This window comes from Salvia splendens, chromosome 13 (assembly GCF_004379255.2).
Source record: "Salvia splendens isolate huo1 chromosome 13, SspV2, whole genome shotgun sequence".
Lineage (NCBI taxonomy): Eukaryota > Viridiplantae > Streptophyta > Magnoliopsida > Lamiales > Lamiaceae > Salvia > Salvia splendens.
In genome coordinates, this window is record NC_056044.1 from 23,014,057 (window position 1) to 23,075,004 (window position 60,948).

The 60,948-nt window shown below is 35.0% G+C and overlaps 3 protein-coding genes across 3 annotated transcripts; all 3 read left to right on the forward strand.

Moving 5' to 3' along the window:
* Positions 1-31,616: 31,616 nt before the first annotated feature.
* On the forward strand, positions 31,617-32,889 carry LOC121762959 (actin-depolymerizing factor 5-like). The gene is made up of 3 exons (XM_042158986.1): positions 31,617-31,768; positions 31,855-32,114; positions 32,506-32,889. The coding sequence occupies exons 1-3, from the start codon at positions 31,748-31,750 to the stop codon at positions 32,654-32,656; spliced, it is 432 nt and encodes a 143-aa protein (XP_042014920.1). The 5' UTR covers positions 31,617-31,747; the 3' UTR covers positions 32,657-32,889.
* Positions 32,890-42,101: 9,212 nt separating this feature from the next.
* Positions 42,102-44,738, forward strand: LOC121763081 (subtilisin-like protease SBT1.6). The gene has a single exon (XM_042159143.1). It carries the CDS (start codon positions 42,235-42,237, stop codon positions 44,542-44,544), a length of 2,310 nt encoding a protein of 769 aa, XP_042015077.1. The 5' UTR covers positions 42,102-42,234; the 3' UTR covers positions 44,545-44,738.
* A 4,326-nt stretch (positions 44,739-49,064) lies between these two features.
* LOC121760722 lies at positions 49,065-60,317 on the forward strand. Its single transcript, XM_042156350.1, has 18 exons — positions 49,065-49,072; positions 49,159-49,318; positions 49,425-49,695; positions 49,809-49,893; positions 49,970-50,094; positions 50,179-50,263; positions 50,383-50,500; positions 50,599-50,759; positions 50,855-50,975; positions 51,050-51,292; positions 51,382-51,492; positions 51,577-51,739; positions 55,549-55,668; positions 55,781-56,219; positions 56,299-56,622; positions 56,800-57,233; positions 57,333-58,541; positions 58,651-60,317. Exons 1-18 carry the CDS (start codon positions 49,065-49,067, stop codon positions 60,315-60,317), a joined length of 5,844 nt encoding a protein of 1,947 aa, XP_042012284.1.
* Positions 60,318-60,948: the final 631 nt, after the last annotated feature.

Below are 60,948 nucleotides of genomic sequence, written 5' to 3' on the forward strand. Positions count from 1 at the left end.
ATGAAATAGTAATGATGGATCCTCAGGTCCATAACATAACTGTTGTTCGGGACTTGCAGATGCCATCTACTTCAAAACATTGACCCAAGATTCAATTTTTTCATAAACACTCAAATCTAACTAAATTGCAACTTCAATTAACAACGACAAGCTATATTCCAATTTGGAGACTCCATCAAGATTCAAATTAGGCAACAAAAGGGGCGCAATTACAAAAACTTAATCAATTGCTTCTACCCATTTAATTATATGCATATGAAATACACAAATTACGCAAAATCGACCAACAAACCCATCAATTTCATCATAAACACTAATTTTGCTAAATTATATGCATATGAAATACACAAATTACGGAAAATCGACCAAAAATTCCATCATTTTTATCATAATCCCTAATTTCATCATAATCCCTAATTATAGGCAACAAAACAACCAAAATCGACCAAAAATCCGTCAATTTCATCATAAACCCTAATTCGGCTAAATTACGGATAACCTACACAAATTAAGCAATAAAGGATGTATTTAGCCAAATTGAAGAACAATTACCGGAATATGGTTGCAAAATGGTGGAAATTTATCGGAAATTGCTGGGAATCGTCGGAAATTGATGTAGTTCGTCGCTGGTTTCGCGTCGGTGCTTCTTCTCTGTTTGCGTCTGAGATGCTTCTGCCTTCTGCCTGTTTTAAAACCCGACGGACGACACATAAGTGTTATACGTCGCTAACGAAAGACGCATCAACATTATGCGTCGCTAATGAAAGACGCATAAGCATTATGCGTCGCTAACGAAAGACACACAACCGTTATGCGTCGCTAAATAAAGACGCACAATGCTTATGCGTCACTAAATAACGACGCATAATGCTTATGCGTCTTTCTATTAACGACGCACAACCGTTGTGCGTCACTCCCTGAGTCGAAAGACAACTACAGCTCTTCATTAAAGTGGAATTCAATTAACATGCTCTCAAAAAAAAGAATTTTTCCAACTTTTTGTTACCCTTTTTCAAATTCTCGATTTTGATTGTTAAATTGTTTATGTCCTCTAGTAGTATTATTTCAAAATAAACGGATAAGACTTTACACTGAAAAAATGATTGATTTGATATTTTACTTATATTTTCATTCAAGCGTCAAGCAAAAAAATACCACAAGTATTTTACAAACATCAGTTTTTCTTTAAGAGATTTTAGAAACAATCTTATAGATTTAAATGAGGGTATTTATACATACGCGTAACGTATGTATATCAATCATCAACCAAATAAATATAGATTTGGGTGTCTCTTTCAAATTTCAATCATCGTTCACATTATTTGACAAGGAAATAGCAAGCACACATAAAAATGTTGGGGTTCTTTACACACAGATTGTTTTTAGTGGAGTAACTTTTATATATAGTCAAAACTCAAAATGCAACTTGCAAATACTGGTGGCGGACCACCTTAGGAGAAATCGTCAAGTTGCAATATTTAATAGTATGCTTAAACTGGCACCAGCCGTTGATACTTGATAGTTGCATACTTCATGATTGCTATAAAAAATAACGTTAATATAGCAAATAAATTAAATAAATAATTGACATTTACATCATAATTTTAGGTTGATATAGTGGGTCGACTCAGTCCCGTAATTTTTAAAATCCAAAATTTAAATCAGTAATTTTCAATGTATATGTGTACGAATTTTAATGAGGCAGCGCTATGTATTAATATAGAGAATGCATGTGCAAAGCAATGATGTTTTAGTTTAGGAAACTAAAGATTTAAAAAAACACCATGTTCGTGCACTCATCGACGATCGCCAACAAATGTCACTTGCGACGATTCGCCATCACCACTATTCTACGTGATAGAAATCCGTGGATTCCACCCTAAAACCAATTGGTGATAGGAGGAGGGGCCCATGTGACTTATATACTAGTTTCAGTTTTATCTTGACACCGATGTGGGACAGTTATATGTTATATTTTTAGTTTCAATTGCCAACACCCTCCCAGTTTTATCTTGACACCGATGTGGGACAGTTATATGTTATATTTTTAGTTTCAATTGCCAACACCCTCCCTCAACCCTTCAAGGTGAACCTTGGAGGGGTTGGACTTTTTTCTAATCGATTGGACAATCGGTCCAATTTTTTTCGATCGGTTGGGACCACTTGACCCAAATTTTCAGCCCAGTTATACTGCTGGGTCAGTCATTTTTTTTTCGGTTTCAGCCCAGATATACTGCTGGGTCAGTTAAATATGACCCACAGTCGGCGACCCGCTCTGATACCATGATAGAAATCCGTGGATTCCACCCTAAAACCAATTGGTGATAGGAGGAGGGGCCCATGAGACTTATATACTAGTTTCAGTTTTATCTTGACACCGATGTGGGACAGTTATATGTTATATTTTTAGTTTCAATTGCCAACACTACGGACCCTTAGTGTAACTATCATTATCATTATCTCATCATAAGTGATACATTTTCCTTAGATATACCCCTCTAATTAATACATTTTTTAAAATAAAAACATAATTATCTCTAATTTATTATATTTAATACTTTATTCTTTGTTCATTCTAACTCACAAAACAAAATAACATAAAATCTCATTATGAATATAAAGTGTTTACTTAAAATGGGACAGAGGGAGTATTTTTTGCGTGTATTTTAAAAATAAAATATCTTAGATCTCTATTTAAAAGATACATGCAATAACATTTACTCCATATAGGAACAACTTTTTTTTAAGCCTTAAGGATATTTGTTCAGAGTATTTTTACTGTACACAAAATTTGTATACTCGATTTTATTAAATTGAGTATCTCCCGTTGATGCAATTCAATGTTAATATAGCATAATGGGAATATTCTTAGTAGGTTTTTTTTTTCCATCTACCCCCATGATGAGTTCGAGAAATGGCAAGTAAACTAGCCCCCCCAGATGGGTACATGCCCGTAAACTGCTAAGCCAACAAGGAAACTAGCCACCCCAAGATGGGTACAGGCCCATAACCTTGTTAGACCCACATAGGAAATTAATCCCAAAATGGGTCTCCCAGAGGTCGAACTCGTGACCTCCACAAGATGGACGCGGTATCCAGCTTCCTTTGCCACTAGGCCAACGGGCTTGGATGAATATTCTTAGTAGGTTGATTAAGCAGAAAATGTTGACAAAATGATAATGGTATAACATAAAAATATAAGCTGTTGTCGTTTTAGCGAATTATAAGAGCTTGGACAAGATATAATGACAGTGAGTTGATAAGACACTAGTCCTATTATGTGATATATGCTGTTTATCGTCTTTAATTATTTTATAGGACCCACAACTTATAAGAAAATTCAGTTTCAAGTTTCAACAACTATGGCACTTATGTTAAAAAAAAACAATTATGGCCACTTGGAGTTGATCAATAGAGATATTTATAAATTTAATTTCTACATTTGCAATATATTATAAGCCAAAAATTAGCTTTAACATTAAACGAAATGAAAAATATTGTTAAGCATAAAATCCTACCGTCCACAAAATAGAATAGTTTTATCATTTTGGATCGTCCATTAAAGTTAGTCTAATTTTTAAATATGAAAAGTTTTAAACAGTTAAATACTATTGCATTTGTCCCGGAATAGGAGTCCTATTTAATTATGACACAGGTCTTAAGAAATGTAAACAAAAATGAGTTGAATAAGTTAGTGGAATGTGACTCTCACTTATATACAGTGGCGAAGCCAGAATTTTATTGTTGGGGGCCCAAATTTCTATAAACGATTGTGATGTATTTTCGATGTCGTCTTCGCTAGAAACTATTGTGACCTAAGCAGTAGGGATTGCGAGTAAGATAACAATTGAAAATGTTTTTTTTTTCTATCTATCAATAACTACTAAATCTTACTTATAATATTATTTCACTAATTTTTTCTAATTATTTTTCATCATAGACGATAGACAAATGGATTTTAAAAAATAAAAATGAGCATAGGAGCCCAAATTGCAAACCACCTGCGCTAGACTTAACAACACTGATATTTTAATATGTATATATATAATATAGTAATTAACGAAATTGGTGGGGGGACCATGGCCCCCAGTCCTACGTGGCTTCACCACTGCTTATATATATTAGTTTTATAACAAAATGTGAAGGAAATAAGTTGGTAAAATGTGAGACATACTTACCTTTTATGATAAAAATGAAATAGGACTCTTATTGTGAGACGGAGGGAATAGTACTAATAATGTTGACCCCTTGATTTACTAATAATACTTCCACTACTTTTTTCTATATCTCTCTTACGTTCTCAATTACGCATTAAAATTCGGGTTATTCTACACAATTCGCTCTATTATTTTTGAACGGAGTGAGTATTATTGTAGTAGAAAGTACTATCTAACATGAAAAGTTAAAAAGTATGCCAATGAGGGGCTAATTAGTTAAGCTAGTAGTTTTGATGTGTTACAAAATATTATACTCTGAAAAAGGCTAGCAAAAGTAGTAATGCAGAAGTAGTTTTAATAAAATGGTAAAGTAATCAACTTATCAACAAAATTATTACTAGTTCGTTAATGTTTCAATAATCGGATAATCTAAAAATATTAATCACTAGCAATTAAGATTTTTTTATGCATAAAGCAAAAGGCTCTAGCATAAAGTTTAAAATACAACAATGACAACCAAAAACCAGCTAATAGAACATTTTACAATATGTATACACGAATTGTGATGGATATATAATATAGAAAGTGGAAGATCAAAGTATTGATTTTTATTGTATTCATTTTCTATTGAGATGGTTATAGGAGATGATTGATCTACGTACACAAGGAAGGAGATAACTACTAAAGTTACAATGATCACAAAATAGAAAGTACTACTGCTAATCTCTTAATTTCTGTAAATCCTTGATTATTGCTTTCGATAATGTTCTTTAATTGCTGACACAAAGTCATCTCGTGTGAAGTAGAAAATAAACGATCTTAAGCATATTATTATCTTTATAAATAAGCATGTATTTTTGCCAACAAAAATATGTATTTATCGACACCAATTTAATAGAAATATGCAGGCACCTCTTAATAATAATAAAAAAACTATTGATCAAGATGATGTATAAGTGTATAAAAGTTATAGAACTATACATTTCAATAGGAAAATGCCGTGTTATTTTAAAATAACATTACATTAGTGTACGGATTTTTTTTTAACAAATGCACATGTGTTGTGTTTTTGCGAAACCTTAATTTTGAGGGTATTTAATCCTTACCTTATTTATAAAATATTACCACGTATTTATAGTTATAGTAATATTTTATGATAATACAATTACAGCACTAAGTCGCCCTACTAAATGTTTTACTAAATTCTTTCACTTTTACTTAAGGGAAATCCTACGTGGCCACATTATGGCTGGCCATAAAATGGCATTTTAGTAAAATTTAGATGTTAGAGCTCAAATAGATCATTTAATGCTCCAATACCTTTACACTATTACCCTTTCTATTTAATTGTAATTGTTTTCCAATTTCATTTCCTTAATCCGATATTTACATTTCTTTTTTAATTTATTTATTTTTTAATTTTCTATTTTCAGTAATTTATTTTTAACAATTTTTTAGTCTAAGATTAAGTTTTTATCTTTCCCTAAATGTTTTTTTATTAATCATATTAAATTGAAATCAATAATAACTAAGTTGTAACACAATCAAATAGTCTATAATATTTAATCATGTTATAGTTTAAAATTATCAATTATACTAAAAAAATATTTTCTTAGTAAATATTGTATAATTAATTCAAATAAAGCTCGAAATCATGTTACAATTGGACATAAAATTTATATTTCACTTCTTTCTTATTGCTACATATAATATACTCCCTCCGTCCCGGACTACTTGCACTTATTTCATTTCTGGACGTCCCAAGTTATTTGCATTCTTTCCATTTTAAGTAAAAATTATTACCTACAGCCGCAATTGTTGACTTTGCTATACACTCATTCCTTAATCTCCGTGACGAAAAGGAAATGTGCGAGTAGTCCGGGACGGAGGGAGTAATAAATAACAAAACTAATTTTTAATTAAATTCAGTTAAATTTAAAAAAATTAGAATATTAGTCCAAAACTTTAAGTATTAAATTCAGTTAAATTTAAAAATTGAATTAGCATTAATCACACAAATATTTATTAATATTTTAAGTTTATGGCTGACCATATTATGGCCATTTAGCATCACCCTTTACTTAAACGTTTCATTTGCACCAAAATAAGATTAAAGTGATGATTTGGTTAATTGTGTTCAGTAAACGATGATTAGAAATAATGTGATACATAGAAAATGGGTACAATGATTAATGAAGAAAAGGCTGCTTATCACATAGGTGATAAGATTGCAGACCATAAATAAATGGGACGAAAAAGGCTCTGATAAGATAAGGACATTTCACAGAAATATTACTTTTTCAAAATCATATTTATCGACAAATCCAAAATGTACGTTTCACAAAAGTCGATTTATCAATCATTTTTGTTGCTATATTATTGTGCTAGCGCATACTCATCTGTATCTCATCCATTGGCAGCATAACTGAAACAATTTTGTAATTTCACAAACATGAAATAGTGATGGGAGTACTTAAGGTGGATGCTTAGCTTTTTTTTGAAAAACTATATTTTTTTAATATTGACTTTAAAATATTTAGGAAATAATATCCCTAAAAAAAGGAAATAATATTTTCTATTGTTTTGATTTAAGGGTAGAGGCAACTTTGCATTAAAAAAATGAACAAAAATTCCAAATATATGTTAAAAAAAAAATCCTTTTGTTTGATAGAGGGCCTGTCCATCTCTTACGGCGTCTGTCAGGGAGGGGATGTATATCAAAGTTATATTGAGTTAAGGCCATCAGGATTGACACCGCTTTCGCGGTGACACGTGGCCACCGTGTTCAACTACATTTTGTCTCTCTACTTACTCCGTCTAACAACTTCTATTAAAATCTCATGTCATTTAAGAATGTGGACATCTTGAGTGAGACGGAGAGATTAATGTTTTTGTAGCGCATGTGGCAGTCACATTTATTTTTTTTGTAATTTAATTTTTTTATTAAATGGCTGTTTTTCTAATAGCTTCACATTTTTAATCAAGTAATTTTATTATATTTTAATTATTCATTTTAAGTTTACAAAATTTAAAATTTAAATAAAATAATATAAGTATAAAATTAAGAGTAATAAAAATAGTAATGAAATTGAAAAATTGAGTTATGATTGCAAGAAAGTGAAATTGGGTTATCCTTTAGTAGAAGTTGTCGATGAAATGAGATTGATTTGAGTCCTATTATTATGTTATACTAGTGTGGTTTTGAGTTTCTTATTGTGTTACATGAAATTGGAGTTTATTTCATAATAACTGTTATATAGTATTAAACAATACTTTTATATTACATCATCACAAAGGTCGCATACAAAAGGAACAGGCATGCCAAAATTTAAACCCTTGTTATCATCAAACAAGGAAAGATAAGTACATTAATAATAAATAAAAGGTTAATCAATTTCTTAGGTTAAATAAGTAAATAAAGAAATAATATTTCCTTTGTTATGTTTTACTGGAAAATTAGTACTATGGTTTTGTCGTGTATTTGCAGATTACATCGTTTTCACGCTTTTCTCCTAACAGCAAGTTGCATCCAGCTTGCTATTTTCTGGGAAAACGCCAATTCAATTGTACTTTTGTTGTGATTTGAATTTGAAAACGTTTTTATTTTATTTTTTGTATCGTTTATGTAAAAATAAAATAAACAAAATTGGCTGTTCAAATATGCCAAATTACCGATATTTTAGGGCATAGTTTTTGTAGTTTATATTTGATGGTGTGTAGTTAAAACTTGAAATGCAAAATGAAAATAGAAATTTTGTTGTCGATTTTAGAGAACGTATACTAGTTAGATATTCATTACGTGAAGAAAATGAGTGATGTATGTTGGTCGACTAGTTTATTTTACACACCAAATTTAGTATGTAGAAGCGTCTACTTACTACTTTGTGATTTCCAACCACCCAATTATTGGTTTTTATATCCAAATAAAAGTCAGCTTCTTGTGAATTATAAGTTCCTCTTGCACTATAATTAATTGCATTGAATGGAGTATGAAAAATGAGATGGCTAAAACGTAGAGTGATTAATGCCTTATGCTATCTTTATAATTTAATGTTATAATTACCAAAAAATACCGAGGAATGTTTTTATTGATATTTTTGTAATTGTGATAGATTAAATTTGAAATGCCAATCAAGTTGAAATCAACATTGTAGGTGGTGGATACGGAAGTGCATGGAATGAACGATCAATCTCTATTAAGATGTAGTATAACATTTTAAAAATATATAAATAGTTAGGTGAAAAGTTTGTCATAATCATCAAGTTAATATGACTAGTTTATTCATTATAAAGCATGTAAATCTAAGAATTTTTTTGGAACGGGTGGTAGCTGCCGACATAGAGACTGGTTTGTGAATGGAAACTTCGTCGAATTTTCCATGATTTTTTGACTTTATTGTAACTGTATTGTTGTCTACTACTATTTTTTTTATTTTAAATTTTAATTTTTAAATATGGGAGAGAGACGGTATATTTCGGGTTCCCATCAACTAGATCTGTTGATTCAGCTAGTACTCCTATATAGGAGTATTTGGAAAATATGCAGATGCTACAGAAATACAAAAATGACATCACAATAGTACTGATTGCTGAGAAACATATATTGTTCTGATCATTGCTAAATTAGACTATTAACAAAACATATTTTTTGGACGAGATACGGTGTGTTGATAAGGAATCAAACATATATATCGTACCAAAAACCACAATCTTCATGACACCTTATAGTGCAACCTTCCAATAATTCAATTCTTTATATGTTGTTAAAAAAAAAAAAAACAGTTGACCAATTATTTCAAGCTCGACTTGTCTTTGTCTCCCATAATACTCATTCAATTCAATCTCTTTAAGTGGTTTTTTATTTCGACAAGTTTGATTTTTACGTTTCGCCCTTTAGAATTTGAGCATGACTCATGCTGATCTTAGCGCAAAAGTAGATGGGTGAGACTGGGATCAACTCGATGACTGAACTGGCATAAAATTAAATAATTCTTATAAATATTTTTTATGATAGCATCAAAAAGATCTCTATACGAATTAAATAACCACCTGCTATGACCTACACATGAGCTTAAAATTACAAAAGGGATTTTTTTAGTATCTAAAAAATAAAATCATTACGTAATATAGTTGCATTTCTCTTGCTCTTTTTTTGGCATGTTTTGTTTCGTGCTTAACATTAGTATAAAGTAAAGTCGCCAATCGGATGGTGATAATTATTGAATTAAATTCGTCATAAAAAATAAAAGTAAGTTACATAACATTACAATTGGTATTTATTTTTCGGGAAGTTTTAAGGTAGGTGAGTCATTTTCTTTTTCAACATTCTCTCTCTTACATTTTTCTCAATACTTTATTTTCTCTATTACCTAATTTTCCTCATTTTTTCTCCTTTCTATTTTATTCTCTGTTACTTTATTCTCTTTCTTTTAAACTTACAAAATTACATTTCTTTAATATTGTGCAGAAAAGAAACGTTTTTCTGAGCAAGAAACGAAGGTATTAATAAACTAATCCATTTCCATTTTCGTTCAAGATTTAAGTTAAATGCTAGGGGAGAATGATGATATTTTTTTTGTTAGGAGTTTGTGGTGATAGAAGCTCAAACCCTGGGGTTAAATGTGTAGTTCATTCATTTAAATAAGAGTGAACTTCAAAATTGGTCCCTGAAAAATAAGGTTTGCACGTTTTAAGTCTTAAACTCTAAAAAATTTCATCACAAGTCTAGAGAAAATCATTAATCACATTTCAGGTCATTCTCCATTTATTTTTCCAATTTTACCCCTAAACTCCTTAAGGTCATACTTTATCTAATTATTCGATATTTTTAAGAATTCAAACCTAACATTATACTCCGCAAAACCAGCGGCTTTGGAACCGTAACCGTTACCATGAAACACCCTCGCGGTTCGGTTCTAGTTCAACAATTATCAAAACCGGAACCGATGGTTCTGACCGTAACTGGTTCTTTTGGTTGGAAACAAGAGTATGCTCTTTTGGCTGGATTTAATGCAAAATTGGTAAAGTGAGAGAGAGATAGAAAGAAAAAATAATTACAGTATTGCTAGTGTAGAACAGAGTTTCAAAAATTAGAAAGTGCATACTCTTGTGGGACGGCCTTAAAAGAAAAGAATGGATACTTTTGTGGGATGGAGGAAGTATATGCAATATGAGATATGAATTCTTAAAGTATCACTGAATTTAGATTAAATAACCTTTCAAGGAGTTAGGGGTAAAATGGAAAAAAAAAGTTGAGAAGACCTAAAATGTGATTAATGATTTTTAAGAGATCCGTGATGATATTTTCTCAAGTTCGGGGACCTAAAACGTACGAACCTCATTTTACAGGTACCAATTTTGAAGTTCATTCTTTTAATAAAAGTTAAGTGTGTAGACTAATGGAAAAAATGACCCATGTTTAGGTATAAGTTTTATAGTACCTTCTATCCAACTAATACAAGGTCAAGTTTGACCGGACACGAGTTTTAAGAAATGCAATAGAAAAAGGATCAAAAAATTACTGGAAGATGAGTCCTACTTTTAGATAGTAAAATGCGAGGAAAATAAAGTTAGTGGAACGATTATTGGTGAACGAATGGAAGGGAGTAATAAATAATAAACATTAGGTGTCTATGAGAGTCATCCTTTATATGCACTCCGTATTTAAATACGTTAAATTTTATCCATTTACCACGAAGCAGCATTAAAGATTACATAGACTTGACAAACTCATAGTTTATGATGTTTTTAGAGGTGATTAACCCATGTTTTGGTTGAATTAAGGTGTTTATTATATATTTCCATCTATTTAGTCACCAATTAGATGAAGTAATGAGTTTGTCGGAGTTTTGAAGTGAAAATAGGTTGAAACGGCCAAAATGGAGCGAACAGGATGATTCCAAAGAGTTCGCTCAGTCGGGATTTTTCAGACACAAAACGCCCAACCCGGGGGTACAGCCGTGGAATCCAGAAAGTTCTCCCGGTCGGTCATTTGGAGCTGAGATCGCGATTTTATCCCACTTACAAATCGCGCAGCCGGGCAATGACGACGGATGCCCATTTTTGCCCATTTTTCACTCTGAGTATAAAAGGGAATTCCCACATTTCGAACCCTAACTCCCACACTACCAAATTAAGCAAGAGATCGAGAGATTGAAGAGGATTGATTTGAAGGAAATGAGCTTCCAATTTCAAGAGATTGAAGGAGAAGACTCCCCAACATCAATTCAACCTATATGGAGTTCTACTTTCATTTTCCATCCATGTTTTGCTTTGTTTTCTTTGTTTTCCTTTTTGTTTTGACTTTGATCATGAGTAGCTTAGTTTTTAGTAGGGGATTGGTGAAGTTTGGATGGATTGTATGGATTGATTCTATGGTTGAATGCTTATCTATCTCATTTTGTTGGTTTTGTTGATTGTTGAGCTTTCATATCTAATTGCTTAGCTACTAATTAGATACATCTTTTTTGCTTGATTGTTGTCATTGAGAAATGCATGATTATGATAGATGTGTAATCAACAACTCCGTGCAACCCATGTGATCGAGAGATGCATGTACTAGAGAGAGAGCTTGAGTCCGTAGGTCTTATGAGTCGGCTTTGACTTGTAGGGAGGAGACTCCGACATTAGAGGCTGACCAATACGTTAGATGCACCAGAGAGGGTCTAACCAACCATCCCGACTTTCCTAACCACAATTGAGGACCAATAGATGAGCATGACCCGTAGGTGACATCCTTGATCTATTCTAACTGATCCATTTCCCTATCCTTTCCCAATTTGTGTAAAAACCATCTTTTACTTGCTTTTCTTAGTTAATTGTCTCTAATTACTTATTTTCTCTTTGCTCCTAGTTAAGAAAACCCAAAAATGCATTTCCTTAGTCTAGATAGTGTTCAAAGTTGCATCATAGTACTCAAACCAGCTTTTAATCTTTATGGTTCGATAATTTAGCTTGCCACGTGCTACAAAACCCCGTACATTTACGAGTGTCATTTTGATTGCAAAATTAGCATACATAGACTTCAAGAAAATACTCGTACTAGGTATTTATCCAATGGAGAATGTATCCTGTTACAAATGGACAGTGGGTTAAAATAGTGGGCTATGGATTGTTTCCTTGATTAGAGTATATTATACGGTGATGTATCCAAACTATGAAAATCTCACATTAACGTTTAATAAAGCTATTCTTGCACATTCTTAGTAAGTAGGGGAAGCCTAGTGATGGTCGTTAAGTGAGTAGTAGTAAAAAATAAGTTTTGAAGGTTTATGATTTGGAACAAACTAAAATAGTAAAATGTATTATTGAGATGGTCACTATGGATGCAGATACATATAATCTCATAAGAAATAAAAATACCCTAAGTAATTGCAAATCCACGAAAAGGTAGAGTAATGCTACTCTTTAGTTATGATCGTGAAGCATTCTCTATAATTTTCAAAGATAATTTTCTTTCTCTAGCATTTAATACTGCTCTACTAATTTATTCGTAAAATTATAAAAATATTATTATTATAATTATAATCAATAGCTCACGATAAAATTATTGGCACCTCACGATTTTATGAGCATGAAGTCTTGATAGAACTCACTACGATTTCCTCTACTTTTATTGTGGGTCATTTTAGGGTTTAGGGTTTAGGGTTTAGGGTTTAGGGATCTTTATAGTTTAATTAGAAATATTTGTTTGAAAAAGGATGTGAGGTAATAAAATTCAGAACTGTGCCTACTAATTAACTACAATAATCTATTAAATAAACTTTAATAATGTAGCAACTATTTTATCAATCTTTTACCATTTTCTTCCAACACTTGCATCAATATTTTCACATGTCATAAAGTTGCATGCTGACTAACCTACAAAGTATAAATAGCATCTCAGGTAAAGATAAATGAGTAAATGCCAAAATTAGTCCCGAACATATGCTCATTTTATGATTTTTGTCCTAAACTTTATCTTTTGAATTTTTACATCCTGAATATTTCAACTCGGATCACAATTGGTCCTACACTAATAATCCGTCAATTTTTAAACGGTTTTAACTGATTTTGACCGATTTTTGAACGGTTTTAACCCGAATGGGCCTGTTAAAACCATCAAAATCGGGTTGAAACCGTTTAAAAATTGACGAAATTGTTAGTGTATGACCAATTGTGATCCGAGTTGAAATGTTCAGGATGCAAAAATTCAAAAAATAAAGTATATGACCAAAATTATAAAATGGACATATATTCAGGACCAGTTTTTGCCATTACTCAAGATAAATTAAGCAGCGTACAACTTTTTAGTCCGTTTTATATGGACCTAGTCAGGCCCTATTATGTTATGGGCTATAATGAGCAGTAGCATATTGAGGACAGACATTTGGTAATTTATAAATATCTCGTCTTGGCCCAAATACAGACTGAACGAATTTCCATTTCAGAAATTAATGATTTACTAAGGGCACCCACAATGGGGCGCCCGATGGCGGCCATCGTCCTCGGGCACGGACGATGCCTCCATTGTGGGTACCGGCCATCGTCCGGGCCCTACGCCCACGCCCGATTCATCGTCCGCGGAAGAAGCACAGACGATGGCCTATCGTCCGCGCCATCGGGCAACCCATTGTGGGCTAGGCGCGGACGGTGGCACGCATTTTTGATTTTTTTTTCCGAATTTTGTCTATTTAAACCTCGTTTCTCATTCACTTGTTCATACGAACATCTCGCCTCTCTCATTTCGCTCATCTCTCACATTTCTACCTCTCTCGCATACCAAAATGAACCACGACGACGACACCACTAGTTCTAGTTCCTCGGAGTCAGGTAGTTCGACCTCGGAAGCCTTAGATGCAGCCGTTGAAGAGGCCATGGCGGAATGCTTAGTCGAAATGCAGCGCGAGGAGGCGGCGGAGCAGATCCACAGGCCTATTCGACGTCGGACGTATGTCCGACGTGACCACACGACAGCTCACCAACGTCTGGTTGCAGACTATTTTACCGATCAACCACGGTGGTGACCGACTATTTTCTGCCGCCGGTTTAGAATGTCGCGTTACCTTTTCTCAGCATTGTCCGGACGTTGTCGTCACGTGATGAATACATGACGTATCGGGAAGACGGCATTGGCAGACCCGGCCTTACACCGTTGCAAAAGTGCACGACTGCAATCCGTCAGTTGGCCTACAGCACCACGGCGGACATCTTCGACGAGTACCTCCACGTCGGGGATACAACAGGGCGGGAGTGCCTGAGGAGATTTTGTAGGGGAGTTGTGGAGGCCTACGGCGACACATATTTGCGTTAGCCGACTGCCACTGATTGCCCAGGCCTGATGAAGATGCACGGCTTTCCTGGGATGCTAGGGAGCATCTACTATATGCAATGCAGTGGAAGAATTGTCTGACGGCGTGGAGAGGCCAATTCACTAGTGGATACAAGGGCAGCCACCCGACGATGATCCTCGAAGCCGTCGCTGACCATCGGCTCTGGATTTGGCATGCTTACTTCGGCGTAGCCGGGTCGAAAAATGACATTAACGTCCTCAACTCATCCACCCTCTTCACCGAGCAATGCAATGGCAACGGCCCGACCATCGAGTTCACTGCCAACAGGCGCCAATACCACATGGGGTACTACTTGGCCGATGGTATATACCCACGGTGGCATGTTTTTGTGAAGATGAACAGCTGCCTAATTGGTGAGAAGAGGGTTTTAATTGCGCAAAAGCAGGAGTCGGCGCGGAAGGATGTCGAGCGGGCATTTGGTATGCTCCAAGCACGGTGGGCAATTGTGAAAGGGCCGTCTCGTCTATGGTTCAAGGAAGTCATTGCCGATGTCATGTATGCGTGCATAATCATGCACAACATGATAGTCGAGCATGAAGGTAGGAGCATCACCGAGTGGAACGATGATGACGGTGCATCTAGCTCGTCCAGCACAGCGACCGAGCCCCCCGCTAGAGGATTACCGCCGGACTTCAATGAGGTTCTATCTAGACAGGCCTTAATGCGACATGATTGAAAAAGTATGGGCCTGTAACCGCCGTCGCTGAGTTTGCGTATTTTTTTAATTTGTATTGTAATGTATTAATTTTTATAAATGAAATGAAGTTTTTTTCCCAATTTTTGAAGTTATTTAAATATTCAATTAAAAAAATGCATAGGGCGCCCCACTGCAGGTGGATGGTAGGAGGATAAAACTGATGACGTGGCGTACCATAGGGCGCGCCTTAGGGCGCCCCATAGTGGATGGCCTAACGCCATCGGCATCAGCGATAAATTAACGGAGAATTAATTAAAAATAGTTGAAGCATAGAGTAATTTAAATAATAATTACTCCTACCAATTTTATTTCTATAAAATATAATCAAATTAGAGTTGTGAACAGATACATGTGCATAGTTAACCGAATAGGTGCTTCTGGCCTGCTGGTCTGGTTCGAAAATACAAGTGGTGTCCCCAGTTCAAACCAAAAACATGTTGTTGGGTTACATTGTACTATTTCGGGTCGTAAATTTTCAAATCGTAAATTGGTAATTAATTGCATGTTTGGAAGCGTTAGAGTAGAAATCGATTGCGTTGCATAAAACCTATAATACATTCTTATAATTTTGAAAACTCAAATTTAAATTTGAAAATTTCTCACTCATTTTCATCTTTTATCACCCTATCATCTTCATTCTGAAGTCTAATTTTAATTTTCAAAAGTTTGCATATCGCAATGTCCATTTCTTCATTATGAAAAACTATTGGTCCATGTTTTGTATGATGGAATTGAATGAGCGGGGAATAAAATGAGTGGGGATTGTAATAAAGGTGAAAATGAAATGATAATTTTTTGAATTATTTCCTTTATATTTTCATTCAATTCCCTCATTCGTTCAATCATATCAAGCAAATGAATGAAATGGAAATAAGAATCACATTCGATTCCATCATGACAAGCATATTCTCGGTGTGTGTTTCTTATCTTCTTGAACTGTTCCCTATAGTAGAAATTTGAATCCGTTCTTTTTTTTAAGGATTGAATCCGTTCTTTTTATGATCAAAAGTAATTAGTTTATGTGGTTTGTTTGATGTAGGGATGTTAATGTAGCCCGTAACCCGTGGGCTAACCCGAATAGCCAACCAAATTTATAGGGTTAGGGCTGGAAATTTTTAGCCCGATAAAATTAAAATCCGATTAGCTCGCACCCGATTAACCCGCAACCCGTTAGGGCCAAACCCGAAAACCCGATGGGCTAACCCAAAAACCCGATAAAATTTCTATTATTCTATTTTTTACTCCTAATTCGACACTTCATTGATTAATTTTAACTAAAAAATAACTTTCAATTTTATATTAAATATACAAATTATATATTGAATTTTTATTAATATAATAATTGATAAATAAATTAAAAACATCAAAAAACATTTAAATTTCTAAAACATGCATTAAAATTCCACGAAATATCTCAAATATTAGTATTTGATCATGTTTATGATTGAATTTAAGTATATATCTCAAACATATCATAATTAAATGTTTTATATTGTATGAATATTAGTAAGTTTATTCATTATTTATTGGAATGATCGCATGTTAATATTATCGGTAACAACCCGATTAACCCGCTGGGCTAGCCCGAAACCTGAGCTTTGAGGGTTAGGGTTGAACTTTTATAACCCGAAAGAAATCACAACCCGATTAGCCCACACCCAGTTGACCCGTAACCCAAGTAGGGTTGGTCTGAAACCCGACGGGCCGGCCCGATTGACATCCCTAGTTTGATGTATGTGTTTTACATCTAATACTGTACAGTCTGTACTAATTAAGTGTCTCTCTTTCCTTTTGTTGACCAATCAATGTGAAATTAACTACATGATTTGGTTGGTTGCAGTCTTGTAGACTTGGAGTTATGGCAATGAAGGCAGGGGTGAGCAAAAAAAAGTAATTCAAAATCGAATATCCGAATCGAATCAAATCAAAATTTTGAAATTCGGTTCGGTTTTTTAATTTGGTTCGGTTTTAAAAATACAAAAATTTCGATTTTTCGGTTCGGTTCGGGTGAAAAAACCAAAAAATAAAAAAACCCAATTATATTTTAATTATAATATTATATATATTTATTCTATTAATTTAATATATTATATCATATATAATATATTCTTTTAATATATTTTATATAATATGTATTATATATATTGTATTAATTTTATATTATATATATTGATATTCTATTAGTATATATAAAATAAATTATATATATATATATATATATATATATATATATATATTCTCATGTTAAGTTGAGATTTTTTAGCTTAATTGAGAATCGAAATGCATTTTCAGCCGCTCATTCACAACATTTTCGAAATGTCAACTGCAAGTAAATTATGTAAATTCAGGGGTATTATCGTCAATAGCATGTACATCAAATGTCAATAACTTATAGTTGACATGAATTGTATATATAGTTGACTTTATATGTGTGTGGTTGACATTAATTGTACATGTAGTTGACATGGATTGTACACATAGTTGATATGAATTGTATATGTAGTTGATATTATATGTGTGTAGTTAACTTGAATTGTATATGTAGTTACAAAAAAAAAATTAAAAATTAATTTTTTTAAAAAAGTTTAAAGAAATTAAAATAAAAAAGTATTTATTGAATAAAATGTACCATGAAATTACCATTCCGCCATTTCATAATTAATTAATCTAAAAATATTTTTCATATGGCAAATTCTAGACCACTCATTTAATAAAAATGAGTGGCTGATAATGCATCTCAATTCTCAATTGATCACAACCCTATAAATAATATATATATATATATATATATATATATATATATATATATATATATATATATATATATATATATATCTCCCGGGGAGCGTTATTCTCCTTTTCACATCTTAGATCATTTTTCCTTCTTAATATTACGCGTTAGATCTAAGGCATCAACGGATCAGATTGATTCTATAAAACTGGTTTCGTGTTGCATTATAGAAGGTGGTTGTATGCATTACAGGGTTATTATTGACATTTGACGGAAAAGTAACTGCCACATTTTGGTATCTGCGAATAATGCACCACATGGTCACGAGTAATGCATATAATTGACTATATAATGCACAATATGTGAACTGCAATGCATACGAATAAGATGTACCATGTTATGATGTTTGGACACACGTTTCTTGTTTCCCCTAAGGCTTTAATAAGCTTAGGGGCTAGGGTATAGTACGTACACACGTATGTAATCTTCACATGGTAACGAGTAATGGATATAATTGACTATATAATGCACAATTTGTGAACTGCAATGCATACGAACAAGATGTGCTGTGTTATGATGTTTGACACACGTTTCTTGTTTCCCCTAAGGGTTTAATAAGCTTAGGGGCTAGGGTATAGTACGTACGCATTAATAACAAATTATAAAACGATACGAATAATTCACCAAATTGTCACGAGTAATGGATGTTATTAACTATATAATGCACAATATGTGAACTGCAATGCATACGAATAAGATGTACCATGTTATGATGTTTGACACACGTTTCTTGTTTCCCCTAAGAGTTTAATAAGCTTAGGGGCTAGGGTATAGTACGTAGACATTACTAACAAATTGTTGTTATTGGAATATACGTATGTGCATTATTTGGTTTAGGTAGTGCATTATGTAGCTGTTAATTGTCATTATCTCAGTATATTATGCATTATTAGAGGTATTGTGTATATGGGTTAATCAACGGATTGAAGATTACATACGTGCATTTAGTAATGTCTACGTACTATACCCTAGCCCCTAAGCTTATTAAACCCTTAGGGGAAACAAGAAACGTGTGTCAAACATCATAACATGGTACATCTTATTCGTATGCATTGCAGTTCACATATTGTGCATTATATAGTTAATAACATCCATTACTCGTGACATTTTGGTGAATTATTCATATCGTTTTATAATTTGTTATTAATGCGTACCCTAGCCCCTAAGCTTATTAAACCCTTAGGGGAAACAAGAAACGTGTGTCAAACATCATAACACAGCACATCTTGTTCGTATGCATTGCAGTTCACAAATTGTGCATTATATAGTCAATTATATCCATTACTCGTTACCATGTGAAGATTACATACGTGTCTACGTACTATACCCTAGCCCCTAAGCTTATTAAACCCTTAGGGGAAACAAGAAACGTGTGTCCACACATCATAACATGGTACATCTTATTCGTATGCATTGCAGTTAACATATTGTGCATTATATAGTCAATTATATGCATTACTCATGACCATGTGGTGCATTATTCGTAGCGGTTTCCAGCCATTATTAGATTACTATTGTACCCTCATAATGCACAAAATAGGACAAATAATGCAACACGGGATTAATTACCCAATGTTGATCTTGACCGTCCATTTCTCTAATCTAATGGCTGATATTAAGAAGGAAAAAAGGAGGAAATATAGGAAAAGGAAATGAATACATCCCTATATCTCCCTATATATATAGGGATGTATGTATATATATTAATATATACTGTTTTTTTTATTTTTCGAGTTTTTTGAAAATTTTGGATTCTCGGTTTTATTCGGTTTTTGGTTTTTCGGTTTTGGTTTTTCGGGTTCAGTTCGGTTTGGGTTTTGAACTAAATTAGTATTATCACCCGTGCTATGCACGGGATATAAAGTTTTCAAATAATTAAAATAAGTAAGTGGATTTTTAAAAAAAGGATAAAGAGAATATAATGATGTTTATAATTAAGAACATGTGTTAGTTACAATAAAACATGGATAACACTATAAATAATTAAAAATATTATAAACAATAATAAAAACATAAATGTACTTTTCTCTAACTCACTCTAAATGAAACATTTCATATTTGGCAAACAATTTTATACAATTTTAATTTCTGATATGGGTAGAGTAAAATAAAACAAAACAAATGATAAAGAAGAGATGTGTGACTAAGGATCAAATAGTATGAGTTAGTTAGAATAAGATATATACAAATAAAGAAAAATGTGCGACTAAGGATCAAAGAGAAAAAAAGTATATAATTTGATTAAATAAATAGTTAATAGTTTTGATCAACAAAACATAGATATTCATAAATATGAACAAAAAATTAGAAAAATAACAAAAAACCAGTAGTTCATAATTTAAAAAAAAACTTTTTTAACAACATTAACGGTAGAATCACCCCTACTATCTGATACGCTCGGATTTTGCATTATTTTAAGGCCTTTATTTGGTCTGTTTTTAATGTCAAAATCACGATTCATGTCCATATTTTGCATATTTTGGTATTTTAACGTGTTTTGCGAGAAATGTGCTTATTTGAGCCTAAAAAGTAGGGATGTCAATCGGGCCAGCCCACCGGGTTTCGGGCCAACCCTATTCGAGTTGCGGGTCAATCGGGTGCGGGCTAATCGGGTTGTGATTTTTTCGAGTTATAAAAGTTCAACCCTAACCCTAAAAGGTAGGGTTTTAGGCTAGTCCAACGGGTTAATCGGGTTGCTACCGATAAAATTAACATGTGCTCAATCCAATAAATAATGGTGAAAATTATTTATATTTATAAAATGTAAAATATTTTATTATGATAAATTTGAGATACATGATCAAATACTAATATATTTGAGATTTATGCAAAATAAAACATAAACATCAAGAAATTTTAAAGCATGTTCTAGAAATTTAAATATATTTTTTAGTGAATTTGAGGTTTCTAATTTTTTTTATCTATTATTATGTTAATAAAAATTGTATATATAATTTATATATTAAATATATAAATTTGAAAGTTATTTTTTTAGTAATCTATACTATAAAATAACTAATGAAGTGTCGAATTAAAGTCAAACAAATAGAACGATATCAATTTTATCGGGTTTCCGAGCCAGCCCTATCGGGTTTTCGAGATTGGACCTAACGGGTTGCGGACTATTCGGGTCAGCCCGCGGGTTGCATGCTACATTGACATCCATACTAAAAAGATAGCAAAAGGTCGAAGTTGGAAATTTGAAGCATTCAAGACGCCGAACGGTCCGCTGCAACCCATACAGTGGCCGCTGAGGCCCAACGACTGTTGAGCCAGTAGCGGTCCGCTCCGGAGAAAGTTGTGCTGAAACGAAGAACACCCCCAGCGACCGCTGGGGAGTGCGCAACCACCGCTCCAAGAGTTTCCGAAGCTACGGGATTATTCACAGCGACCACTGCAACACAGTGTAGCGACCGCTGTCCAAGAGGTAGGGGCTACGGATCAACATGCAGCGGCCGCTGGCCAAGGTGCAGCGGCCAGCTGGAAAAACGCGGCGTACAGATGTGACCTTTTTTCTCCCCAAGATTTGCCAAACTTAGTCACTTTTTACCTTATTTGTTGGAGCTCGATTTTTCCCCTATAAATACCCCCTCAAACCTCTTCATTAAGGATCCTCATTTTGCTATTTAATTCTAGAGCATAAATTTGAGCGTTCTTCATTGTGCAAGAGGTTGAAGAAGGAATCAAGAGAAGATCAAGGCTACAAGGATTCAACCTTTAGATTTTATTACTTTAGTTCTTGTGTTCACTTTGTTTTCCCTACAATCTATATTTTTAACTTATTGAATTATGTGTAACTAAATTCATAGGATTCTAGGGATGTGTTAGTAACGACTTTGGTTATACAATTCCGTTTTCTATTTAATATCCGTTTTGTTTTTACTTCGTTTCTTCCCTAAGTTGTTGGATAATACTTCACGTTTGAGTGACATAATTGGTGATGATTTAATATAACTTAGTCACTTTGTAGACACTACAATTAGCTTCCCTTAAAACGACACTGTTAATTGAGAGTGAAGACTTTATAAGCTTAGGAGCTTTTGGGAGTTACGGATCTAGGATTGACAACCTAGTGTTAGTAATCTACGCTTGTGCCGCATGACAAAACTTATGTGACTCGTTCTATCGAAGTATAAACTGTGCTAGGGTATAGTAGTTGGAATTTGTATAACCGTAACTGTGAACGCACATCGCTAGAATTCTCTTATCTCTCATATTTTTATCTCTTTAATTACTTGCAATTAGTTGTTACTTGCTTCCAAATTGTTTTATGTTTTCAAAATTCCAAAACTTTTCGATTTTCCAAATAGTGAAAGAAGTTTAATAGAGGGTAGTCAGTCTGTGATTGTTTTTCCCGTGATCGATATCCGGTACTAACCTTTAGCTATACTATTCCTACTATGTATACTTGCAGGTATTTATAGTGCTAATAAAAAGTGCATCATGTTTTTGTCTCTATTGCCGGGGAAGATAATTCACTTTTGTGATTGATATCTTCAAACGGACGAATTTGCCACTTTGGAATTTAATTGCTTTCTATTTTTAATTTTAATTTTGTTTTTGTTTTTGTTTTTGTTTCTGTCTTTTCAGGTAGTGTATGTGAATGCGTTCTGGGAAGAACATCTTAGAGCCGCTCGATCTGGAACTTGAAAGGACGCGTAGTATATTAGAAGTGATCGAAACACAATGGAGGACGAAACTAGAGTTGAGTTAGAAAAGCTGCAGGCCTTAGTAAATCAGTTGATGGAGGAAAAGACTGCCCGAGAGGAACAAGAAAAGAAAAACAGGGAAATAGTTCTCGTTATGCATATGTTTAATCACAGGAACATGATTACTTTTCCTGAAGCCCCTCGTGTAGATGCTAATAATTTTGAGCTGCGAATACCCCTTATACAACGGGTTGAGCAGCATCCTTTTGCAGGTAGGGCTACAAAAGATGCAAACTGCCACCTCTTGAAGTTTGTAGAGATTGCAAACACTCTGAAATTGAATGGTGTCGACAGCGACACCATTAGGGTAAGAATCTTTCCCTTTTCGTTAATTGATTATGCTAAAGAGTGGTTTGAGTGTCTACCTACAGAGCAAGTCACCACGTGGAAAGATATAGTGGCAGCATTGCTCGATAAGTACTATCTGTCGGGCAACATTCTGAAGTTGAAGAACGAGATATTCCAGTTCATTCAAGGCCACAATGAACCTCTTTATGAGGCCTTCAGCAGCGGCCCGCTCCGGGAAAGTTTTGCATGAAATGAAGACACGCCCAGCGACCGCTAGGAAGGGAGTGGCGACCACTACAAAGAGTCCAAAAAGTTACAGGATGACAGTCAGCGACCGCTGAAACAAGTGCAGCGACCGCTACCCAAGAGTCAGAAGCCTCGGACCAACCCACAGCGACCGCTAGCCAAGGTGCAGCGGCCCGCTGGGAAAAAACAGCGAGGAGATTTTTCCTTACTTTCTCTCCAAGATTTACCATATTATTCAACCCTTTTCCTTATTTGAAGAGGACGCTTTTTCAGCTATAAATACCCCCTCAAGCTTCATCATTAGGATCCTCTTTTTGCAACATATTTTCCAGAGATTAAAAGTTATAGTACTTCATTGTGCAAGGAGTTGAAGAAGGATTCAAGATCATAAAAGCAACAAAGATTCAACATTTGGGTTTTATTTGCTTTAGTTTTATGATTTCATTGTCTTCCCTTCAATCTATGTTTTTAGATTATTCTATCATGTGTAATTAAATTCATAGAATTCTAGGGATGTGTTAGTAACGACTTTGGTTATACAATTACTTTATTTTTTCCTTAAGTTGTTGGATAATGCTTCACGTTTGAGTGACACATTCTGTGATGATTTAATATAACTTGCTACATAATCGTGAGAGGAGGTTGGCGAGTTAGGTCCACTTAATAGACACAACAATTAGCTTCCTTTAAAACGACATTGTTAATTGAGAGTGGGGACTTTTCTAGGGTCTTAGGAGCTTTTAGGAGTTACGTATTTAGGATTGACAACCCTAATGTTTGTAACCAACGTTTGCAACCAACGTTTGCATCGCATGAGCATAAACTAGGTGACTCATTCTATCATAGTAAGAACTGTGCTAGGGTATTGTAGTTGGAATTTGTATAACCATAATTGTGAACGCACATCCCTGGAATTCCCTTATCTCTATACTTTTATCTCTGTGATCTATTTGCAATTAGTTGTTTTTTGCTTTTAAATTCTTCTTTGTTTTCAAATTTCTCAAATCTTTAGGTTTTCCAAATAGTAATTGAGTTTTAGCAGAGGATAGACAGCATGTGTTTGTTTTCTCCGTGATCGATATCCGATACTAACCTTTAGTTATACTATTCGTACTCTGTATACTTGCAGGTATTTATAGTCCTAATAAAAAGTGCATCATATGCTTAAGTATGAAGAGGCACAACGAGCTAAGATGGAGCATGAATGCAGGGTGGTCATTATTTTCATTTTTCCATAATTTTCGTGCATTTCGACACAAAAAAATTAAATAAAAAAATAAAAAATTTAATCCGGAGTGGTCGCTGCCTATTTTACACATGTGCAGGTACAGGCCGGGCCATAGGGCGGGCTGCAGCGGTCGTTGTGCTGGCCGCAGCGGCCCGAAGAGACGTGTCGTTTTCAGAAGACGCGCGGCGGTCGCTGCGCGAAGGTCAGTGACACGAAAACTATCTATAAAGGTAAGTCTTCTCATTCTTCTCTCCATCTTTTCTCTCCATTCTTCCTTGCACATGACCCCAACTCAAATTCATCATCAAATTCACATACCCACACTCTCATTCATCCATTGCACTTCAATTACCAAGCTTTCATCGTTCAAATTCACTCCAACACCAGGTATGAATCCTAACTTTGATTTGTGAGTTTAGTTTCAATTCTTTCATGGATTTTGCTCTCTATTCTTGAATTGTTCGGATGAAAAGCATGTTTTAGCATGGGGGATGATTGTGTTGATGTTCTTACTTAATTTTGCTCTCTTTTTTTTCAGAAATGTTGAATATGAAGCAATTATTTGGTGGTAATGGTGCTTAGAAATAGCCAGCTAAAGAAAATCCTGGGAAAACACCACAAGCATTAGGTTTGCAGCATATATAAACTAGTTTGAATTATTCGATAAAACATAATAATATAGGTGACTAACATATATAAACTGACATGTTTTAATGAAGTTAATGATGAATTGAGGACGAAGAAATTACACGACAAGCAGCCAGGACCAGGACCTAAAAACAAGGGTATATCAAAGAATGTTGTATTTTCGTTTCGTATTTTTATAACATTACTTTCAATGAACTAAATAAGGTAACTGATGAATTTATTAGCTCATTTGATAACCTATTTAAATGAAGTGATAAATATATAATGGAATTATGTAATACCATATTGAAGTACTAAACAAGTGTTATCAAATATGTTGTTACGTTTTGTACATTTTATATCATTATCATTATTAATTCTAAACATATTTTAGGGATGAAGAGAACTAGGGAAACGGAACCTGCAGAACCTGCTTCAGCTACTGGAGAAAAGACACCAGAAAATAAGAATGGGAAAGATGGAAAGAGACAGGTTGTAAAGAAGATCTCTAGATTTGCAAAGGCTAAGAACGCTAAGACGGCAGCTGCTAAAGATGCTGGTAATGTTGCTGAAGTTGTTGAAAATGAGGCCACTGGAGTTCTGAGAGAGTTCTGTGTCTTAAGAGAGGTCCAAAAAAGTTTGTTGAAGCAATTAATTTACTTAATGAGGAACAGAGAAAAACTATAGAGGAGATGGGGTTTGGTAAGCATGCACAAATCGAACCGGCCTGGCGGTTAACCGCCGGTTCATGAACCTGAACCGGAACCGGCGGGTTCGCGGTTCAGGCGGGCCGGTTCAGGATCGAGGAATTATTGAACCGTGAACCGGCGGTTCAAAACCGGCGAACTTCAGGGTCGAGGGATTATTGAACCGTGAACCGGCGGTTCAATGGTACCAACGGTGGATTCCGGCTAGGGCCGGCTAGAGGCGTAGGGTTGCAGGCTAGGGTTGTGGTTCAAACCGGCGGTTTCTGACGAAAACCGCCGGTTTTCATCAGGAATCGCCGGTTTGAACCGCCGGTTTCCGGCAGTTCCGGTGACTTTTCAGGTGGCAGGTCGTAGGCCTGAAAATCGGTTAGAAATCGCTGGTTTTCGGTTAGAAACCGGTGGTTTCCGTCAGAAAATCGTGGACTGAACCGCCGGTTTATGGTTGATCTGCCGGTTCATGCGGTAAACCGCCGGTTTCGGTCGAATTTGAAATTTCAAATTTTTTTTTATTACTTCCAATTTTATATTATATGATTGAAAAATGACTTTAGTATTTCAGTGAGATTCCAACCGTGTTTTTTATTGCAAATGTATTGGATCCAAAATGGAAATTAGCTGGTACCTCTAGGATTTTAGATTTTTATTATAACAATTTGAGTTCTATTGATCTTGGCCCCCTTCAAGCAATCAAATCCGATACCAGTGACGAATTTGGAGTAGACCTCTAAGAAACATTCCAAATAACCCTCCCGGATCGGTCCATTATCCAACAAACCGTCGAGTTTAACTTGCGCTCTCTCTACACCGAATATGAAATCAAATATAACACTACCCACCAAGTCAGTGTTAGGTTTAGTATACTGAAAAGCATATTTCGAACGAGTTTAAGCATGTTTCGAGCGAGTTCGCGCGAATAGAATCTTGCTTGTATACGGAATAACTCTAAAATCCACTTTTAACCCGATTCAGTATTATTTGAGTAGTTTGCACGAATAGAATCAGTATATTATTACATTGTGTTTGCTTGTGCGTTTATAAGATGTTTTATAAACATTTAAATGCATAAGAAGTAAACAAAGCCTAAGTCTTTTGCTTAGTAGACTGGTTGTGGACCGCGTCCAATTTAAGGTAACTACAGTCGGTTCTATGCAATGCTTTGCAAAAGAAAAAGAAGAATTTCACAACTTAGATAGGCTTTGGCTACCTATCGCGAAAGGTTGCAATGTCAGCCCGATTATTTCTAAGCCTTATTGAAATAAGATGACGTTGGTGTGGTATAGCACTGAATGGATCTAATAGCAAGACGTGTCTGTATGCTATCTACTGAAAGACTAGGTCTTGATAAATATCTATTTCTTAATCAATGTACGTTAGCATTGAGCATACGATATTGAGTATCTACTACTTTGACTTACCAAATGTGCGGGTTTTTCGTCACCCAACTATCCACGTATATTGGGTAGTGGTGATCATTATCTAGCGGTGCTAGGATTGCTATTATGTTGAATCGTGCGTGAGGTGAGTCTCGTTTGATAATGTCCTCAAGAGGAGCTTGAACAAGGTTTTATTATTCGGAAATTGGCCAGTTGGAATTTAATTATTCCATGAATAATAAATAAATGTTTCTTGCTAAGTCTACACTTAGAATTAATAAGATGTTAATTAATTAAGTCCATAGCCGACTTTAATTAATTAATGGACATTTATATCTTAAGCGCGGGAAAAAAATAATAAACAAAATAGAAACCTGGATTACTTGTAATTTCGGATTTGGATGGGGAGTTCAATATTACTTCTGTAGTGGCTGCTCGTAATATTCCAATATAAGCTTGTATTAAATTGTGGGTTCAGTTTAATTAGTAAAAAGCTAATTAGGGAAGCTCATATCCAAAACCTTCCGTAGATCCCTGACTGTGCCTAATATGTAACTATTATAAATAGGAGAATAAAGGAGACAGATTAATAATTGATTTAATAATGAAATTTTCGTCCATTTCTTATTAGTAGAGGAGATCGAAATTTTCAATTCTCCTCCGTGAGTTTCCAGCTCTCCTCAATGAGAAAGTTCTGTCTTTTTTATTCGAGTCCTAGTATTTCGATAAGATCAGCCCACACTGATGTCGGAATACAGTTCGAGACACCAGCCAGAAGATCCGTGGTCTAGTGTTGAAGATCATAGTGGAGAAGGCGCGAGCAATCGACGATTCTTTAGAGAATCAAATCGGTAACTCTAAACCGTAGAATTCATGTTTAGGATTTATATTCTATGAGCATGAATTATTTGTGTTCTAGCATGCAATTCTATGTTAACATGTGAATAGATTAATCTCATAATCTGTCAAATAGATCTTACGTCTGATTTATTTGTTTTGTACAAGTCTTTCGTTGGGCAAGGGGCTCCAAACCCCATCAAGAAGACCCCCCTTCCTCCACAACATAACTATGGCTTCGCATTTCAAGCCGATTATGATGACCCCGACGCGCAATCCCAATTAGCCGACCTATACAGCTACAGCACCGGCGGAAGGTCCTCAGGTATGGTGAGTGAATTAGATTTATATTTCGATTCACTCTTTTCCTTTGGTGATGAAGGTCCTACTCCTCCCACCCAAATCGACGTCCTCGATTGGCGGGGAACCCACAAGAAAGATTTTTCCATCCTTGCTTCAATGGCCAAGGAGATTTTTTCTATTCCGGCTTCCACTGTCGCCGTCGAGTCCGCTTTTAATGTTGGCTAGCGTGTGTTGGATGAATCAAGAAGTAAGCCTCGGTGAAAAATATGAAAGCCGTGATGTTACTCTGACGTCCGAGAACAAGAAAATGATTGGGATGATCGTCAGAAGGGATCACAAGATGAATTCACCGGGGATGAATCGTAGGCGAACCGTCAACCGCCGTCGGCCAAGCCAAATAGGTAAGTAAGGTAAGAGAATTACGTGGGCTTTGATTCCCTAATGCAAATGAGCATTGAGGATATGTATGCACCTCAACTTAAATTTTAAATTTAAGTTGAGCTCAAGTCCTTTTTCCTTTATTTCTTTTTTTTCCATTTGTTCCTACTTTAAAAATATGCAAATACAATTACATAATTGTATTTGTATATACTCTAGTCGATGAAGTAGATTTCTCTATACGGCTAAATCCGAGAAACTTTTGACAATTCTACTATAATTGTTAATTGTTAGACTAAGCTCAACATTTAAAGTTGAATTACTAAAGGTGTCCTTAATTTAGTTATGTAGAAGGATCTCATTCGCCGATTAAGAGTATATATACTTATAAGTTTTTTTTCTAAGAACTTCTACGTCTTTTTTGTCATTTGTAATTAGCTTCGTTGTTGACTAGTACTCTCGTTTGTATTTAAATTTTTGTTTAAGACTTCAAGACCTCAAGGTTTTTTCGATTTGTAATTGTTGTAAACCTGTAATCTCAATAAAATTGCAACTTTCATCGTATTTTTTTAAATTTTATTTACGCACATTTTATACATACACAAATAAAAATAATGCAAAAAAAAGGACGAACCGGCGGTTTTGAACTGCCACGTAAACCGCTGGTTTTTTGAACCGGAATCGGAACCGCCGGAACCCTTGGTGGGCCGGTTCTGGTTCATGCATATGATGAACCGTGAATCGCCGGTTCATGAACCGGAACCGGCGATTCCGAACCGTTGTGCATGCCTAGGGTTTGGGAGTCTTCTACATTTCAAGCTGACCTATATCAAGATACATGCGGAGTAGTGTTCAAAAGGGTGAAATTTTCCTTATCCTCCCAAGATCATTCTCGGCTTCTCCCCCTTCTCATCGGAATACAGCGTCTTTGGCCACCCTACGCCGCTGCAGATACATCCACTCTCGACATTACATCTTCCCATTCCCTTCCTCCATTACTTTTTCCCTTAAAGATTTATCCATCATAGTCAACATAAAGCTTAGGAATCTCACGTTATTATTCAAAATGATTTATTAATAAAGGTAAGAATTAGTTTTTACTTTGCCTCTTTCACCTTTTAAGTATGAATTGATGAGTTATGTTATGATAGTTCCTTACCTAGGTTGAATGATTGAAGGTGCCAAGAATTTTGGGGATATGTTGAAACTTGTTTATCCTAATTGATTTTTGTACTTTAGATTGTTATGCTTATTGGATGTTTGTATTCCCACATCGCATGTTGAATCTAAACTTTTCTTTAGGTGAATTTGGTTCTACTTCTTGTTAAAAAGAAAATGTTAAAGGAAAATCAAGAAGTAAAGCATATTAAATGCAAAATTTGGAAGGGATAGACTTGGAGAAGGTATTTGGCCCATTAAAAATTAATATTAAAAATACACATAAAGGCTCAATATCTACTTCTTCAGCCCATTTAAAAACACATAATCTAAATCTTCAGCCCAACTCTCTGCACCGCCTGATTCTTCTTATTCAAATCTAATTACAACAACCAAAAATCTCATTGTCCATTTAATTCATAAGAATGAGGCAAACCCAAACCACTGCGCAAGTAAGAGGTGAAATTTTTTAGTAAAATTCAAGATGTGAACTGTTATAAACTGAACTATGCACTTTTATTGCTTCAGATCTTCATTCTCAGATTTATAAACTCAACTATGCACTTATATTGCAGGGACGGCACAACATCCAGTTTCATACTTCTTCATTTTCTTCTCGCTTTTATAATGCTTCAGATCTTCTTTCTTCTTATGCTCTTCTATTCCCCCTGAAATGTTATAAAATTATCAGAATTTTCAAAATTAACAGTAAGATGGTAGAAAGAGATGAATTGGTAGAAAGAGATGAAGATGAATTGGTATTACTGCAACCGGTATTTATAGAACAATTTGCATCACTAATTCCTCCTAAAATCTTCCGGCTATTTTCAGTTTGAGATTAATTTTTGGCTCTATTTGCAAACTGATTTGATATCTGTGATTGATTGATAATTTAATCAGCTTTAGTACCAAAAGATACACCTATTAACTCTTGATTTGAACATATAAAGGCAGTTAATTTTGAAGGTAATTGTTTTACCTCTTGGTCATAAAGGTAGTTGCACTTTTTAAAGACTCTTTTGAGAGTTGGCAGAAGAGAAACAAAATCTTAGGGATGCACAGTATGTTTCAAGATGGTTTCTAATGTTTTAACATATGATTAGAAGAAATTTCATTAAAGTGAGCGCCAAAATGAGAGAGCCAAAAACTGTGGCTTTATATATGTATAGATTCGGTTTTTCGAGTTTGGTTCGGTTTTGGCAAAAAATCGAACCGAAATCCAAATGTTTACCCTAATTGAAGGTGATATAATTGTTTACACTAAAAAAATATAGATATCAGGTGTTAACAGAAATTATAAAAAAAAAAACAAGAAAAGAAGAAAACAACTGTGGAATATATAAACCAGAAACAACATTAACGTGAGGTAGACTCGAAAATTAGCAAAAATTAAAGGTTTCATGTACACATTCAATATCATGTTTTCTAATATTGATATTACTGCAAATCGCTATTTAAATACATTTTCAGACCTTTCCTTCGATGTCATGTGCTTGTACATTGATTTTGGTCCCAACAAAGATATGATTATCTCATTTGTAAACGGTGGTGACTCGTTGAATGAGAATATGTTTCTCTTGTTTTTTTAAATAGTTAAAAAAAATAAATACTTTTTCTAAGGTTACGAAACCCAAATTTTATACTTTGACTAGTAGTAGTTGACATTAATCCGTTAAACAATTCATTGAATATATAAATCAAATTCATTGAATATTTACGTCGCGAATCGAGGCTGAATTATTATAATGATTCTGATGAAGTCCTGATTTGTAATTATGAGAAAAAGTGAGGGGCAAATACTGAATAACGCATTATATATAAACACGTTTCCCTCAAAAATTCAACCATTCACAATTTCTCGTCTCCGATCTTATCTAACAGCATAGCTGAGTGGAGCCCCAATTTCCACCCACCACCATGGCGATGGCTTTCAAGATGGTAAACAACACAGCTAAATAATTATATCTCTCATCTCTAGATTTTTGGAATAATAGTAATGGATTAGGAAATGGTGTATTTTGCAGGCGACGATGGGGATGCGAGTGACGGATGAGTGCAAAAATTCGTTCATGGAGATGAAGTGGAAGAAGGTTTCCAGGTACATAGTGTTTAAGATAGACGAAGGCTCCAAGCGCCTCACGGTGGATAAGGTCGGCGCCGCCGGCGAGGGCTACGATGAGATGGCCGCCGCCTTGCCAAACGACGACTGCCGCTACGCCGTCTTCGATTTCGACTTCGTCACCGTTGACAACTGCCGTAAGAGCAAGATCTTCTTCATCGCCTGGTAATTACTCTCCATCTACTCCTCAATTTCACTTTCATTCCTCATTCAATTTCTGAAATTCTGTTTGTTCAGCACGTCGGCGTGCCAGAGCTAATTTACAATTCTACCCCTCCTTTCATTGAAATATGAGATTAATTGGTATTCTAAAATAAAATAGCTCAATTTGATAATCTTTGATGAGTAAAAATAAATATATACAACAACCAATTGATTCTAATTATGCATCTGATTTAATTATAGATGGTAGAATCAATATATGCCTAGGTTGACATAATTGACTATAGATTAAAACTATCATCATAAAATAGGAGTAACATTTATTTGCTTTAATCAATGTCACTCAAATGTGAAAAGAATATCAATATATTTTTCTTTTGGTATTAAAATGCAGGGCCCCAACAGCATCGAGAATAAGAGCAAAAATATTGTACGCAACATCAAAAGATGGACTGAGGAGAGCATTAGATGGAATCCATTATGAATTGCAAGCCACCGATCCAACTGAGATGGGATTCGATATCATTAAGGAGCGAGTCAAATAGTGTTATCGCTCCATCATTTTCATAATTATCTTTAATCAAATAATAATCCAATTAATTAAATAATCACCACTTAGTTAGAACCTATGCTTTCTTCTTGTTATTGTGTCCCATCCCTCACCCTTTTACAGCATGTGGTGCTAACTGCATTGTTAGTGTTACTCCTTTAGCGACTAATTATTTTTGCTTAACAATCACTATTGTGCAGAGTTTAACAGCTAAGCACCTTTTTTTAATCTTCCCTGTTTGCTACTTTCATTTTTGTCCTTACTCAATAGTTCATCTACTATAATTATTTAATAGACACTTGTTTGGGTAAATAATGTATTGTAAAAATTGGCCCACTTTCCCTACTTTTCTTTTCTTATGCAACTTTTTTTCTTTTTTTTTTCTTTTTTCTTTTTAATTTGCAGTTAAAAAGCAGTTTACGCCTTCACGCAAACAACTTTAAGCAATCTTCTTTTCCATTTCCTCCACGAAATAGCATGGCCCCATTACAGAATTACCTTTTTAATAGAATAGAATTACCTTTTTTATACTCCATCCATCTGCCATTAAGAGTCCCTTTTACTTTTGCGTACCCATTTTATAAAAAACGATAATAAATAATTAAAGTGGAGAAATGATAATGTAAGAGAGAGAATAATGTTGACTAGAGTCTTTTAACATTATTCTATCTCTTACTTTACTATATCTCCACTTTAATTATTTATTATCATTTTTAGAGCATCAGCAATGGCGCCCGTCCCGGCGGAATTCTGACCGGCGTGTCGGAATTTCGCGGCGAACGTCCGCCATTGTGCATGGTATGCACGGATACGGAATTCCGCCGAGGACACCGCAGTTCCGCGGAATTCCGTCGCGACGGGCGTGCGGACGTCCGCCATTGCGTTGACTCCCACGGACGTCCGCGCGGAATTCCCGTTTATTGCATTAAATTTTTTTAAATTGTGGGAAGTTTTTCGGGAAGTTCTTGGGGGATGTCCGCCACTGTGCAGTGGAAAGTCCTTATGACGTGTGACGTGACAGGAGGTGTTTTTAGGAATTCTGCAGGGAATTCTGCCGGGAATTCTGCGCCATTGCTGATGCTCTTATAAAACGAAAACGCAAAAGTGACCGAGACTCCTAATGGCGGACGGAGGGGACTCCTAATGGCGGACGGAGGGAGTATAATTATGTGGAGGAGTATTGGGTTGGCAATTTTCATTAATGGTCTAATTCCAAATTAGAGTAGGGGTGTGTAATTCAGTTATATGTTAACGTATGAATTATGATTAACCTAAACTCAATTATTTGAAGTTAGAGCGGATTAAATAAGGTGGTAAAAATTTATATAAATACTATTCCAATGGAATATGATGTGATCAAATGCAAACTCTAAATATTGTATAAATTTCAAACTATGATATTGACTATTAAAAAATGTCAACAGATGATCAAATAATAGTAACAAAAAATGTCAACACAATGTCAACGGTTGATGTTGAGTTGAAGTTGTGGTGATACTGTGTTGACATTTTTTATTCATATTATTTTTTCATCTGTTGACATTTTCTAACGGTCAAAATCGTAGTTTAGAGTTTGTATAGTATTTACAGTTTCCATATTATCACAAACCCACTCCAATAATACATCTGCGTTTTGTTATATCGTTAACAGTCCTCTTGATTGTGATATTTAAAAGCTCGTTCATTTCATACTATATCTGCGTCAAATTAACAATCGCTCATGATATGTCATATCATAACATGACAATTTAGCGTCGGCGTATAAAATATCCTATAGTGTATATTGTATTTATATTTTATATCCTAACTTATTAATGCATATTGTATTAATGAAATTTTAAAAAGAGTAAAGGCCAAAATTGGTCCTGAACATATCATCATTTTACGATTTTGGTCATAAACTTTATCTTTAGGATTTTTTGATCCTGTACATTTCAAATTGGATCACAATTGGTCATGGACTAACTGTTCCGTTAAAAACTAACAGTCAACGAGTTTAATCACGATTTTGACCAAATTAGACTTTTAATTCTGATTTTTTACTTCCTAATTATTTTCGGGGACGCTTTCTCACCTCTAAATCACTCTCCCTCATCTTCGGCGACGGCATCTCGTTCATCTCCCACAGCGTCGCAGCCAACCGTCGGGCCGACAGGGGCCGGGCCGATCTCCCGCTCTGCGAATACTTGGGAGTCTCAATGGCGGCGCTTGTTCGCCACATCGGCACAGGGGTGCTGGATCGAGACCTCCCCAGCCCGGCCCGATTCTTCCCCGCCTAGATGGCCCGACATCGTCCTCCTCATTTCAGGCCCGACATCATCCTCCTCATCAATCACACTTTGATTTTACTCTTTTTTTTGGGGAAATAGAAATATCAATCAGTCCAGATACGGAATCAACCACATAATTGTGAAAAGAAGCTGCAGAAGCTACGAAGATACACATGCTAGAGTTATGTTTGGAGAGAGCTCTCAAATCAGCATTTTTCATTGCACTGAATGTAACAAGTTACAATACATATATTCTTCACTCTAGGACATTGTACTAATCTACTTTAACAAACTCTAAACATTGTACTAGTCTACTTTAACTAACTCTGCAAAATCTCTCTCTTCTTCATTCCATTGAGCAACACGTCTCTCCAAGTACAATGGTGGTCCTCCACCTTAGCTGGCATGCTTGGCTCAATCACATCTGTAGCTCGTGTGAGCTCTCGGATTGGTTCTTTTGGTGCAACAGCCTTTGTCGTCTCTTTTATCTTTTCTGTCGCCTTGGCTCGTCTGGAGTTGATGACTTGTTTATCACGCGTAATCTCAGCATTGCAAGCAACAGCTTAATCAACTCGCCATGCAGCGGCTTGATCGACAGCTTGATCAACTTGGCATGCAGCGTCTTGACTAACAGCTTGATCAACTTGGCGTGCAGTGGCTTGACCAACTTTGTTATCTCTTCCAGCTTGATCAACTTGGCATGGAGTGGCTTGACCAACAGCTTGATCAACTTGGCATGCAGTGACTTGACCAATTTTATTATCTCTTCCAATAAATTGAAGAATTAAAGCACAACTCATTCATTGGTGGGTCAATTGAATTAGAGGTTTCAAGAAATTTTCTAGAAAACTTTCCTTTTCCATCTGCCTATAAACAAAATGTTTTTCAATGGGAGCAAAGTGGTGTTTTTTTTTAAATCGAGAATCTTATTACAGCTGGAATGTGGTTTCAATAAATACAAGTTAAAAATGGAAATATAAATGTGCATAAAGAGTAAAAATAGCGAGAGAGATCTGAATGAGGGGGAAGAATGTGTGGGATAAATGATGGGATAAATGAAAAATAATTAGGGAATTAATTGGGGAGTAAAAAATCAGAATTGAAAGTCTAATTTGGTCAAAATCGGGATTAAACCTGTTGACCGTTAGTTTTTAACGGAACAGTTAGTTCATGACCAATTGTGATCCGATGTGAAATGTACATGACCAAAAAATCCAAAAGATAAAGTTTATGACCAAAATCGTGAAATATTCATATGTTCAGAACTAATTTGGTTTTTACTCTATTATAAAACACACATAATTCACACAATATATAGTGTTAATTGGTAAAAAAGCCCACTTTTTTGCAAGAGAGAGATAAAAAAGGTATTCTCCTATATAAAGGTGTAATCAAGCTTTGAGCATCAAGATCATTGTTAATTACGATGGGTAGGGTCGGTGTCAAAATAATTGAGATTTGTTAGCTCCTAATCTGATTTGATCTAATCTAATGTAATCCATTTATTCAATTTGTGGTGGATTTGAAAATGACATTGTTCCTTGCACTTTATATTTTCCCCACCAATATAGAGAATTTTGTCAATAAATTTAGCCTCGTTCGTTTTTGGTGCTATGGACCATCTTTTATGACTTCCTTTCAAAGGAATAGCAATAGCTGTAACACTATTTAGAAGGTGCCACAAATAAAATATGAGACTTAAATAGAGGATAAGTAGAAAAGAGAAAAAGTTTTTAGCTAAAAAAGAAAAATGATTCAATTAACTTGGGACTATCTGAAAAAAATTATGACTCAACTGCGTTGAGAGGGCGGAAGTATCATTTTCGGAGTATTGTCCACTACCTCTTTATGAACTAAAAATTATTTGTCATATGAATATTGTTGCATATGTTGCCCAACTGGACGGATCTAGATCTGCAATTAAAGAGTTACAATGTTCATCATCACCTCAGATTCTAATAGTATTGCATTTTGGCAGTAAGAAAACAATATAAAATGCTAGCACGACGCACTGATTTGTTCACCAATTGGGTGATTTGAGGATTTCATTAGTGATCAACATTTCCAAGATGTAACACCATTTGATTATTTAAATACAATTAAAATTTAATTAAACCAGAGGCAAAATAAACTTAGAGCATCCACAATGGCTTTCGCCCAACAATAGCCCAGCCATAGCCGAGCAACAAACTTCTCCTGCCACATCATCAGCACTAAAAATCCTCCTGACACATCATCAGGACAAGTAAATAGCTCAGCAATAGTCTAACTACATCACTCCTAATTATATAAAACAAATAATTGACAATCACACAAAATACGGAATTAAATTTACGACACAGATACGCAAAAATTCAATAATATTATTTAAATTAAAAAAAGTACATTAAAAAATACATTAATTTAAAAAAAGTACATTAAAAAATACATTAATTAAAAAAAATTACATTATTTAAAAAAAACCGACCTCCGCCTCACTCCTCGTCTCCGTCGCCCCCGTCGCCACCGTCGCCGCCGGTACCCCCCCGTGCCCCCCAGTCTTCAAATCGTCACACATGCTCACGAGCAATGCGTGAAGAAAGCTCTTTTCCTCGGGGTCCTCTGCCGCCTTCCAATCGGCTAAGATCTTGACCATCTGAGCACGCGTTTGTTGACGCGCGAAGAATTTGAGATCCTCTGTCGACTGGCCAAGGGGGGATGCCGATTGGACCTCCTGGGACCCCCCGACGCCCCCTCGCCTCCCATTGCTCCCGCCTTTGACCAACCGGGCGAGTTCGGCGAACGAACGATGGAGGGGACGAGAGCTTCTGAGCACCCTCGGGGAGGTCGTGGGAACCACCGCTGATGCCGTTGTAATCACCGGTATAGTTCAGAGTTCAGTCGTTGCTTCTTCGGCCAGCCAGCGTCGACACCTGCCCGGAACTTCTCGGAGTCGTTCAGCACCTCATAGCAGTTCTAGTAGGTGAACTCCTTATACAACCCGGGCTGGGGGAAGGCTTTCTCCGCTATCCTCCTGCAGTCATCCTCCGTTTGGCCACTGCTCTGCATGCGGAGGGCGTTGGCGTACAAGCCCAAAAATCGGGAGACCCCAGCCCTGATTCGGTCCCACGCCTTCCGGCACTCCTCCCCGTTGCGCGGCCTCCCCTCCGGGCAAAATGCCTTGTAGGCTGCTGCTATTTTGGCCCACATGTGGACGATCCTCTGATTGTTCGAAGTGAGAGGATCATCGCAAACACTCACCCATCCCGGCATCATCTGCATACCGGGTGCCCACCCCGGCATTGCCGGTAACCCCCCCGGCGATCTCCCCCCGGCTGCCATCCCGGGCATCATCTGCTACCACGGGTACATGTTGTAATACCCGGGCATCGGACCTCATACACCTTCCACGGGTACCGGGAGAGTTTGAGACCCGCTCGTCATTGGAGTACCTTCGTTGTCGTTCTCCATTTCACGTTGTTGATCTTGTACAGAAATTAAGATAGAGAGAGTACTCGTTAAAACAAGTGGTGCGAATGAAAATGACGTGCAAAGCGCGTATATATAGTGTTTCGAAAAAAAGAAAAAAAGAAAATTTTGCTCGCCGATCGCTCACCGGTCCGGAGCCTGCAATGGCGGCGAGCGGACCGGCCAGCGCATCGCCCAGCGCTCGCGAATCGGCGTACGCTCGCCGGTTACAATGGTTCGGCGAGCGAACCGGCGAGCGCTGGAGATCGGCTAGCCGGTCCGCTCGCCTCCATCGTGGATTCTCTTAAACTTCAAAAAGGAGTACTACATAATTAATTAGCATGAAATAAAAAATGAACAGAACGACGGGACCAGATGTCAGTTGAATTTGATTTGTTTCACACAGGACGACACGGTGTTAATTACTATACAATTAAGATCAAACAGGATATACATAGCCATAGGTTTGCACTAATTATGCTTATTAGCTCATAATAAGTATGTCTGTTGGTATTACAAAAACAAACATATTTCACACAGGAGAAAAATGTCCGCTTAATCCTATGCAATATTCGCTACTGAAAAAGAAAGCTTACTAGCTAAGGGTGTGGAGATCAGAGAATGTCTGGGCCTTGTCCAACTTAGTGAAGGTAGCCTATTTAATATGGGTGTGGGCCTAAAGAAGTACGGCCCAAATCTAATTTATATACTCTGTATTAGGGAATACGGATACCAATTTATTTTTATATTTCTGAAAAATAAATTTATTTTGGTGATTAGGTCAACTTTGCCATTTATGTGTATAAAGAGTAACCACTGATTAAAATGTGTTGTTGACTCATGCAAATGCCAACCTTCACTTAATAAGTTGGCTCATGCATCCATGCACCCTCAATATTCAGATGCGCATGCCTTTTAATTAGAAAAGGATAATTAGTCGATTAAATTCTAAATCATCTGTCTGATTTATCTAAAAATGTGAATGCTCACACTATTAATGTTGTACGGAAAATATCTCATTATCATAATTATACAATTTCACTATTATTATTATTATTATTATTATTATTATTATCATCATTATTATTATTCAATAGTGGAATGTGGATAAACATATCATCTATACTCCCTCCGTCCCATTAAATATGAAACATTTGGGAATCGATACGAGATTTTGTATAATGTTATTTTGTGAGTTAATGAAGAGAGAGTAAAGATAAGAGAGATGAAAAAGTAGAGATATGGTTATTTCCATTTTAGGAAATATTTCATTTTTAATGAGATAATAAAAAAAGAAAAATGTTTTATTTCTTATGAGACAGATGGAGTACTAGTTTTAAGTTCTAATGAGACAGGCGGAGAACTAGTTTAACTTAAAAAACCTTTTGTATAAAATAAACCATGAGTCCCCCAAAAAAAGGAAAAAAAGGAAAAAATAAGGAAAGAAATAGGAGAATATAACATCGAACCTACTACGCCTATAATTTTGAAATTCCAAATACTTATAGGCCATGTTTGTTTGACGGGAAAGTAAAGTTGGCAAGGAAAATGATTCCTGAGAAAATGAATCTCGGGAATATGATTTCTAATAATTTTACTTTCCCGTGTTTGGAAAATATCAAGATTTAAAAGTATATATTTGATTTAAACACTAAACTAAAAATATACTTATCATTTTTTATTTATAAAAAATAATAATACATATTATTTAATAAATTATTAGTTACAAATGATAATAATTATATTATTTTATTTATTATTACGATGGATAGTTTAAATATGGATTATACATCATAATATATAATAATATAATATAAATAAGATTATTATTATTATTATTATTATTATCATTATATTTACTTAATTTTTAATTGAATAAATTTTATAATTTAAAATTTCACTACAATTTTATTGTTAATTACTAATTTATAAATTAATAATTAGAATTATTATTATATAATTATAATTATATTTAATTATTTAATAAATTATTATTATTATTATGATAATAAAAATAAAAATAAATATTAATAATATAGTTATAATTATGATAATTTGAATTATAGTTATTTATTATCCTGAAATTAAGTATGGTTTATACTTTTAAATTATTTTTAAAACATTGTAATAAATAATAACAATAATAATGATGATTATGATGATGATGATGATGATAATAATAATAATAATAATAATAATAATAATGATAATAATAATAATAATAATAATAATAATAATAATAATAATAATAATAAACTGTACTATATTGCATTAAATATGTAAGAATCTCAAAACTGGGAAAAAGAATACCTAAGAAAAGTTAGGATTTAGAATCCTGGAAAGTTGTACTAACTTTTCTTGTTTCAGGATTTTGATTACTTTCCCAGTTTGATTAAAAACGAAAACAAACACAGGAATTTAAAATTTAAAGAATCAAATTATTTTCCCAGACAAAATCTTGGCAACCAAACATGACCATAGTACTCCTATTAAGAAAGGTATATCTACTATTAACATCTCTAACGGCATTTGTTTGACCACGCTTTTTCACCTTTTTAGTGGATTGATATAGCATTATGTTATCTTTCTAAAACGTTGAATACCTGTTACTATTAAATTAGGAGTACTATATATTAACTGATTTCGGTTGTTTTTACGAAAAGCTTTTAAAACACAATCTTATTCCAATCGTCCGAATTTTCTTTAAAGTTTAACCAATTTACAATAAATTAATATGTGATGATATCACTCAAAAAATAAAAAATGATGATATCATAATGCAAGTGTACTGTACACTAAAATAAGCCATAAAGTACAAACATGATAAAATTTTGAGAGAATCTATGAGTAGTAGTAGATGACATATTGCCCTTTTTTTATGAAGTGTATTTCGTAAAACATCCCAATACGCACCATGCTTACACAAAAAAAGGCACACATATAATAATGACCCGTGGCCATTAATAATTGTCTTTTCTAAAATTAATTAATCTCGTTATACTCTAAAAATAATCGATTTTATAGATTGCTTCCCGCCATTTCCGCAGAAAAATATGTGACTTCCTCTATGAAAAATCCTCTCCACATTATCTCACTAAGAGCATCTTTAATGATTCTGGACATGCAATAGCTCTCACATAATCTTCCCACTGCCATATCATCTGCACTAAAATCCTCTTGCCACATCATCTGGACATGCAACTGGACATGCAATAGTCTTCCCATAGCCCTCCCATAGTCTATCCACATCACTAATAACAATTATATAATTTAATTTACAATCGTAGCAACATACGGAATTTAATTTACGAGACAAATACATGAAAATTGAATAATAATATTAAAATTTATAAAAAAGTACAATAATTTATAAAAAAGTACATTAATTTTAAAAAAATACAAAAATTAAGATAGAGAGAGTACTCGCTAATACAAGTGGTGCGAATGAAAATGACGTCCAAAGCGCGTATATATAGTGTTTCGAAAATTTTAAAAAAAATTCTGACGCCGATTCGGGGCCTACAATGGCACCGTGAGAGTCAGCGTCAAAATCGGCGTCAGTCCAAGAATCGGCGTAGGCGCGCCGATTTTAACGCCGGTTTCGCTTACGCCGGCTACAATGGTTCGGCGTCAGCACCGGCGTCCGCGAAAAATCTGCGTGCCTACGCTGATGCCGTCATTGGAGATGCTCTAATAATCACTTTCCTTGTATTTAATCATTAATTAACATGCAACGGCATTGATTAATTACTGGACATAAAAAAATGATTCATTATATCACTGATTCACAGATGCTAATAATCACTCATCTTCTCTCACTAAAACTTTATCATTCTTCTTCACTCTCTAGCAAGCCATGGTTCTTCGACTTCTCCAAATCCTACTGTTAATATTCTCACTCACACAATCCTCAGCTGATAATCATGGAACAGCCAAAACCTACATAATCAGAGTAGACACTTCATCCAAGCCCTCAATTTTCCCTACTCATCTCCATTGGTACACCGCCGAATTCACCGACCCCTCCGCCATCCTACACACATACGACACCGTTTTCCACGGCTTCTCCGCCGTCCTCACTCCATCCGCACTCGCTGCCATCCGTCGCCACCCCTCCCTCCTCACCGCCTTCGAAGACCGCCGCCGCCACCTCCACACCACTCGCTCCCCTCAATTCCTCGGCCTGCACAACCAGCGCGGCCTGTGGTCGGAATCCGACTACGGCTCCGACGTCATAATCGGAGTCTTCGACACCGGAATTTGGCCGGAGCGGCGCAGCTTCTCTGACCGAAATCTCGGTCCTGTGCCGAGGCGCTGGAGAGGAACTTGTCACACAGGCGTGAAATTCAGCGCGAGTAACTGCAACAGAAAAATCATCGGAGCTAGGTTTTTCGTCAAAGGTCATGAGGCGGCGGTGCGAATCGGCGACGTTGCGGTCTCCGGAATTAATGAGACGATCGAGTTTAAGTCGCCGAGAGACGCCGACGGACATGGCACGCACACAGCTTCTACCGCTGCGGGGAGATATGTTTACAGAGCTAGCTTGGAGGGGTATGCCGCCGGCATAGCGAAAGGCGTCGCGCCGAAAGCTCGATTGGCGATATACAAAGTGTGCTGGAAGGATGCAGGCTGCTTCGATTCCGATATATTAGCTGCGTTCGACGCCGCCGCCAACGATGGAGTCGACGTCATTTCGATCTCAATCGGCGGCAGCGATGGCATCTCCTCGCCGTACTACCTCGATCCAATCGCGATCGGCTCGTACGGCGCCGCTTCGAGAGGGATTTTCGTCTCCTCCTCGGCCGGAAACGACGGGCCTAATGGAATGTCGGTGACTAATCTCGCCCCCTGGCTCACCACTGTCGGAGCTGGAACGATTGATAGGAATTTCCCGGCGGATGTGATTCTCAGGGATGGGAGAAACTTCTCCGGCGTGTCGCTTTACGCCGGAAAACCGCTAAAAGGCAAAATGTATCATCTCATTTATCCGGGAAAATTCGGTTTACTCTCTGCTTCTCTGTGTTTAGAAAACTCTCTTGATCCTAATCTGGTTAGGGGCAAAATCGTAATCTGTGACCGCGGCAGCAGTCCACGAGTCGCGAAAGGATTGGTGGTCAAAAAAGCTGGAGGCGTCGGAATGATCCTCGCCAACGGAGCTTCAGGCGGCGAGGGTTTAGTCGGAGACGCTCATTTGATCCCAACCTGCGCAGTTGGCTTCTCCGACGGAGTTCGAATAAAGGCGTATTTAGCTTCAAATCCTAAAGCAAAAGCAACCATCAAATTCCGCGGCACAGTTGTCGGAACCAAGCCGGCGCCGGTGGTGGCGTCATTCTCTGGCAGGGGACCGAACGGGCAGAATCCGCAGATCCTAAAACCAGATCTGATAGCCCCTGGCGTCAACATCTTAGCTGCGTGGACCGATGCAGTCGGTCCGACGGGTCTGGATTCGGATTATCGGAAAGCAGAATTCAACATCTTATCCGGAACCTCCATGGCTTGCCCTCACGTGAGCGGCGCCGCGGCGCTGCTTAAATCGGCTCATCCTGATTGGAGCCCGGCGGTGATCAGATCGGCAATGATGACGACGGCGAGCGTGGTGGACAATTCAATGAATCCGATGATCAACGAGGAGAGCAAAAAGGCAGCGAATCCCTACGATTACGGCGCAGGCCACTTGAATCTGGAGTTAGCCATGGATCCGGGGCTGGTTTACGATCTGAGCAACGACGACTATGTTAGTTTCCTCTGCGCGATTCAGTACGGGCCGAAGACGATAGAGGTGATCACGCGGTCGCGGGTGAATTGCCCGATGAGGAAGCCGCTGCCCGAGAATCTCAACTATCCGTCGATCGCGGCGGTTTTTGCAAAAGGCGGGAGGAGATCGACGAGCCAGATGTTTTTTCGGATGGTGACGAACGTGGGGGAGGCGAACGCGGTGTACCGGGTCAGGGTGGACCCGCCTAAGGGGGTGGAGGTGAGCGTGAGGCCGAGGAAGCTTGTTTTCTCGGAGATAAACACAAGGCTGGGCTACTATGTGAATGTGACGGTTGATGGGAAGAATATGGCGGTGGGCGATTCGGGTGTGGTTTTCGGGTCGCTTATTTGGGCGGATGGAAAGCGCATGGTTCGGAGCCCCATTTTGGTGACTCAAGCGGATCCATTCTAGATTGGTTTTTACCTACTGATATTGCCTTGTTTTAGTCTCTATCTAATTTGCTTTTACAAAGGTAAATTCATTTTCAACTTATAAGGTGAATAGGTATATATTATGGTGAAAGTTTGTTAGTGGTAGTAGCTTATGCGTTATGATTGTGAATGATAAGTCATGTTGGAAGTTGTAAGATTAAATTTTTAAACAAAGGAGAAGGTTGGTTTACAGCTTCCATTCTATTTTTTCACAAAAAATACTACGTATAAAACTTGTAATGCTTGTAATGGAATAAACGTTGGCTTTCTCTTGGAAACCACAGTAAGGATGATAGAAATGAAGACGTTAACTTGACACGCTTACTTAATTCTTTCGATTTAATTATTCGCAAATTACTTTGAAGAATAATACGCATATAATGGATTAATCAAAACAGTTTAAGCTAATTTTACATTTATTTTGACGGATGAACAATTTTTTAGTTTACTTCATACTTCATTCCTCCCATAAAAATAAGGGCATTTTCCATTTTAAGATGTTCCATAAAAATATATCTTTCTATTTTTGGTAACTCATTCTCTCTAATAAAGTGAGTCACATTATCTACTAACAATACTATAATTACTTTTTCTCTCTATCTCTCTTTTACTTTATTAATTGTGCATAAATTCTCACATCATTCCAAATATTCATATTTTTATGGGACGGATGTAGTACTTTAACTATGTGGTTGTCATGTCACTCACGATTGAATAGAGTTAGGCAAGCTATAGGATTATATAATGAGATACATAATGAGATGAAATAATTAGACTTAAATAGGGTTGGGAATTGAATTGTCAACTAGGCCGAGCTAGATATATAATGAGATACATAATGAGATAAAATAATTAGACTCAGATAGGGTTGGGTATAGAGTTGACAACTGTGTCGGGCCAGCCCGACCCAGCTCAACCTAGGCCAGGTATGGGCCAGGTCAGGCCCAGCCCACCGGTGAAACAAAGCGAGGCTAGGCTGGGCCAATTAGTTGAGATGAGCTTCAATTGGACCATTTTGTAAACCCAGGCCCAGCCCATGCCCAGGACCATCTGAAACCCAACCCAGGCCCGACCCTGGACCAGGTACATTAGAGACCCACTTTTTATAATTAGTTTTTTAATGTAATTAGGTGATTAATCACTAATAATAGTATATTTCTTTATTTATGCATGTCATTTTGTGTGTAAGACATGTTAATTTTGTCTGTATCGTCCAATTTTTTTGATGTCTCCAAATGAACTCAAACAATAGTCTAATATCAACACAAGTTTCCAATCAAATCATGATTGCAACATTCAATCTTGACTACATCTAATTTTTTTCTTATATTTTTCATCCAAGATGTAAAAAAGATGGTTATGAAGTTATTCAAACCTTAATATTTGATGAATAATTAAAGAATAGTTAGTTCATATACTTGTAGTTTTGAAAATATAACATCAACTCATATGCCATCATCTATTAACAAAACTAACAATATTGGTTCTTCCTTTAGTTATACTTACTTTTAAATAGTACAAAGAACATAAAATATGATATTGATACAAAGTCAGTAAATGAACTTAAACATATTATTTAAATTTAGATTTAGTTAATGAAATATAAATACATATTATATATTTTATTTTTGCATATGGTATATTTAGCATATTTAAAATACATAAACAAAACATTTAAACAAAGTCTAGCCTTGCCCAGCCCTGGCCTAGCAAAATTTGAAAAAGCCTAGCCCAGCCCAGCCCGTCTCAGAAATGGGCTGGACTGGACGTCAATATAAGCGGGCCTGGGCCGGGCTAGGCCGGCCCAACCCCCTTGACAACTCTAGTTGGGTACTTCTATAAGAATTGTGATCAATTGTTAACTAGTATTTTTCGCAAATTGCTAAGTACTATAAATTCTTAGTTATTAGATCTAAATGATCTAGTGTATCTAATGATTGCACGATCTAGTGTATCTAATGATGGCACGTGGAAATTTGTTTTGTATTAATTAATTTGAAAATGGTCTTTTAGTGATTTCCTATACATGACAATTTTTGTGATTCTCTTTATATCAACGTTGTATAATAATGACAACTCAATGACTTGAACATGTCAACTAAATTTTATTGATACTGTACGTGTGTATGATTGACATTATATGTAGCTGTGTTGAAATCAATCAGAATATTGAAAAAATTACTCCCTTCGTCCCCCATTAATTGACATCGGTTGACTTGACACGAGTTTTAAGAAATATAGTGGAAAATAGGTGGAAAAAGTTAATGGAATCTGAGTCCTACTTTTATGTATTAATCTATCAATATCTAAAGTGAGAGTTTTTGGGATACTTTTTTAAATGTCATTTGTACCCTTTTTGGCGGGAAAGTGGGCAGCATAGCAGTCTGTATTTTTATGTTTTTTGTTATATATCTTGTGTTAATATAATAAATCCTGTACAGAATATTGACCGTAGTATGTTGTGGAAAGTTGTGTAGAGGTAGGTCTATATCTGCCATCTTGATGGCCTACTTATTATATACTATTCTATTACAATATTTACTATTACTATTTACTACTATTACATCCTGTATTTCATTCTTTCAAGCCGTTTCAATGCTCATTTTGACTTCTTTGCAATCCCTTCCTGCAAATGAAAAATATAATTAGTTAAAATCCAAGCAAACTTTGAGGATGTATGGAATTGTGTTACTAATACAACATTTTCAATAATTTGTATATCATTTTCTTAATAATAATAATAATAATATAGTTAGTATCCACTGATTATAAAAAGTTATGTAATAATGGTCTGAAAAGTTTTATAATTGTTATGATAAAAAAAGTTATGCAAATAATATTATCAGTATCCACTGATCATAGTAAGGTATGTAATACTAATCATTAAAAGTTATGCAAATAATCTATGCAAAACATTTTTGAACAATTTTTATTGCTTACCTGTTGAATGAAATTCTTCTTCTTCCTTCAATTTTGTTTGTGTAGACTTGAACAGATTCTCATTCAAGTAATCTGAATATTATGCAATGTAATATGATAGTGATATTATAAGTAATCTGAAGAAGAATGTAATCTAATATAAAAAGGGTATGAAGATAGTTATTGGACTTGATTTAAACTATTTTTTAGTTATGAAATGTGTTACCTTTTAGTGTGCACCGTTTTGGATTTGTTCTAAATTCAGATGCAGACTTGAAAAGTTGGTTATGGAAGAATCACTTCTCTGAACTTTTGTAGTGTCTGTGTAGGTAGCAGCCTATGGTAACATTTTTGTCTCTCTTTTTCTCTTGGAGAGGGTGGCTGGCGACTGCTCAATCCCTTTTTAGGGTTATAATGAATCCCTTTTGCATTCCTGTAAAATTTGATTAGTTTAAATAGAGAAATATGAATCAGCAAACTCATTTATTGGGCAAGTGAGATGGGCCATTCATTTAATAGCTTTTACTGTCTCATTCATTTTCCAAGACACATCTGGCACTTATGTATATTCCTTATTATTAATTCGGCTCATTTAAACCCTAATATTGGTAATGCAGATTTAACACTCTTTTAAATGCTTTTATACTTATTAAAAACTTAGTAAAATATTATTTGATATATATTTTAAAGGAGATATGTGAAAGGTTTTAATAATCATTCTGTTTTTTTGGGAATATGTAATGGTTTACATGTGTGCAGTGCAGGCTGGTTTCCCTCCTCTATAAATACCTTTAATCAGTTAGTTTACAAATCAACTAGCAACACTCTCATACAAACATACATCCCACTCCAACTCACAGTAGGTAGCTCGGTTTATTGGTAGTTTTATCTTCATTCTGTTCTTATAAAATCAGTAGACTACATGTATATTATCTGTTTCTATTAGGATGGTTTTCATTGCTGTAATGTACATTGTTACCTTTTGGTAAAAGATTTTCTTGGCCTCTCTTCTCTTTCACCGGGGTGTCTTCTTTGATTGCATTATTACTGCGCATATGTGAAGTTTACAGTTATGGGTTGTTGTATAAGATCAGTAGACTATGTGTTTGTATTGAATTCTTTTGATTGGTGTAATATACATTCTTACCAGTTTGGTAAAAGATCTTCTTGGCCTCCCTTTTCTCTGTCTGGTATCTCCCATTTTGTTGCATTCTATCTGCACATGTGTGGAATTTATAGTTATGTGTTGTTGTATAAAGTCAGTAGAGTAAGTGTTTGTATTGGAATTGTTTTGATTGCTATAATATACATTCTTACCATTTTTGTAAAAGATCTTCTTGGCCTCCTTTTTGTTTCACTGATATCAGAGATTTTATATTGTTATATCTGCACATATGTTGTATGTATAGTTATGTGTTGCTGTAACATACATTCTTAACAAAAGATCTTCATCATTTGTTGGTATCATCTTTTTAATGACTAAATGGTTTATAATGAGTAGAGGGACTCATTACCTTTCTTTGTACCTTTCATTTTAGGACTTCACTCATGTATTATTCATAGTTTGATAGATACCTGCAGATGAGGCTGTTAGTGATTTAAATAACAGAGTTTTATGAGTTGCATCATTAAATTTCTATGTCTGTAACTGAACAAACTTTCTGTCTTTTTACAGGAGCACTATTGAAATAATTGCTCCATTCATTACCTGTGTTAACAACCTCAGCAAGGCTATTACTAACTCCACAATCAAAGTGAGGTGTGTTCGAGCTTATCAAGGTTTACCTGAAGACAAGAATGACAAAAGCTTAGAATGTGTGTTTCATGACTCTAAGGTAGATAATATTTGGAGAATATCCAAGCTAACACCATCTATTATTTGAACTACAGTTAGTAAATAATGTTATACTTTATAACATGTATGTTGGTATTGATTTTCAGGGTACCAGAATTCACGCTACATTTCCAAACAGTTTAGTCCAAAACTTTGGAAATAAACTTAGGGAAGGAGGGATATTTTGTATTAAAAACTTCTTTGTCAGACCTAATACTCTCAGAAACAAAGCATCAAATCACCAGTTTAGATTGCTAATGAATGTCAAGACAGAGATGGTTGAGGTTACTGATATTAGGTTTTTGAGAGAAATGTTTGACTTCAAGCCCTTTGCTGAAATATCACAATATGAAAATGTTGATGATTCATCCTTCTTTGGTATGATTTTTTTGGTATTGACATTTACTTTAGTGTACTTATTAATTATTAAATCTACTGCCTAATATACTATATTGAAGCTAATTTATGTGAATGTTAATGACTTGATTTAGATGTCATTGGTGTGATAACTGGACCTGGTAGAGTTATCTCTCAATCTAAGTATAGATTGATTGAGATTGAAATATCTGATGAGAAGTAAGTTCATTACTATTTGGTCAATCACATTTTGTAACCTGCATGTCTTAAACTAATTGTATATCTTTTTTAACAGCCATAACAAACTCTTTTGTACAATATGGGAATCAAATGTTGACTTATACCTGGATCAACTGAAAAAGAGTGAAGGAACAATCCCAATTGTGATTATTCAGTTTTGCAAGCGCAATCTGTTTAGAGGTTATTTATCTTTGATGTTTTGTTACTGTTAAAATTTATTCTTTGTCATTATCTGTGTTAAGCTTAATACTAATTATGTTTTAGGTAAAATTGGAATTTCTACACACTTTCAAGCTTCTAAGGTTGTGATTAATGCTGATGTTAAAGAAGTGAAAGATTTTAGGATGAGGTGGTCATTTTTATTCGCTGGATTTTCAAGTCAATTGTTGGTTATATTATATATTACTTATTACTCATTTCTATTTACTTATTACTGAAATTATTGTAATTATGTTTTGTGTTGTTTAGAATAAGAGATGATAGCAGTTTTATTCAACAAGGTTCTGTGATTGAAGGAGGGAAAAGGCTTGGTGGTGAATATGATGATCTACAAGTGAAGTCCCTTGAGGATTTGTCTTGCCTAGAGGTATTGAACAAGTGTCAGATCTGTCTCTGTTATGATATTATGTTTTCTGAATTTTATGTGTAATATTTCAATAGTTTATTTCATTTTGTGGTTCACAGGAAGGTTCATGTTGGGTATTCGGTAAAATCGAGTCAGTTGAGTGCCATTATGGGGAATGGTATTTTTTGGCATGTAAGACTTGTGTTAAGAAGGTCAGAGAAGTGGATAATAAGTTTAACTGTTCTGGATGTACAAAAACTCATTCTTATGCAGTTAAAAGGTTTGATACTTTGTATCTGAAGTTATGAATTTATATATATAGGTCCAACTTCAGTATAATTAAGTAATTTATACCAATAAGTTTATCTTATTCAGGTTCAAGTTTGTGGTGAATGTTGTTGATCAATCCAGCAATGCATCTTTGTTATTGTGGGATAGGGAGGGCAGCCAACTGTTAGGGAGAAATGTGACTGATATTTTAGGGAATGGTGGTCAGGTTTGTATATTTTAAAAGTGGAATTTAGTCTTTTTTTTCTATCACGGTGAGTTCTAATTTCATTGCTGTTTCAGTTGGTTGCTCCTAAGGGTTCCATTCCTGCACTTATTGAAGAGATTCTTGTGGGTCAGAATGTACTCTTTAAACTTCAGCTGAAAAATCATATTGAGTATTACAGAAGTTACCCTTTTACTGTGAACAAAGTTTGTAATATCCCTGAAATAGTTGAGAAGTATACTCCTAAAGACTTGGGTGAAGAGATCTTTAAATTTGATACGAGGTTATCTGATCTACTTTTTGGAGCTGATCTTGCTGAGGTATTTATAGTTTGATATTATTCAGTAGCTATATTTTTTATTTTGAAAAAGTTCCTATTATTTTTTATATGATTTCATTTTACTTATAGGTTTCTCAAAAGCCCTATGTTACACCTGATCTGTCCACTCTTGCTAATGAGAATATCAGTGAATTGTGTGTTGAAGGATCTGAGTTAAATGTTGGAGTTGATGTTGCTGAGGTATTGGTGTGTATATTTTAGCTATTGTAATTATTTTTATAATTATATTTACTGTCTTATAATTAACTTTAATTATTAATATAGGGTTCTCAGAAAGTGTTTGTTACTCCTGATCTGTCCGCTGTTTCTAATGAGAAAAATCATGACTGGGGTGGTGGAGGCTCTGTAAAGCGATGCTTGGATTTAGAATTTGACGGATGTGATGATGTTGATGAAGTTCAGATGAAGAAGAAAGAGAAAATTGCTGGTTCTAATTAGAATGACAATTATAATTGGTGGTTGTGTTTTGCAGTGTTTTATTTTTGTTTGCATCTTAAAAGAATTCTGGTCCTTTGTTTTTTTTGTGTTGGTTTTTGATTTTGTCACTGAACTTGACAATTTTTTGATGCTCTTAGGGCATGTGCATGTATTCCATGTAGTCAAGTTAGTAAGATGAGATCTTCATTAATGTTGATGTATCCCTTTATTTTATAATGAAGTTTTTAAGCTATTGTTCTGTTTTTTCCCCTTATGTATTTGAATGTTTGAGAGTGGTTAATTTTGAAATATATGATGAAGGTCAGTAGAGGAGTATTAATAATTGAATAAACATAAAGGCAACTCTAGAACTGGATGAGCAAAATAATGTTTTTGCATTCTGATTCATGAGTATGTATAAATCCTGATGAATATGGCATAGGGGGAGTCAAATTATGTACAAGTTTAATTTTGAGGTGTTCTAATGAATAATATTTAACCTGATGCAGTCAAATAATCAAATATTCCAAGTCACAGAGAATGAGTTATGAGGTCAAATCATGACCTCCCAACTCTTTAATTCAAAAGAGTTATATAAAACTTATTCATAAGCTAACCTTAGGAGTCAAATAATCAAATAGATTATTCTTGATATATGTAAAATCAGAGTTTTATCCATAATCTACCTGATGGAGTCCATCAGATTGTTACATATATCAAGAATCATAAACAAATAATCAAATAGGTTGTTGTTGAAATAAGTTTTATAGATTATTTGACTCCATCATGAAAGGTATATATATTTTCCTCTATAAAACCTACTGATTATACTTCCAAAATTACTATCAACTAAAACAAGCACTGAAATGTTAGGTAGTTCTGCCTTTTTACCTCCACCTTTATTCTTCTCAAGTTTGTTCCCTTTTCATCTGCTTCGAATAGATCTTCTTCCTTTCATGATTTTTACTTGCTTCATTTCAGATCTGCAATATTAAAAAAATAGCATTGATCAACTAAAACAAGCAGCAGAATTGAGTTTACTTTAATGCTTATTCAAAAAGTGTTCAGGGTGGACCTAATTTTCTACTACATCTATTTTCTTAAAGTGCTAATATGTACTGATTATTCTTCCAAAATTACTATCAACTAAAACAAGCACTGAAATGTTAGGTAGTTCTGCATCAGGTTAACCTTTTTTCTTCTCAAGTTTGTTCCCTTTTCATCTGCTTCGAATAGATCTTCTTCCTTTCATGATTTTTACTTGCTTCATTTCAAATCTGCAATATTAAAAAAATAGCATTGATCAACTAAAACAAGCAACAGAGTTGAGTTTACTTTAATGCTTATTCAAAAAGTGTTCAGGGAGCACCTAATGTTCTACTACATCTTTTTTCTTAAAGTGCTAATATGTAGTAGGTTCAGGAAATTAACAAGAATTTTTGTTGGTATTATTCTAAGTTCAGTATTAGTCTTAATCTGAGAATCATGTTAGTGAAAACTCTTTTGGGTTTCATCATTCCATAAAACCTACTGATTATTTTTCGAAAAATTAGTATCAACTAATACAAGCAACTGAAATGTTATATAGTTCAGCCTTTTTAACTCCACCTTTTTTGCTCCCAAATTTGTTCTCTTTTTATCTGCTTTGAATGGATCTTCTTCATTTCATGATTTGTAGTTGCTTCCTTTCAAATCTGCAATATATCAAAAGTAGCATTGATCAACTAAAACAAGCATCGGACTTGAATCTTTAATTTAATGCTTATTCAAAAAGTGGTCAGGGAGGACCTAAACTTCTACATCTTTTTTATTAAAGTACTAATATGTAGCAGGTTCAGGAAATTAATAAGAAATTTTTTTGTCATTATTCTAAGGTCAGTAGTAAGCTTAATCTTAGAATCATCTTAGTTAAAAGTCTTTTGGGTTTCATTCTTCTAATTTCTGAAAAAACAAGTTAAATAATCTGTTTTGTGGGATAATCTGAAAGGTCTTCTTGGTACTTGTGAAGTTCTAAGGCTGTAAAAGATGTAATCTGCAGAGATTAATATGTCTGCACTATAATCTGAAGTTTTTATCTTTTTAAGGCACAAATAAGTTGGTATTACCTTCTTTGTCATTCAAGTTGAGATTCTTAATCAATGAAGAAGTTAAAAAGATCTGCCATACTTAAGAGTTGTGCTCATCAAGAAGTAACACCTACAACATCAGGTAAACTATTTAACTTTTACTGTTATGAAATTTTCGTTGAAGCTGTGTGGTGTTTTTTTTACAACTCATTTAGTACATGTATGTTCTGAAGCAAGGAAATCAAAATTTTATGAGTCATTATGAATCCTAATTAAGTTATTCCATCCTATCGGTTGAAGTTTTTTTTAAATTTACTTGAAATTTGACAAGCATTACAGATGTCAGTAGTGACAATTGTAGGTCTGCTTGAATAGAGTCTATCAACAACATTTCCGAATGTAATTGAGAAATATATTCCATAAATGAACTTTGTGTGAGGAAACTTATCTCACCAGGTTGCTTAAAATGGCGTTTTTCCAAATATTTGTAGTTTTTTTTCCAAATTTTCGATCTATTTGTTGAATTCACTTCTTCTCCGATTCTGGAAAAAGACACTGAAAAAATTCAGAATACACCTAATGTTCGACCTTTTTGAATATTAGTCTAAAATTTGTTGGAATATACCTGTAATTGAAACCGAATTTGATCTGATTTAGTAGCATATTGTTGTGGTGTACCGATTTTACGACACTTTCCGACGTTTAGCTTGAACCTACGGCGGAGGCGTCGGTAAGCTGTCGACGAAGAAAATGAATTCCGGGATTTTCAGTGTCAAATTTCTAGGGTTTGAGATTGTTTTGGTAGGATTTTAGGGTTCACAAGGGAAAGAGGAATCGTAGTTTGGCGTTGTAAAGGTAATGTGTTGTCCTCCGCACAGCCGCTTCAACGGATGATCTGATTTCGGCGGAGGAACTTCATGTGTAGTTAGGGTTTCTGGAACGGCGCCGAGGAGGAAGGAGAGAAAATGGCTTTTATATGGTGTATAAATTATGGTTTTATTTCTTAAGTGGGTTAATTAAATAAAGTATAGCCTAATTAAATCAATTAATTCCCCACTTATCTGTTGTATAATTTTGGACTTATCCATTGGGCCTGCATTATTTAGATGTATGGGCCAATTTAAGAAATCAGATTGGGCTTATATGTTCTCTTTTTGGGTATGTATTAATGTGTTGGACAATTTAATTGTGTATTAGTCTTTCTAATTATATAATAATAAGTGTGTTTAATACTTATATGTAAAACGATTATTTTTATTATATTTGGTTAAATTCTGATATTAATATAATTAGGTATTTCATGTAAAATTTTATTTAAATTTGTGTATGCATTTGTATTTTTAATAATTATGATTTTTTTAATGTGGTGTGCTATTTAATTGTGTATTAAGCATATTCTATTTATTTTTTTTATCAATTTAACAAATGTTTACTATTAGTATTTATAATGCTTTGTAAATTAATTACATATATTAAATGTATTTTTATATTTATCTTAATATGTTGGGGTATTAGATTTGGGCTCTTATCCTATACGTTAAATGTTTGGGCCTTGATGTAATTTATTTGGGCTCTTATTTATTTGTTGGGAAACGATGCTAATTTGTAATATCGTTTAAATCATGTGAGTAAACTTTGATAATTATTTTTAAATGTTAGTAGCAAGCTATTGTATTTCTTTTAATTTGGAAAGTAATATTGTACTTATATATTGTGTACTGTTTTTGTACTAAATTTGCTTTATATTTTGTAGTTGATGTGTGTGGATCGTTTGACAATCCTATTGTTATAAGTGATGATGTGCTTGATGAACACAATCGGTCTATTGTCAATGAGAGCTCTTTCGATTCATCTAATTTTAATGAAGATGGAGGTATTTTTAATCGCAGTTTGGTTACTTTGTTTTTATTCCTTATTTTGTTGATTATATATTTCAAATTATATAAGTTTTCTGTTTATGTTGTACTAACATTTTGTTTTTATAGAATTTTGGGATATTGGTGATCCTTTGTATATGTGTTCGCATTGTGGGGCATTATTTTGGTATGAGGAACGTCTTGGCAAACCAAATAAGGCCACTAATCCAAGATATTCGGGTTGTTGTATGAATGGAAATATTGCGATTCCTAAATTGACTTCTCCACCTGACGTCTTGCACCAATTAATGTTCTCGAATGACGACAAGAGTAGTCACTATTTGAAAAATATTCGTTCATATAATTCGATGTTTGATTTTACCTCCATGGGAGGTAAAGTTGATAATAGTGTGAACACTGGTGGTGGTCCCCCTGTATTTCGTTTACACGGGCAAAATTACCACTTGATTGGTAGTTTACTACCATTAGATGGTTGCGAACCGAAGTTTGCCCAGTTATATGTGTATGATACAGAGAATGAGATCAATTACAGAATGACGTCCGTGAGGTAAATAGTTATCATTTTTTAACACATTAAATATATATTTTTTTGTTAAAAAATAGATTTAGTAAATTGTATTTTACAGGCAAAGGGATGATGTGAATAATCTTCATTCAGAGATTGTTAGAGATTTGCAACATATGTTGGATGAAGAAAATGCGTTAGTTAAGTCTTTCCGTATGGCCAAAGAAAAGATTGGACATGAAGATCAACCCAATGTAAGTTTGCGGTTGCTTGGTAAGAGAGGTAGGGATGGAAGAACTCATAACCTACCTTCTGTTTCTGAGGTTGCTGTGCTTGTCGTTGGCGATTTTGATGAAGCTTTGGGTGACAGAGATATTGTTGTTGTAAAGAAGTCAGGGCAGTTGCAACGCATTAGTGAACTGCATCCTTCTTATCTTCCACTTCAGTATCCACTTTTATTTCCATATGGGGAGGATGGTTATAGAGAAGATATTGGATTTTCCAGAAATTCTTCTTCTTCTTCTTCATCATCGACCCATAGAAAAAGTATTAGTCCTAAAGAATTTTTTGCGTTTCGCTTACATGAAAGAATTTCTTAGTATTCTATTCTTTTATTTGGAAGGCGATTGTTTCAACAGTTTGTCGTTGATGCCTATACGATGATTGAGACTGGTCATCTTACTTATGTACGAACCCATCAGAAAAGGTTGAGGGCTGAGTTGTATAGTGGTTTAGCGGAAGTTGTTCTTCGTGGTGAGACAGATGGCTCAAGGCATGGGAAACGAATTATCTTGCCTTCCAGTTTTGTTGGTGGAGCTCGATATATGGTTCAGAATTATCAAGATGCTATGGCGATCTGCAGGTGGATTGGTTATCCAAATTTGTTTATTACCTTCACGTGCAATCCTAAGTGGCCAGAGATATGTCGATATCTTGCATCTAAGGGTTTGAAATCAGATGATCGTCCTGATATTATTTGTAGGATCTTTAAAGTTAAGTTGGATAATTTGATAAGAGATCTTAAGAGTAAAAAAATATTTGGAGCTGTGAAGGCAGGTATGTTTGAGCATTTATTTTTCAAAATAAAGACATTGATTTATAAATTTTTTGGTAGTTGTTTTTGATAAAGTAATTTATTTAAATTATTTTGTGCAGTTGTGTACACGGTTGAGTTTCAGAAACGTGGATTGCCTCATGCCCATATTTTGCTGTTTTTAAGCAATGAGGACAAACAGCCTAAGCCTCAACGCATTGATGAGATAATTTCAGCTGAACTTCCCGACCAAGTAACTGATCGTCAGTATTATGAGTATGTTAAAGAATTCATGATGCATGGGTCGTGTGGTGTTGTTCGAAAATCATCTCCTTGCATGCTCAATGGACGTTGTTCCAAATATTTTCCCAAGAAATATCTCGCGGCCACAAACATTGATGAAGATGGTTTTCCTGCTTACAGACGTAGAGATAATGGTCGTGTTGTTATGAAGGATGGTGTGCCCTTAGATAATAGATATGTTGTTCCCCACAATCGTTTTCTTCTTATGAAGTATGGCGGTCATGTCAACGTTGAGTGGTGCAATCAGTCGCAATCTATTAAGTATTTGTTTAAGTATATAAATAAGGGTTATGACCGTGTGACAACTTCTTTTTTCCAATCTGGTGCGGATGGTGCTGAACGATGTACTGATGAAGTAAGTTTGTACTACGATTGTAGATATATATCGTCTTGTGAAGCTGCTTGGAGAATTTTTAGATTTGAAATTCAATATAAGGATCCTCCTGTTGAAAGATTGAGTTTTCATCTTCCAGATCAACAACATGTCATTTTTGATGAAGCTGATGACTTGGATACTGTTTTGAATCGTAAGACAATTCATGAAAGTAAGTTCTTGGCTTGGATGGAAGCAAATAAGATATATTCTCAAGGTAGGGATCTCACTTATGGTGAATTTCCGATGAAATTTGTATGGAAGAAGAATCATTGGGAACCTAGGAAACAAAGATATTCGATTGGAAGGTTGTTTTATGTTGCTCCTGGTTATGGTGATATGTATTATCTCAGATGTGTGTTGAATATTGTTAAAGGAGCTTCTTCGTATGAAGACATCAGATGTGTTAATGGCGTTCAGTATGATACATTTAGAGATGCTTGCTTTGCTTTAGGGTTGTTGGATGATGATAAGGAATATGTTGATGGAATTGTAGAGGCTTCTTTTTGGGCTTCAGCTCAATCTTTGAGATTGCTCTTTGTTAGTTTGTTAACATCGGAATCTATTTCACGCCCGGACTTTGTTTGGCTAAGTTGTTGGAAATATTTGTCCGAAGATGTTCTTTATAACCGCCGAAAAATAACAAATTATCCTGGTAAGATATTTTTTTAAATATTGTCGTTGCATGTTTATTATGTTATTTGTTATTATTTTCTGTTTATTATGTAAGTTTAATTCTAGCAACGTATTCTTAATTACTATAGGTCTGATCTTGAGTGAGGCTGATATTCAGAATTTTGCATTGGTCGAGATTGAGAAATTGTTGCAGAATCTTGGCAAAACTTTGCGTGATTTCCATGGTTTACCGTATCCTGGTAATCAGTATTTCGAATCAAGTGAAAATAGACTGATTAATGATGAGTTGTGTTATGATCGTGAGGGTTTAGAAAGGGAATATTTGGAATATATATCCAAATTCACTGATGAACAACTTTCTGTGCATGACACTATAATGTCGTCTGTGCATTCTAATAATGGAGGAATATTTTTTGTTTATGGCTATGGAGGTACGGGGAAAACTTTCATTTGGAGATCATTATCTGCAGGGATTCGTTCTAAGGGCGATATTATTTTAAATGTGGCGTCCAGTGGCATAGCTTCTTTATTATTGCCTGGTGGTAGAACAACTCATTCTCGGTTTAAAATTCCCATTAATGTGAATGAAGATTCTATGTGTAATATTAAACCAGGCGGTGCACTTGCTGAGTTGATTGTGAGAGCTAAGCTTATTATATGGGATGAAGCTCCGATGATTCATAAACATTGCATAGAAGCCGTGGATAGAACTTTAAGAGATATTGTGCGTGTATGTGATGAGTTAAACATGAACAAACCGTTTGGTGGAAAAACTGTTGTTTTTGGTGGTGACTTTAGACAGATCTTGCCAGTTGTTCCTAAAGGCAGTCGGCAAGATGTTGTGAATGCTACTATTAACTCATCTTATCTTTGGAAAAGTTGCACAGTTTTAAGGCTGACAAAAAATATGAGGCTTTTGAATGTGGAAAATGTTGATGAAGCCTCTAAATTGAAGGAATTTTCCTCTTGGGTTGCCTCAATTGGCGATGGTGTTATTGGTGGTCCAAATGATGGTGAAGTGGATATTCAACTTCCTGTTGACATTGTTTTGTCAAATTCTGGTGATCCTCTTCAAACCATTGTTTCAAACGTATATCCTTCTTACATGAATCCTGAAGAATTGATTAGTTGTTTGAACGGTCGTGCTATACTTGCTCCTACTTTAGAGGTAGTTGATGAGGTTAACCAATTCATGATTTCTCTGGATCAGTCTCAAGGTCGAGTTTACTTTAGTTTTGATAGTATTTCAAACTCTGATTCTACATCAAATGGTCTTGCTGAGATACATTCTGTTGAGTTTTTGAATAGTTTGAAGTGTTCTGGTACACCTAACCATAAATTGTTGCTGAAAGTTGGTACTCCTGTGATGTTGTTGAGGAACATAGACCTGTCAAACGGGTTGTGTAATGGTACAAGGTTGATAATTACACGATTAGGTGATTATGTGTTAGAGGGACAGGTATTGGGTGGCCATAATATTGGCCATAAAGTGTTGATTCCTCGAATGTCCTTAATACCGTCTGATCCGAGATTGCCTTTCAAGTTCCAAAGAAGACAATTCCCTTTGGCTGTGTCGTATGCAATGACTATTAACAAGAGTCAGGGTCAATCACTGTCTCATGTTGGATTATTTTTTAGAAAACCTGTGTTCAATCATGGACAGCTGTATGTTGCTTTATCTAGAGTCACGGGTCGTGAAGGTTTGAAGATTTTGGCGTGTAAAGATGAAGAAGATGAAGGCAATGGTGATTCTACTGTTAACATTGTTTATAAAGAAGTTTTTCAAAACTTATGAACTATTGTATTGTTGATGTTTGCCTAAGTTCCTATTTATGAAAATTTGGTGGTGTTTTAATGAACTTATTTTACTATTCATATATGTATAATGTATGTATATATATATTATTATCTCATTTTTTTCTGTATTATATTTTATTTATTTCCCTCATATTTGCGTTTCAAATTCATAAAAATTCTTTTTTCATTGGAAATCGACACTTATTTATTCATCTTGATATTTACAACGTGTCTTTTTACAAACGTGAATTCTTTGTCTGCACGCATAATTGTACAATATTTATCATCTCCCTTTTTTTTAAGTTCATTTATCTTAGAATTTTTTACAAGTATTATGGCCCGTGCATAGCACGGGTGGTAAAACTAGTTTTATAATAAAATGTGAGTGAAATGAGTTAGTGGAACCAAAAGTAGTACCCTCTCCCTCCAAAAGAATATACACTTTGGGTTCGGCACATGTTTTAATGCAAAATTGTAAAGTAAAAGAGAGGTAGAGAGAAAAGTAATTAAAATATTGTTCATAGAGAATGAGTCTCACCTCATTAGAGAGAAAATAGTTTCTAAAATTAGAAATTGCATATTCTTGTGGGAGGGACTAAAAAAGAAAGAGTGTATATTCTTGTGGGACG

Coding starts and splice junctions, on each gene's coding strand:
- LOC121762959 (XM_042158986.1), top strand. CDS start 31,748: ATGGCGATGGCTTTCAAGATG. Junction 31,769..31,854: donor TGGCGATGGCTTTCAAGATG/GTAAACAACACA, acceptor TGTATTTTGCAG/GCGACGATGGGGATGCGAGT. Junction 32,115..32,505: donor AAGATCTTCTTCATCGCCTG/GTAATTACTCTC, acceptor ATTAAAATGCAG/GGCCCCAACAGCATCGAGAA.
- LOC121763081 (XM_042159143.1), top strand. CDS start 42,235: ATGGTTCTTCGACTTCTCCAAATCCTACTGTTAATATTCTCACTCACA.
- LOC121760722 (XM_042156350.1), top strand. Junction 50,976..51,049: donor TTTTAGGGAATGGTGGTCAG/GTTTGTATATTT, acceptor TTGCTGTTTCAG/TTGGTTGCTCCTAAGGGTTC. Junction 57,234..57,332: donor ATTTGGAGCTGTGAAGGCAG/GTATGTTTGAGC, acceptor TATTTTGTGCAG/TTGTGTACACGGTTGAGTTT.